Below are 72,089 nucleotides of genomic sequence, written 5' to 3'. Positions count from 1 at the left end.
TTTAGATGGGATTGAGGATTCTTTAGGATTTTGGATAAGGTACTAATGAGATCTTTCTTACAGAGTAGATTGCAAAATTCTTTTATGGGATATGAGAATTGATTGCAAAGTGTAACACTAATGATATTTGTACAAGATGATACAATCAGGCTTCGTGCAGAAATTACAACGAAAATTATATTGATGGAGTCGAAAGAAAAAATAAGTATAGTAAGAGAGAGATTAAGAAAGGGAGAGACTCCGAGCGAAGCCAATATTGCCTCGACAATAAAGTTCTATTTGAAACAATTTGATTGTTATTTTATTAACTATTTATGTACAGCAATAATAAATATTATTTTTTAAACTATTTGTGTACAACAATAATAATCAATTTATATTTGAAATTTAAAATATTTGTGTATAACAACAAATAATGTAAAAGTTCTAAAATATTTGTGTACATCAACAAGTATATTGATACACACTTAAATACAATTCCATAATTAATAACTATGGATCCAGTAGCTGCTTACTATGGACTCCATAATTAATAATTATAGATTTAATAGTTATTAACTATGAATTCTATAATTAACAATTATAGATTTCATATTTATTAAATATTAATTCCTAAGATACTAATTTGGGATTTCATAGATAAGAACTCAAAATACATCATGTTATAGATAATATGATATATTTTATTAAACTCAATACTAATTGGTTTTCTTAGTTCATATTTTTAGATTCTACATAGGAGAAGAATAAAGTTCATATATGTGCTCTTATATGAGAAGAATAAAAAATAAATCTTCTCACTCCTTCTATCTATTTAAAAACTAAGAATTCACTCTGGAGTGTAAAATTAGAAAATGATGAAAACGTACTTAATGCTGCAACATTTTGTGAGATAGTGAGTTGGTCCACTTAAATGTTTAATAAAGCATTACGGTCATTTACAACTAAAAGATAGTAAAGCTGCAAAGGAAAATTAAAATGAATAATAAGATAAAAATATAAATAATTTTGGTTTATGATGCAAATCGCTCATAAAGTTTTGAATGACAAATTGTTGATAAAAAATATTTAAATATCTTGTAACTAATAGATGATGATCTTTGTGCTACATTAGAGTTGGAGTGTTAAGAGTGATGAAAGAGGTTCAATTTAGTTTTCAGTTTAGTTATCTTGGATTATTTAATAACTCAAGTACTTAATTCCAGGACAAATTTTCTCTTCTTGTAGGGAGTAATTGTAACACCCAAAGATTATTCTTAACAAAAAGTGCACATGTCTTTCACGTACAAGTCTCCCTCTCATCTTCCTCCCACCTTCACGGTACCAGCTTTCCCGGCGCATGATACCAAACTAGATGAAATCGTTGTTGAGAGAGAGAGAGAGAGAGAGAGAGAGAGAGAAAGAACTAACCGAAGCCAAGTTCTTTTGACACCTTTTCTTCCTCATCGCATCCATATTTCTCCATCCCATGTCATCTCTCCTCTCTTTGTTTCTCTTCATTAGAAAATGCTAGACACGCTGCACGCATCATCGGAGCCTCGTCGGAGTAAGCCAACCTCACTCTCCGGTGGTGAGTCATCATTCTTTTTCGCCGAAGCTAATGGTACCTCTTATAAGGGTTCTCGTTGCTTAGGTTCAAGAATGGGATAGCTTTATGGCATTAACCATGGAGCTTAACCTCAGCTACCCTTCCTCCAAGGAAGGAGAAGCAATGCGTTGGGTGTTGGGCCACTTTGGTCTAACCCAAAGCCATAATAATGTTTAGCCAAACCTAATTAATTGGTTTTCCTATGGTTAAATCTAATTAGTATTAGATTATTTTGTCAAAATAATTTACACTAATTATTTATATCCTGGTTATTTATATTTTAATCTTATGTTGGTAATCACCGGTTTAACTTAAATTATTATAATATTTATAAATATACTATTTTATAATATCTAAATTCTAACCTACTCTTATTCTATTATACTACCAAACTATTGCATATAAATACTTAGTTATATTTTATTCAAATCACTCATTATGTTCACAAAATTATTTTATGTTAGTGTAATATATTTTAACCATATCAATTTATATGGGTAAATGTACTAAAACTTTTATTTTAATCCTAAACTTATTATAATAATAATAACTGAGTGTTAAACGATATTCTACTTAATTATTATATTTTTACATAGAAGCATAATTATATAAATTAACTTAACTATCTGATTTCAACCGCTCATTTCTTTTATTTATGTATAAATAGATTATTTTACCTTAATGTCATCTTAATCATATAGAACTATCTAAATAACTAAATATTTACAGTAATAGCTTTTTAAAAAAAAATCATAAGACGTCATCAAATATTAGAACTGCTGCTTTGTTAATATAGAATTTAAATAATATTTAGCTACATATTAAATTTCACTTTACTCTTAATATAATATTTTATTAATAATTTATGTATTTTTTTCTTAACTTTCATCTTTCCACAGCTTTGATATAAGATTATTAGACTATAGTTCTCCTCTTACATAATCAAGCCTATTATAGTTGTCTGATTTTATAAATCATAATTATAGCAAATAGGTTGAATTAATTGCTTAGATTACCACTTAAATCTATTTATGTAAAATTACTTCTATAAATTTGACCAATTAAATATCATACATGGAGAATCTTGAGACATAGAGGGGCCCTAATATTTGGTAAGACTGTGTCACATATCAGATATATTTTAAGCGTGTTAGATCATATATTAGTATGTGAATAGTATAGATAGTTGAGAATATGATTTCTATATCATTATTATGACATATTACTTGTATGTGCATTTTACTGATTATTTATTATTAATTATTGCTTATCTTTTGCATGATATACTCTTATGCATACATATGTAATATATGTGTAAATCTTGATGACTATAACATAAATTGTATGATAGAAGATATTGCGCTATGTGCATGTCTCACCACATAGTTCAGTTTTCTCTCGGTAGTGCCAATTTACTTGCTCAGCCAAGGTAAAGAGACATAGTGTATTATATATTACCTATATTATTATTCATCAATACCTAATGTTGTGTTGTCAGGAGGGGCTATTAGGCACCAGGTGCACTAGTTTGAGCAGGCATAACACTGCCAAGTACGGAGACTAGGCATTAAGATGATTTAAAATTATGATTGTGAGGTAGAGTTATAGCTCTAGTAGTACTTGATAATGCAAGTCAGAGCATTCATTCACCTATGTACTCTTTTTTTGTTTGTTATATGCGATGTTTTCACTATGTGCGATGATTGTGCTACAAATACTGATTCTTCTATGTGGGATGATTTACCAGAGTAGTGAATGATTGAGATAAGATATAAGCTTATGACTATGGTCCTTAGTCTAATAACCACGGATAATTGATCATATGTAGCGTTGTTAGGTATTTATGAGCGATATTACCACTAGATGACTATTTCTCCTTATTATTATACTTGCTCTATGGATTATGACTTGTATGAGTATGTTGAGATATTATTATGAGATATTATTATGAGATATTATTATTTATGACTCAATCTAAATTTATCTTGATGAAATGAGAAGTTTATTTAAGTTATGATTTTATTATGCATTTATGTATTTTATAATTATGTGAAAGTTCATTGCAAATTATTTCACATATGTTTATTCTATTACATTGATAATTATGAATATGTATTAGAATATTCATCATGCATTTATATTATTCATAGACTATTATTAGATTATCGCTAGGTTGTGTGTTCACTATCTTTTAGTGAAAATATTTCAGAGCTAGAGGAGGAGGATGCGAATATCAAGGAGTAGCTAATTTATTTCTCTATTGGAGTTTATTTATTCTATTTTTCTAGTTGGACTTGGCCCTTGCGAGGGTTTTATGTTTTGAGTTTTTGTGTATAGACATGTATCTCTAGAGGTTTGTTAAGGCCTATGGTACTTTGTATTTTAGATTATTTTGCTTAAACTGTTTATGATATTTTTAGACCTTTCTTAGATATTTTGTGAGAACACTTTACTGACAAGTCACGTGAGAGTCATATAGATTGTTCCACGTAGAAGACATATAATTTTGGAGGTAAGTGTTTCACTTAGACCCTCTAAATTACAACTATTATTCGTATGCACTCATTAAACATTTTTATTATCTACATACACACACTGAAAGTAAGAAAATTATCTATATATACCTTTGAACTAATAAAAAAATAACTTTAAGGACCTCTAAACTAAAAAATGGGGACGTATATTTAGAAGAAAAAGTTTTATAAAGTACACGGAGAACGGTGATAATTCAGGAAGTCTAAGTAGAATTATACCTATTTTATGCTCTAAACTTTAAGAAAGATATTTTGATTATTTATATATGTTTGTTAATTTTAAAAATAATCTGGTAGAAACATTCTACGAATGTCTTGTAAAAATTATTCATAATGAAAATTCTAAAAGAGTCTAAAGATTTAAGCGGCAATAAGATATTTCAAAGAATTAGTGGAAATATGATATATTTCGAATTTTTTAGTGGCAACTATCTAAAACAAACCCTTTCTGGCCTTATCTATGTTTATAATGGATTTATTCCTAAGTTAGCCACTTGTCACATATTTTACCATTTTTAAGAGTTAGTCTTCTCTCAATTAAAGTACAATTATGATAAGAGAAGAGAAAATAGGCAACGAAATTGTCACGACGCTATCTTATTATTGTGGCTTAAGTACATAGAAATTGATTTATATATATAGGTGAAGTTGGTATATGTTAGAGGAGTAAAATAGACAATGGAATGTTCAAGATATGGTGGGTTGTCAAAATTCCTTGGGTTGCTTAGAAATTTGCAGCTCTATCCATGGCTTCTCTATGCTTAAAAGAGTGGAGGTTTGATACCAACTGGGCTTAAGTATTTGTTCACGGCCTGACCTACCAATCAGTCGGGCTGGGCCAGATTCGGGCTAGGTTGGGTTTGAGCCGGGCTAGAATAGTCTAGCCCATTACCGCCCATCGGCCCGTGAGAGATCGGGCTAGCCGGTCGGGTCTGGCTGGCCCGACCCACCAATCATTTGGCCCAACCCACATTTTAGCTATTTTTAGAATTTTTTACTATTAGTTTTTAAAAAAAAATATTTATGTCCCTCCATTTAAAATAATAATAATAAATTAAAAAAATTTAAATGTGTGCTTTAATAAAATGTAAAACGGTATAGTACTAAAATTTTAGTTGGGTTTTACTTTAGCAGAATGGGTAAGTACTGTAGTAGAATTAGCGAGCTTAGTTGCGAGCCAAACGGTCGGGCTTCCGGGCCGGGTCAGGTGGGCAAAGGGCTGGCTCATGCAGCCCATGGGTAGTTCGGGCTTGGACCAGGCCGAGCCTAAAGCAGGTCTGGGCCGAGCTTAGCCCGGTCCAAACCAAGCCGAGTTGGGCCGGGCACGGGCAGGCTGAGTCGTTTGATCAAGTCTATGGCTACTATAAACAACAAAGTGGCTCCTCTTTAAAATGTCAAATATCATTCATCACCTCAGTCCAAGCTCAACAGCAACCTAGCAAAGTTAAGGTTGTATGCTCATAGTCCCCCACAAGTCTAGTAGTAGTGTGGTCAATTCAGCAATCAATTGTTGATCTACACCAAACACTAGTTGGTGTCCATTCCTAACTGAAAAACTTGAGAAGAGGCTTTATAAAAGAAATGCCATGACACCAAATGGGGCTGGACACCTAGGGCAGAGTTGGAGGCAAACACTCTATCGTGATGGTGATGGACCAGTTCTCCATATAAGAAACATTCATCACTACTCTAGAAGATTACACTGCTAAGGCAGCAGCTTGGCTCTTATCATTAATGTCATAAAGTTTTGGGGCAGCACGAAAACGATAGGAACCCCAAGTTCACTATGTTCTCGACCGAGGTCTTCAAAATCCTTGGGTTATAGTTGTGATTCTCTACTAACTTTCATCAGTAGATAAATGGACAAATGGAGAGCATCAATGTCTTGCTCGAGGAGTATTTGGGGCAATATGAGATTAACAATGACCGAGACCATATAAATCATATTGATATAACTTAGTTTTGCTATAATATGAGCGCAGTGAGTCAACACAAGACAACCCATTCAAACTCGAAATTAAAGGACAACTGCTTGCCCAACATGCTACTGCCGTAGGAGAGGCTTGTCGGAAGGGGAACAACAAGCGTAGGCTTTGACAGCCCAAATGCCACTTAATTCACCTCAAACCTTGGGAGAAGAATAATCTTGTGAGGGCATTCTTAAAGGAAGTGTGGAGGATGAAAATGTGGGTTGATACCAAGTGATGGTCTATAGAGTGTAAAGTTGATAATTGGATTCTTTTTAAGCTTCAACTGTACCAATTCAAGACACTCAATCTCTATTGTTAAATTTGTTAGTTGTACTAAATCAATCTCCTATGTTGAGCAAACTACGTTATAAGTATTACCAAAATATCATCACCCAATTAAAAATATCTTATGCAATCTCTTAGGATAGAAGGAGAATAGAAAATAGAAGAGAAAGTAGGATAGAGGGGGAGAACCCCTTTTTAATTTTGGTGAGGCCTAATTAGCTCTCTTTTCTTTTGAGTTTTTGGCTAAGAAATAAGATGAAGTCTTATTGCTAACCCTAACCTAGTATGTTTATTACAAATATTTGATAAAAAATGCAATATATAAATATTAAATAGATAAATTGAAGGGTGTTAAATTCAAATTTACCTAATTTTAAAAAAATATATATCATAGGACAAAATATTTTCACCAAAAAACTTATTATTTTTAATTAGTTGTTGTTGAATGAAAAGGGCATGTGAGTCTTTTTACACTACAATCAAAGGTAGTACATTTTTTTACCCTAAGATATTTTAACATAATATCACTTTACCCCTTATGTTTATTATTATATCACTTAACAAAATTAAAGGTAGTGAACAGATGATGCCATTAGCAAAAAATTTAAAATTACCTAATTTTTTAGGGGATGAGTTTTTGCATGTTCAAACACAGCAACACCACCCTCCCTATTTCTTTTATACCTAATTAGAAGTGATGGATATTTTATTCTATAAAATTTGAGAAAGGGTGAGATTATAGTTGGTCAGCCATTTTTGACTTATAGACCCGTTAATTCCGATGAAAATTATAATAGTTTCATTTTAGTTATAAGAGTATAGAAAAAATAAAATATAATAAGAAGTATATGAAAGTAAAGTGATTTAATGCCAATGTACAGAGAGATAAAATATATTCAACTTTAAAACTAGTGTCTATTAGGCAATTGTATATACGTTAGAATAATAAGTGGGTTAAGTGATATCAATAAATTCATGCAAATACTTTTGAAATTTGATCTAATCATACCGGTGTAAATTGTATATTTCCCTTATTGTTACTAGCAATATTTTCCAAAGTGATAGGGCTCCCTTGTACTATATTCTATAAGAAATCGCCATTTATTTGATTGGTAACCAAGAATTTAGTTATTTTTTTATTAGGAAAAATTATAGTTTACCTCTTTCGGATTAGAGGTGTCAAAATAAATGAGCAGTTGCTCAGGCTCAGCTTGGTTAAAGCTTAGGCTCTATTTGGCTCAACTTTAGCTTAGCCAAGTCTAAGCTTATTTTGAGGTTGAATTTGAATTTCGAGCTTGCTCAAGCGCAGCTACTTGTTTACACCCTTGTAACAGGGAAAGGATAAATGGTTGCATCCACAAATTATGATTGAGTACAAATTGTACACAACATACGATCGACCAGTCCTCTATCTCTCTCCCTCTCTTCTTTTTCTCATTCATCCGTATTTGTATATATATTCCATTCAAATTCATCACCACCACCATACCACTTCATGAATTAGTCAAATCCAAGAGAGATTTCTTCCTTACAAGAGGCATACATCTAGCTTCAAAAGTAGTCCAATCTCAAGTAAAAACGAACTGTCCACTTATCCCACTCTTACCAATTTCAAGTAAATCCAAGCAGTGCGTCCCCATGTGCATCGATGGCAAGGCAAGAATCTAAAAGAGAGGAACGCCATTACTAGTAGTAGTAGAATCCTCCATTGGGGATCGACTCCTACTATAAGCATTACTAGTAACAATAGTAGTAGTCATCGTCACCCCTATCCCTTTATCTATTTATAGTTTGCTCTCAATTTGTGAAGAGATCGAACAAGAAAAAGTGAGAGAACTCACCTCTATCTCCTCCAATCAGGCTTGGACCGAGCTCGACTTAAGTTGAGCTAAGCGAAGCCTAAATACCAAATTAGGTTTGAAATTAATTTTGAATCAAGCTTGAGTTAGAGCTGGCTCACTTATGCCCGGTTATTTACAATCCTACTTGTAGTTATGTTTAACTTTACCTTACCTTCTTCGTATGTGTCATTTTACTCATTTATGGGTTATATTTAAATTGAAACTGTTCATCGTATTAAACCAAATTAGAGATCAAATTTAAAAATCTTTATTAGAGATAAAATTTTAGAAAAATGAATAAGTTTCCTAATCTATCTAAAATAACATCAATTAAATTTCATATAGCAAATATATGACTAAAACAAACATTTGTTAATACATTTATTATATTTTTATTATCTAAAATCTGATAAGTATTATTTTAGATATGCTAAAAAATTTATCCAATCTTTTGTAACTTTGTCTGTAATGAGAATTTTTAAATTTGACATCTAATTAAATTAAATATATTAAAAAAAAGTAATAATTTCAGTTTAGTTCCCTTATCATTAATATAATGACCGATTTGCTATCCCCTCATCTTTTGAAGGTTTTTAACAACTCTTCTTTTCATTTAATAAAAATACTAGAATCCAATATCTTCATTTAAAAGTTTCTCACATCTAACAATTCTTTAAAACTGACGAGTATTTTTAAATCTTTCACTCTTTTATTCGTATCTTTCTCATAAGAACTTATTTAAAGATATTTATTGGAAGATATTATCCATAATTTATTAGATAGAAAATAGAGTTGTCAGAAAATTTTAAAATCTAAGACAAGGATAAAGTAATTAAAAATAGTAAAATATAGAGAATTTATAATAAAAAAAATAAAAAAAGGAAAAATATGCAACCTGAACCATCTCTTGGATTTTTAAGATAAAAGTCTAAGAGAAAAGAATTTATGGTCAAGGTGGGTATTGCATGTCCAATATGTTGGAGACATGAAAAATGAAAGGATGTATGTCTTCAATTATTGGTTTTATGCAGTAAAACTGAATTTATATTATTAAATCAAAACATTTCGATGTTATGATCCAAATAAAAAATTCTTCAGTAACACATCAATACATGAGAGTAAATTATGAAAGCCAAATAGATATTTATAAGATATTAAGGACACATACATAGGCACAGGAGCACACGGAGGGATAATACCAAATTAAGTACAAAGAGTAACCTAATGATAAAGTCTTACTATAATAACTAGAAGGTTCTTAAACATATCCCCCCATAATATTGAAGTAATGTGCTCTTTTATTCTACGAAAAAGCTAGCAACCATGAGAACCACAGCGACGAACACTTTTGATCTTGAACATTAAGGAGTGCCACCTGAAAATTAAGATTATAATTAAACAATATGATCAGAAATATTAGAACATTAAAGATCAAGAACTGAGCTACTAAATTAACACTATTTAAATTAGAGAGTCTTGAATTTGATTCTTGCCAGGCCATCTGAAAACCTTCATTCATCTAATTAAGTTTCTTAAATTCAATGCCTCCTAAAATATTTGGCTTTCTCTATGCAAATATCTCAAAAGTTCTTTATTTGCGTGCATGTGTATGCTCCATAACCCATGATAAGTCTTTAATTTAATCTAGAGGACAAAAAAAAAGGTTCTTTTGCTGCTACTGAGTATAATTTTAACGCTTGGTTAGCTTGCAGGGATATCGACTTTAGAGGGTATACAAATAAATAAGAGATTTTAGATGAATGCACACACAAAATCTCTCTCAAATAGGGTATATGCGACTGACCTATTGTAGAGCTTTTTTTCTTTTCCTTGGTGGTTGTAACAGGGGAAGGAGGACAACCACTCCGATAATGATTGCATATAGGCCTCTTTCTTCGGTATATAGGAATAGGAGGAGAAGGAGGAGAAGGAGGAGAAGGAAGATGATTAGGACGAAGAGTTGATCTAGAGATGATAGCATCTGTAGCCCTCGCATGAGGAATGAGATCTCCGATGACAACCATGAGAAGGATTACAAAGTCAAGAATGATTTTTTTGGGAGCCATTACTTCTATGAGAGGGGCTGTGGTGATTAACTTCATGCTTGAGTGCAACACTATTTATAAGCACAAGTTCCTTCTCTAGCTTCATCAGTGTTGACTAATGTTTTTAAAAAATAATAAAATCATACATATACTCGTATATAAAATCTAATCACATTACATAAATATAAATTATCTTTTAAAATGTAATTTATCAATTACTTAAGTATAAATAAAAATTAACAGCCTTGCTCTTAGAAAAAATTTCTACAAGTTTCATTCCGATCTCATGCATTATTTTTTAGGTTTCTTTTTTTTACTCCATGCGTACCCTTGTATATAAAATCCCTTAATTATTAGCGTGTATATTCTCAATTCCTCAAGAAACTTTGATTTTTATAGGAATATATACTACTCCTTGGAACTCTTATTTTTGTATGATTATCCATAAACATATTGCTCTCATTTAAGGACATACTGTGACTTTTCATTGTATTAAATGGTTCAGATTTTAACATACAGTCATCAAAAATAATTAGAACGGCATCTATGCAAGTACCAATTTAGATGGACATACAAGAAAAATAATAAGCTTTTGAGGAGTTTACTAGAAAAAGCTCTAATTAATCATCCTTTACACTGTCCTTTGAAATGCTGCATATGATTAGAATGTTCTATACGTACATTAGACGTTTGCAATACAACATTACAAAGGACCTTATAAAAGACCTATAGCAATATCTTAGAGGTAAAATCTAGTAGAAAGAAAAGAAATTATGACATATAATCTTCCTAAATTATTACTCATTTCTCCTCAATTATCTGATACTTTTTTTTATAAAAAAAAAAACAAAATTAATATCTAATACTTCTTGACAAAATATATTAAATAACCATCTACTTTTAACTTTTCTTTCACTAATGGAAGACACATTTCATAGGATTTACATAATTAATTAAGGGGTTCAATGTGCCGGAATAAATGTGCTATGATGTTAACTTTCTTTCTGTATACATATGATGTAGCGAGATTTTTGTCAATAATTGCAACATTTTCAACGGAGAATTGACACCCTGTAGTGGTATCACCAGAGAATGTAGGAATAATTAATAGTAGTGCTGTAACTTTTCTACGCAGAGTCGTCTCTAGCCCTACTGATGCTTAGCGAGCGTGTTGTTACTAGCAAATTTTCTGCAGTGATAGAACTCTCTTGTACTATTTTCTACAACAAATGATTTCTACCACAAGCCCATAAGTTATCTTCTCTACAAGTTTGTTTGAAGCAAGAAAAGCCAAGAAAACCTTAAAGATATCTGTTGATTTCTATGACTATCTGAAATGTCTTGTCTGCTGCATTCTATAATTTACTGTTTTCTATGATAAATTTTTAATTAATATTATTTCATCGTCAAAGTAACTCTCGAGATGAGATCCTCTATAATTTGATAAACTAAACATATGTAAATTAATATTTGAAGCACTTTCTATTTGAAGTTGCTTAGAATTTGAAAGATACTCTCTAAGATAATCAAGATGGTTGTAAGTATATAAAAATCCTAAATATACTATCAATGTGTTAACCAAAAACTCAAACTTGTCATGCATTCAGACATCCGTGCCTGTGGACTCCTTTTCCCGGTTGTTGTTTGCATGATGTTTGAACAACATACAGATGCTTGTCAACCAGAAAGTCTTTGTATTTTCAAATGCAAAAATTAGCATTCGAACGACTTGTGAATGCCTATCAACCTTAGAAATACTATCTTTATATCTTTGAACATTCGCAATGCATTTAAATAACTGGTGAATGCCTATCAACCTTAGACTCACTATCTTTGTATCTCAGATGTCACGGTGCATCCGAATGCCAATCATCAACTTACTTTTTCCATACTTAGTTTTTAATGAATTGAACCTCCAATTGATGCATATGCTCATTAAAAATTTATCAAGACATAAAAAATTAGAGAAAATTATATTTTACCGCCCTACAATAAAGCCTATAATCGCTTCACTCCCCCATAATTTTATTTATATCACTTTATCCTTTATGATTATATTCAAACTGCATAAGCTTTACAAAGCATCTAAAATAATACTGATCAGATTATGGACCTTAAATATATAGCAAAACATATATATATATATATGTGTGTGTGTGTGTGTGTGTGTGTGTGTGTGTGTGTTTAATAAAATATAGTTTCTCCAAAAAAAAATTATTTTGATCACATTTTTCCAATTTACCAACTGTGAATTTATATTTTTCTCTCTTTTTATACTTGTAAGATTATCAATAAATTTGAGTTTAATTAGGATATAGATTGGTTCTCTTGTTTAAACTTGAAGTTTCCAATTAAAATTATTTATTTTTTAAAATTTTGAGTTGAATTTTAAATATTCAAAAGTTATGTATAAATTTCTCCACATAATCTACTATTATTAAGGAAACGGTTACAATAGTTTACTTATGATTAATCTAGTCACATATGTAAACAACTTGTGAATGACTATCAACCTTAGAAATACTATCTTTATATCTTTGAACATTCGCAATGCATTTAAATAACTGGTGAATGCCTATCAACCTTAGACTCACTATCTTTGTATCTCAAATGTCACGGTGCATCCGAATGCCAATCATCAACTTACTTTTTCCATACTTAGTTTTTAATGAATTGAACCTCCAATTGATGCATATGCTCATTAAAAATTTATCAAGACATAAAAAATTAGAGAAAATTATATTTTACCGCCCTACAATAAAGCCTATATTCGCTTCACTCCCCCATAATTTTATTTATATCACTTTATCCTTTATGATTATATTCAAACTGCATAAGCTTTACAAAGCATCTAAAATAATACTGATCAGATTATGGACCTTAAATATATAGCAAAACATATATATATATATATATATATATATATATATATATATATATATATATATATATATATATATATATATGTGTGTGTGTGTGTGTGTTTAATAAAATATAGTTTCTCCAAAAAAAAATTATTTTGATCACATTTTTCCAATTTACCAACTTTTAGTTTATATTTTTCTCTCGTTTTATATTTGTAAGATTATAAATAAATTTGAGTTTAATTAGGATATAGATTGGTTCTCTTGTTTAAATTTAAAGTTTCCAATTAAAATTATTTATTTTTTAAAATTTTGAGTTGAATTTATATAAAAATTATGTACAAATTTCTCCACATATTCTACTATTATTAAGAAAACTATTACAGTAGTTTACTTATGATTAATCTAGTCACATATGTAAAATATTTTATATACTCTTTAATTTATCTAAGGACAAAAATTATTTTTAATAACTAATTAGTTAGTATCGAATTATTGTTTATCAGTAAACGTTTGCATTACTCTCATTTAAGAATATATTAGTCTTTTCATGTATTAAATGGTTCAGATTTTAACGCACAGTCATCCAGAATTATTACAATGGCAACGCTGCAAGTACCCATGTAAAATCCCTTAATTACGTGTATACTCTAAAATTGCAATAGTTTCAAGGGAGAATTGACCCTGGAGAATGTAGCAATAGTTGCCGTGAGGAAATTCTATACTTAATTTGTCCTCCCATAGCTTTTTCCACTCAAAGTCGTGTCTTTACTGATGCCTACCGAAATTGTATGTTGTCAGTAGCAATATTTTCAGCGGTGTTTGTTTGAATAGTAGGAGGATGGGCAAGAGGGAGATGGGTTGAAAAGGAATATTTTTTTCCAAAATTTTTCTAATATTTTTAATTAAAGCACTAAAAGACTTACACAATATGATTCTGAATCAGCCTACTATTGATTATACTTATACATTGCAGCATTATAAAGGGGCTTATAACGGACTTACAACACAATCGTTGACGAAAATCGACTGGGAAAAAAGAAGAGAAAGGCACTTGATATATGTAGAATCTCTATTTTCGTGAAAAGCATCTGATATACTACACAGTAAGGAATCACCTTAAACTTAAGCATTAAAGAAAAGATGAATGTAGTACATGAGATTGCACATCTGCATCAAAGGAGAACAATTACTAACAGTCTGCATTCATGAATGGCCAGGACTACTCTAAGAATCTCATCCTTACAAGTGCTTATCTCTTCTTTTGTGAAGCTTGAGAGTAATATCATTGTTTCTTATTTTCCATGACTGTCAGAAGCTCGTTCTTCATACAAACACAAGTTTCTGCAAAAGCACATCGTTTTTTGTACTATCAAATCTTGATCCAATTTGTCTCACATCTTTTTCTATGGATGGATACAAGTGTATTAGCCCGGATTTGACCGCCGCCAAGACTCGGAAGTAGTGCAAGTCTAATATGTCACAATAACATGTAGACATCTCTGGGTCTTACGTTGTTAACTTATGGTTATTACTAGTGAGTTGGAATCTGAAACTAGGCTATTAACTTATGGTTGCATGTACTATTACTAGTGATGATGATAATGATATTCGGAAGGAAGACGAAAGTTGCAACATATATACAACTACACAGAGTCTATACTATTTAGCGTAATTGATTCTACCTTTTTCTTTTTTCTCACCTATTAGGATAGTGATCTTGGATCTTTCAAATTTTAGTCTTAGATTGTTGGATCATATGATTTTGTTAACAAATTTGCTATCACAAAAATATTGCACTTGTAATAATTTCTAAAATATAAAAAGTAAGAAATAATAAGAATAAGGGAAATTTATTGATACGACTCGGGTCAAACCAGTCATCTCGAGTCAAACTGGCCATCTCGGGTTAATTAAATAGAGACCGAAACCACTTACTTTAATTAGATCTATTTATTTTTATAATTTAGTCTTGAGTCAAGTTAGTCGAGTCGAGCTCTTTAAGCTGGCTAATTGAGTCTTAGGTAGCCTCCAATTGGTGTATACCAACTTGTCAAGTGGCTTCATGGAGAAGACAAATGCTTCCTAAGGTTTCGCTTAAGACCTAGATTCCATAGACAGAGATGATAAGAAAAATTCTAACAGGCAAACCTTCACATGGATAATCTCTCTTTAATTGTAGTAACAATATTATTATACATCACAGTTGCCAAGTAAACTATTTTTTCAGAAAGAATTACATGGATTAGAGAGGCTATTTTTAAAATAATGGACAAGTGTTGAATTTTGAGAGTAACATTGTAGAGACAGATAAAACATAAAATGTGAGCTACAAGAGTCAATCATGCATGCAAAACTGTGTAACCATCCCACTTTTTATTCGGATTAGGCATAGTAGAATGATAAGTCACGGAATGATTCCCTTATGATGTGAATTAATTGTAGAAAGCAGTCAGCGTAACCGAGGATAAATATTGATCAAATATTCTCTCGTAGTCAGAAAATTACGAAATTAAGTGGTATCAATCCGTAACTCCCCGATCTATATTTTTCGTATTTACGTCCTTCGCAGATTTGATTTGAATTAATTGTAGAAAGCAGTCAGCGTAACCAAGGAAAAATATTGATCAAATATTCTCTCGTAGTCAGAAAATTACGAAATTAAGTGGTATTGATCCGTAACTCCCCGATCTACATTTTTCATATTTCCTTCACAGATTCGAACTAAAACAGGGACAAAAATATGATATTGCGGATAACGGTGGTGGTGACGGGTGGAGTGGAAGTTAGGGTTATGGATGATAATGGAGATGATGGTGGATGGGTGATGTTGTTTAAGGGATAAAAACGAAAGGGAAGAAGTGGTCAAGATCCCAAAGAAAAGGGAGGACTCGACAGATGAGGGAGATTAGAAGTTAAGAGAGACCTTGCCAACGGTAGAGGCGGTAGATTGGTAAAGAGGGAGGAAGGAGATTAGGGTAGAGACAAGATAAAGAGGCAAGAAACCAATATTCCAATAGCATAATAAATTTGGCTGCCATCCACACTTTTATAGAGGCTAGCCAATGAGCCCTAATAACAATAACCAACCCTAATCCTAGTGGAATCCTGATGATCACGTTCGAACGCGCCCGATCGCATTCGAACGCACAAAAGGCGTTCTCTATATGTGTGAACGCGATGTAGGCCTCTTTGCAAAGGTTAGATCTCTCAAAATCATCTTTGCAAGATCTACCGTGGAATTAATCTATCTAGAGGTCATTACAGATTGGATCAATCAATTTCTCCATCTGATATATCGAAGTGCATATCATTTTTCTCTGTGGACTTATGTAAGACAATGGAATAGGGCAATACGTAAATCTCTAGCAAAAGTTTTTGGAACTCATGCATGGTCGTAAGAAGTTATTGCATGCATAGGGGTAGTTATTCCCAAGAGTCCTCTTTCTATCCAATACATTTTTTAATGAATGAAGCTATTTTGAGTTAGTAGACAAATATTTTGAGAGAAAGGATTCCTTCTTGTTTTGCTCCTATTTCCTTGGTAGATTTTAAGTGAAGAAGAGTGTGTTCGACTCCGACGTGATAGATTCCATAGAAGGATGATCCAGTGTTTATCCGACTCCATTTGTGTTATCTCGTCCAATTTTCGATAGTTCCGGTATCTAAAGACTTGTGAATTAGTATAATATAATCATTTTATTCTCTCACATGTGTAGTTGTTAGAAACTTTTAAGCCAAAAAGGCAAGCACAAATTAGTTAGAAAATAGTAGAGTTGAGTGACTTTGCAATGAAAACATAAAACTGTGAAAAAACTACTATTAGGTTTATCAGGCAAAATACTCTTATATTTTCTCCTTGTTATTTATAGTAGTGCTGTAACTTTTCTACGCAAAGTCGTCTCTAGCTCTACTGATGCTTAGCGAGATTGTTGTTACTAGCAAATGTTCTGCAATGATAGAACTCTCTTGTACTATTTTCTACAACAAATGATTTCCACCACAAGTTATCTTCTCTACAAGCTTGTTTGAAGTAAGAAAAGCCAAGAAAAGATTTAGTACATGAGATTGCACGCATCCACATCAAAAGAGAAGAAACTAAGAAAGTGCTGACACTCTGCATTCTTGAATTACTAGGACTGCTATCAAAAAAACCTAATAACCCGAGTCACGATTTCTAAGCCATTACTTTTTTTAAATATAGCAAGTAATAAAGCAAAGATATTTAAAAACTAAAACCAAAGGTTTTAGGTTGAAAAACTCTAAATTAGATAAAAGAAATCACTAATCGAAACTCAAATAAAGAACGTTTAAAAAGTTGTGCATTTTGAAAGATACTCTCTAAAATAATCAAGATGGTTATAAGTATATAAAAACCCTAAATATACTGTCAATGTGTTAACCAAAAACTCGAACTTGTCCATGCATTCGGACATCCATGCCTGTGGACTCCTTTTCTCAGTTGTTATTTGCATGATGTTTGAACAACATACAGATGCTTGTCAACCAGAAAGTCTATATTTTCAAATGCAAAAATTAGCATTCCAATGACTTGTGAATGCCTATCAACATTAGAAATACTATCTTTGTTGAGAAGAGTTAACATGCGAGCTACAAGAGTCAATCATGCATGCAAAACCATGTAACCATCCCACTTTTTATTCGGACTAGGCATAGTAGAATCAATTTGAAAAATTTTGGTGAAATATTTGGGCTATAGGGGAACACAAGCGTCCCTTCTGGAAGAGAAAATGTTGTTAAATAACAACAACATCCAAATACACATCAATTCCATATACATTTGACCGCATGCTGTTAGAAAATAGTATCTTCAAAATACTATAGCATTGTAGTAGAACTCACCTAGTAGCTTGACAAATCTAGCTTGGAAGTTTTACAAGTATTCAACCACTAGTGCATAATAGCTTGGAAGTTTTACAAGTATTCAGGCTTGGACCGAGCTCGACTTAAGTTGAGCTGAGCGAAGCCTAAATACCAAATTAGGTTTGAAATTAATTTTGAATCAAGCTTGAGTTAGAGCTGGCTCACTTAGGGTCGGTTATTTACAACCCTACTTGTAGTTATGTTTAAATTTACCTTACCTTCTTCGTATGTGTCATTTTACTCATTTATGGGTTATATTTAAATTAAAACTGTTCATCGTATTAAACCAAATTAGAGATCAAATTTAAAAATCTTTATTAGAGATAAAATTTAAAAAAAATGAATAAGTTTTCTAATCTATCCCAAATAACATCAATTAAATTTCATATGGCAAATATATGACTAAAACAAACATTTGTTAATATTTTTATTATATTTTTATTATCTAAAATCTAATAAGTATTATTTTAGATGCGCTAGAAAATTTATCCAATCTTTTGTAACTTTGTCTATAATGAGAATTTTTAAATTTGACATCTAATTAATCAAATATATTAAAAAAAAGTAATAATTTCAGTTTAGTTCCCTTATCATTAATATAATGTGATGTCCTAATTTTCTTTTTGTTTGAAATTGATGGTGTCGTATGAACAATGATTTTTAACTTTTCATGTTGCTTCTATTATACCTGCCTAATTTGGCTAACCAAATGGTTGAACAATTATTATATATATGTATGCTTTAATTGTAGCAAGAGGACTTAGTAATTAATACTTTGCCTTAAAAATCTTTGACATTTTCATATTGCACTTTCTCCTCATTTTATCTTTTTATTATAAATTCTCTATATTTTATTATTTTCTGACCGATTTGCTATCGCCTCAAGGTTTTTAACAACTCTTCTTTTTCATTTAATAAAAATACCAGAATGCAGTATCTTCATTTAAAAGTTTCTCACAGCTAACAATTCTTTAAAACTTCATATCTCCAAGGAGTATTTTTAAATCTTTCACTCTGTTATTTATATCTTTCTCATATAAACTTATTTAAAGATACTCATTTAAAGATATTTTATTCTCCGTATTTTATTAGATAGAAAATAGAGTTGTCAGAAAATTTTAAAAGCTAAGACGAGGATAAAGTGGCTTCATGAGTAAAACTTCTATGTAAGGTTTACTAGAGGTCAATGTTACCTTATTTTGTTTCTTCCATGGCTCAGTTTTTTCTCCTCCTTGATTATTTTGATAATTTATGATAAAAAAAAGGGAAGAGTTCTTATGTTTGATTAGTTGCTAATATACTCTTTGATAGTTGTGAAATAATATTTTTTGCAATATAGTTGGTTTGATACTCTTTGATAATATTATTACTTATGTTTCTTATCATGACATATAATTTTATGCTTTAGGTATTTAATTTCTTCCACACTTGCTTTTCTCATGGTACGCAGTTCCTTTCGAAAGTACGTGTTGATTTTAATCTTCTTTATTTGTGATATGTTATTTAAGTGGTTATAATAGACATTATGCATATTGTAAAAGTTGCATTGTCACAAATTACCAAACAGAGATTGTAAAGTTTGTAAATTGGGAAAATGTGATCAAAATGGGTCATGGAAAATGACAAACAATGATATTACTCTCAAGCTTCACAAAAGAAGAGATAAGCACTTATAAGGATGAGATTCTTAGAGTAGTCCTGGCCATTCATGACTCTTTTGATGTGGATGTGCAATCTCATGTACTACATGCATCCGCAGAGACACACGACTTTGAGTGGAAAAAGCTATGGGAGGACAAATTAAGTATAGAATTTCGTCACGGCGACTATTGCTACATTCTCCAGGGTCAATTCTCCCTTGAAACTATTGTAATTTTAGAGTTAACTCTGATTCTGGATGACTGTGTGTTAAAATCTGAACCATTTAATACATGAAAAGACTAATATATCCTTAAATGAGAGTAATGCAAACGTTTACTGATAAACAATAATTCGATACTAACTAATTAGTTATTAAAAATAATTTTTGTCCTTATAAATTAAAGAGTATATAAAATATTTTACATATGTGACTAGATTAATCATAAGTAAACTATTGTAACCGTTTCCTTAATAATAGTAGATTATGTGGAGAAATTTATACATAACTTTTGAATATTTAAAATTCAACTCAAAATTTTAAAAAATAAATAATTTTAATTGGAAACTTCAAGTTTAAACAAGAGAACCAATCTATATCCTAATTAAACTCAAATTTATTGATAATCTTACAAGTATAAAAAGAGAGAAAAATATAAACTCACAGTTGGTAAATTGGAAAAATGTGATCAAAATAATTTTTTGATCACATTTTTCCCTTCTTTTTTTTAAATTATCAAAATAATTTAAAAACTCTTCCCTTTTTTTTTATCACATTTTGATCACATAAGAACTCTTCCCTTTTTTTTATCATAAATTATCAAAATAATCAAGGAGGAGAAAAAACTGAGCCATGGAAGAAACAAAATAAGGTAACATTGACCTCTAGTAAGCATGCTCAGCATGAATACCATTGAGGTGTCTTTGTAACTTAGTGCCAAGTTGAATATCAAAAACTTGGTAGCTTTGCCTCAACCTTAGTAATCGAAGCCTTTGCCTTTCATGCCTTGCTCTTCTACCTCCAGTATTGCAACAGTCCTACTCTCATGATCGAGGTGGATTCCCTCCTCCTTGTCAATGTGGTTAAAGGTATACTAGTAGGCCTCTTGGTCCATTGCTCCAACCGTTGAAGACTGTATTGCTCTTTTAGCTTCATATTCCTCCATCTCGATCAGTCATATATACTGTGAAGCTAACTACCCAGCGGATTGGCTAGCAAACATGCGTCGATCTTCAGGCTTTGGTTGTATATGGAAATAAGTTTTTCTCAACCCCCTTATCTCTTTTGTTACCTTTAATTTTAGCGGCTCTTTTCGTATTCGCGGCTCTTGAGTACTACAATTTATCTAAATAAAAATACAATTTATTTTTGCAAGGTATTAGAATGTTTTAGGGGGGACTAAAACTCCCCTCAAGTTTAATCCTTATCTTCAAAATTTTAGAAGAATCTCTATATCTAGTAGATGAAGAACTAGGTTTGTAAGGAGATTCATGAGTAAAACTTCTATGTAAGGTTCCTTTGTCAAGTGGCTTCATGGAGAAGACAAATGCTTCCTAAGGTTTCACTTAAGACCTAGATTCCATGGACAGAGATGATAAGAAAATTTCTAAGAGGCAAACCTTCACATGGAGAATCTCTTTTCAATTATAATAACAATATTATTACACATCACAGTAAAAATGATACAATATACTACAAGATGACAAAATTGACTATAATAACTCAAAATCAAGTAAAAAATCATATTTATATATCAAGAATATATTTTTGAATCTAGAAGTGCATCAAATTTTTTTTTTATAAACAAAATAAAACTCCGACAAATCTAAAACTAAAAAACAAAGATAAAATTTTAGAGAAAAAGAAAACCTAAAAAAAATGAAATGAAATAAAAAGAAACTCACAAACTAAAAAACACAAATCCCAATAAAATCAGTCCAAAGCACAAATCCCTAAAGAAGTACGAAGATACTCAAATCTCTGTATATCCAAAGGTTTTGTGAACAAATCTCCCCAACTGTTTCTCCGTCTCAACATGTTCCAGTGCTATTATTTTGTCTTCAACTAACTCGCGTATAAAATGATGTCGGATATCAATGTGTTTTGTCCGTGAGTGTTGAATAGGATTTTTCGATATATTAATAGCACTCATGTTGTCACAATAAAGCACCAAGTATCTTGTTTAGTGCCATAATCCTTGACCATCTGTTTCATCCATAATAACTAAGAACAAGAACTCCCTACTGTAATGTACTCGGCCTCCGTAGTAGATAAAGATATCGAGTTTTGTTTCTTACTGTGCCAAGCAACCAGATTATTTCCAACATAAAAACATCCACCTGAGGTACTTTTTTTTTATCATCACATGAACCTGGCCAATCGAATCCGTGTATCCCAATATGACAGCACCTAAGTCATAAGTAAACCAGATACCTAAATCAACTGTGCCACTAACATATTTTATGATACGTTTCACAACAAACAAATGTGTCTCCTTAGGTTCAGACTAAAACCTAGCACACACACTGACGCTAAATGCAATGTCTGGTCTACTAGTAGTTAAGTATAAAAGAATACCAATCATGCTCCTATATAATATCTGATTAGAAAATAAAGACTTGTCACCCGACATATGTCTTGAACAGCCACTATCTAAATACCACAAATCAGAATTTAAAACTTTCAAGGCTGTATGCATAACATAACATTTCAAATCACTTTTCTTGACCCATATGGCCTTTGTTTTCATCTCATAAATGAAAGCACTTGTAGTTTTTGTAAAAATTTGCGATGATGTCGAATATGCCATAGAATGCTGCAATGATAACATGTCGGAACAAACCCTTTTCTACTCACCTTTTGTCGGGGAGTGTGACTAAAGTTTACCTTTGGTGCCGTTGAAGATTCACCAGTTTGTAGATTCAACTTCAGTTTAAAAGCATTCATCCAGGATTGCTTTGTAAATGCGGTTGATAACTTCAGGTATTCTTCCTTTTGTATACCTCTAGAAATGAAGACAGTTTTATTATTATTTGAATTACTAGTGTATCCAATACCATACCTGTCTTTTCTAGAGATCTGAGCTTTTGAAATCTCGTCAAGTATATTCTTCCCTTTTAGAAATGTCACTTCCTTATGCAATCGCTCCAGTTCAATTTCATCAGCCTTCATTTTATTTTTCGCATTATCAAGTTGTTCAAAAAGGTTTTTGACCCGTTCAAGTTCCAATTTGTACTTTTCCTCAAATTTAATTCTTTCTGGTTCGATTACCTTGAGTCGTTGAAGTAGTCTAAGATTGCTTTTCTTAAGTTTAAACGACTCTAAGTACAAGTCATTATATGCCTTTTGAATTTCAGATTCATCTTCCTCAGCTGGTAACATATCCTGATCATCTGTACTATCAGTATCAACAACAGAGTCAGTATTAAGTAGAGAAGAGGTAAAAGCTACAAAATTTTCTTCGTCTTTTTCAGAATCATCATCAGATTCATCTAAGTCATCCCAAGTAACTTTCATAGCTTTACCCTTCCTCTTTAGACGATTAGGGCATTCTTGTGCGATGTGTCAAAAACCAGAACATTCAAAATATCGAACTTTATTCTCAGAATTCTTATTTTTCTATTTGACATTGTTGTAGCTCACACCTATATTCGAACTCACGTAATTCTTCTTTTTCACAAAGGCTTTGCTTTTCTCAAGTTTTTCAGCATTCAACTTGTTTGGCTTTCGAAAGAATTTATTGAACTTTTTGGCAAACATAGCCAACATCTCAACATCTAAATCACCTTCATCATCAGATTCCTCTAAATTTTGTTCAACTATGGATATGGCCATCACTTTGGACTTCCTCGATTTTGAAAGACTAGACTCAAATGTTTATAAATTTCCTATCAATTGTTCAACTTTTATAGAATCGCTGTCCTTATTTTTCTCAATAGCTGTAACTTTCGCCTGAAACGTTTATGGAAGAGACCTAAGGATCTTACGGACAATTCTGTTTTCAGGAATTTTCTCTCCTAGGTTGAAACTAGAGTTTACTATATTACTCAGCTTTGCATAGAACTCATCAAAAGTCTTATTCTCTTCCATACGTAGAGTTTCAAAACTAGTAGTCAGCCTCTGAAGTTTCGAAAGTTTTACAGTTGAGGTTCCTTCGTGAGTAGTTTCTAAGATCGTCCAATCTTCTTTTGCTATCTCACAAGTAGAAATTCTTCTAAATTCTTTCGAGGAAACACAACTAAAAATTGCATTTATTGCTTTACTATTCTAGCCAACTTTTTCATATTCTATCCTATCCCATGACTCAGTCGGTTTCTCAATAAGTTTATCATTCACCATGTACATTGGTGGACTCCAACCGTTCACAACAACAAACCATACTCGCTCATCTATAGACTTCAAATAAGCTCTCATCCTAGCTTTTCAATATCCATAATTTGATCCATCTAGAATAAGAGGTGTAATAGATAATGGTCCATCTCTATGAAAATCCATCCTATCTGATCTCTCTCAAAGGGTGAGAACCTGCTCTAATACCAATTGAAAAACAGCTAGACACACGTATGTATCTGAACCCTAGGCAATGATATCGCTCGTTCGCTTAAGTAAAAGTCGAAAGAAATATTAAAAATGAAAATAGAGATGAACGCCAAGATTTTAACGCGGAAAAACCCAATCAGAAAAAAATCATGGATCTAAACTCGAATCAAAACTAATCACTAGAATAGTAGCAGTTACAAAATTGACTCACAAGATAAATCGTCGATCCTCTCGACTTTGTTCTTCTCAGTTTTGCTCGCTAGAACCCACGATTCACTGTTTCTCGTGATTGATATCCAACCTCAGTAGCCCTCGAGATTGATTTTTCGTCTAGATAGCCCTTAAGACAAAAAATTAAGCTTTTAAAAAGTAGGACGATGTAAGTTAAAGAATTGATCTAGCCACTAGAAGTCTCCTTCAATAAATTTTTTTCCACCACCCTCTAGTTAGGGCAACACAATACTTATATATGATTTCCAAGATAGAGTCAAATCAAAGTCTTATCCGAACTCACGAAAGTCAAAGATTTTCAAACTTCGTTGGTGCATTCGAACACGGCCCGGGTGCATTCGAATGGCCTGACTTGATCTCAAGTGCGTTAAGTGCGTTCGAACGGACCCAAGTGCGTTCGAACGCGACAGCTTGAATTCCTCATGTTGCGTTCGGACGCGTTTGTAAATGCTACTCTCGGTCTGTGTGAATGCAGTACCCGCATTCGAACGCCTTTGTGAACGCAGTGTGAACTCATCAACTTTACTCCAATAATCTTGTAATTCTTCAAACCAGATATTTTCTAGACTTGTATAAAGCTCATATACATGTAAAGATATACTTAGAATATTTTGTACATAATTGCCAACAATTAAAAACCTAACACCCGTGATACTACCAATATTTTGTACAATGATAGGAGTCTGGTTGTATTATTTTCTATAATAAATCACTATCTATTTGATTGGTGACAAATTTGACAAATGATTGAGAATTATAATTTTTTGTTATCATTTTTATTAATTCAGTGTTATGCCCTTATTTTTTTATTATTCAGTTTACATGAATATTTCCTTTTGTTCTTTTTCTATATAATCTATATATATGTTTAAATTATAGCAAGAGCCTCTCTTGTCATTGGAGAAGCCGGAGGAGCCTCTCTAATGGAATCAAACCTGGATAAATATAATATTAGTATATTATGATCGAACCTAGGAGTATTCAAGCTTTGATACCAAATGATACGTGTCAACATGGGGTCAATCCGAACCGCGGACAGTTTTGCATAGTTGTGGGAGAATATTCGCCAAATATTCTCTGGATAATAGAAAATTAAAAAACTAGTTGGAATAGTTTGTGAAAGAACACCCAGACACAGTATGTATCTAAACCTTAGGTAATGATATCACTCTTTTGCTTAAATAAAAAATCAAAAGAAATATTAAAAAGCAAAAGCAGAGATGAACGTCAAGACTTTAACGTGGAAAAACCCAAACGGGAAAAAACTACGGATCCAAACTCAGATCAAAACTAATCACTAGAATAATGGTAGTTACAAGACTGACTCACAAAACAATCCGTCAATCCTGACGACTTTGTTCTTTTCAGTTTTGCTCGCTAGAACCCACGATTCACCGCTTCTCGTGATTGATATCCAACCTTAGTAGCCATCGAGATTAATTTTTCGTCTAAATAGCTCTTAAGACAAAAATTTTAAACCTTGTAGAAGAGTCGGACCTTGTTAGTTGAAGAAACAATGTAGCCTCAAGAAGTCTCCTTCAAACTTGCTTCACCAACCACCCTAGAGTTAGGGCATCACAATACTTATTTATGATCTCTAAGATAGAGCCAAATCCAAGTTTTATCCAAACTCACGAAAGTCCAAAAATTGCAAACTTCGTAGGTGCATTCGAACGGTCTAACTTGATCTCAAGTGCGTTCGAACAGGCCCAAGTGCGTTCGAACACAGCGGCTTGATTTTCATAGGTTGCGTTCGAACGGACAAGTACACTCCTCTGGATGTGTGAACACATTGTGAACGTAACAGGGTGCGTTCCAACGACCCATGACTGCGTTCAAACGTGCGCAGAAATAGCACTCTCGTCCTGTGCGAATGCTTGTGCTCACATTCGAACGCGCTTGTGAACATTAGTTACTATCTATGCGAACGCATGCGCTCGCGTTCGAACACGCTAGTGAACGCTATTCTTTGTTTGTGCGAATGCTTGCTCTTGCGTTCGAACGCGCTTGTGAATGCTAGTTACTGTCTGTGCGAACGCGTGCACTCGCGTTCAAACGTGCTTGTGAACGCTACTCTTTGTCTATGCGAACGCCCTATGAACGCGTTGTGAACGCAATGTGAATGCGATGTGAACTCGTAAACTTTTCTCTTTTAATCTTATAATTCCTCAATACAAATACTTTTTAGACTTTTATAAATGCTCATATACATGTATAAAAATACTTATAATATTTTGTACATAATTGCCAACACTAAAAACCTAACAGTTTGGTGACTAATGCAAACTAGATCAGACCGAATCACATCAAAGGGAGATTAGGCTCAATAGATTGAGTCTAATTATCTTATTTGGTTATTTAGTTTAGTTAGAGTCTTAGCAAGTTAGGATTTTATTTAATTAGCTAAATCCAGCTCTGCTTAGTTTCAGAAAAATATTTGTAGAATATTCTATACAAATCCAAATAATATCAAACTAGTTGGATAAGGTCGCCAACCTCCAGATCTACAACTTTGATATTCATAACTTCTCCAGATTCAGAATCTATTTATGATGAAACGAAAGCTTAATCCGAGAAGATAAGCGACGAAACGAAACGAAGGGTTAATCCAAGAAGATAAGGAAGACTAGTTTAGTTGATTTATTAGGATTTTAACATAGTTGTTGGTTTGTTAAGATTTGTTAGAGTTATTTAATTTAGTTGATGAGTCCCTAGGGTGAGCCTCTATATATATGTGGAGAAAACCCTAATTGGAGTTTTATGATGATGATGATATTGGAATTAGCTTTGGCCTTTATCTTCTTTTCTACTTGTCTCTAGCCATTGACAACCTTTTCCACCTCCTTTCTTCCACTGGTCAAGTCTTTAGTCAGCCATTTCCAACTTCTAACCACCCTCTTCTATTACAACTTCTCCCCTTTCACACCAATAACTAAACCTAGCATCTATCTAGCCATTTGAGGGCTATCAAGCTAGGATCTAATTGACCTTCGGCCATTATTTAGTTGATATCTTGAGATCTAACCGCTCAAATTCTATGATCTTGGATTCGTTGGAAAGCTCTCTCTAAGACAACAACATATCTAAAATTCAGGAAGATCCGTTAGTTACATTGTTCGCAGATCCCTTTGGAAGTTACAAGCTTCATCGAGTGTAGGACCATTGCGGATCGGATCAGGCCAGTTTGTAACAGTAACTTTCAATTTTTGATTTTTAGATCTTTACATATTAGGATGATATCGGATTCTAATCTAGATGACAAGCCGATGATAGTGTTAGGTGGCGGGAGTGGTTCGGCTTGTTATCCAGATTAGACCATGATATCATCCTAATCTGTAAAGGGTCTAAATACTAAAAACCTAGATGTGTAAGTTACAAAACTATTCCAATCAGTTTCCTTGGTAGATTTTAAGTGAAGAAGAGTGTGTTCGACTCCGACTTGATAGATTCCATAGAAGGATGATTCAGTGTTTATTCCATAGTTCTGGTATCTAAAGACTTATGAATGAGTACAACATAATCATTTTATTCTCTCACATGTGTAGTTGTTGGAATTTTTAAACCAACAAGGCAAGCACAAATTAGTTAGAAAATAGTTGAATTGAGTGACTTTGCAATGAAAACAAAACAGCGAAAAACTACTATTAGCTAGGTTTATTAGGCAAAATATTATTATAGTTTCTCCTTGTTATTACTAGCAATGGTGATAGGGTTCCCTTGCATTATTTTCTATAATAATGGCTGTCTATTTGAATGGTGACCTAATGAGAAGAATGATTGAGAATTACAATTTTTAATTATTAATTTTATTAATATATTGCATGTCGACATTTTTCGATAATCTTTTTTATGTTCCACACTGCATGTCAAATGCATTTAAATTTAATGAATGAATCTTTTCTGTTTTGTGCATCCTTTTTATTGTCTTTAAGACTTTAAACTGGGAGAGAAAGAAAATTATCTTCTCTCTCTATATATATATGTGTGTTTCAATTGTAGAAAGAGTCTCTTAAACTTTGACAAATATAGTAATTAATACTAGTGCATAAAATTTCTCTCAAAAAAATTAATAAATATGCATAATAAGAAGGGATTTATGGTCAATGTAACAATTGCAGGTTTGATACATTGATACTGTTGATTATATGTTTTACTTAGTAAAATTGACTTTACATGATGTTAAATAAAAAAAAAATTCAATGAGAGTAAATTATGAGAATCAATTTTAAGATCCAGAATAGACATTTATTAGGACACAAATATGTGGATGGGTACACATAGAATAACACCAAAGTACAAAGAGCAACTTAATAATAAATTATAACTATAATTAGGAGGTAACCATATTCCTCCACAACGTGTTCTTTTATTCTATGAAAGGCTAGCTCACCAGAACCACATAGACAATAATTAGATGCCAATGCATAACGGGCTTTTGATCTTAACCACTAAGGAGTGCTACCTGAAAATTAGAATTATAAAGAATATGATTAGAAATACTAGAACACTTTAAAGATCAAGAACTGAGCTATTAAAACACCTTGATCCAGCAAATTAAAATCATTATAAATTGGGCCTACTAAAATATTAGGCTTTTTGTGTGTAAATAGTTTCAAAAGTTTTTTACTTCTAGATTTTTTATTTTCATGTTTCATCTTTAATTTATCAGAGAGATTTTAGAAGAATATACACGCTAATATGACTAACCGATCGTAGAGTTTTTCTTCTTTTCTTTAGTGGATGTAGCAAGAGTCTCCGTATTAGGAGGAGGAGGAGGATATGGTTGTCGCTCTTTTCTGTATGGGCCTCTAGGATGAGTGTATGATCCTCCCGGGCTTGGGCAAGTGGATTTGCAGGCCGGATTGTTTAGGTGTAGGGGATTAAGGGTAGCAGTAGCTCTCACATGAGAGATGAAATCTCCAGTGAGGGCCAAGAAAAAGATTACAAAAGCAAGGAAGATGTTTTTGGCAGCCATTAAATTACTTCTATAGGGGAAAGAGAGACAAAGAGAGAGAGAGAGAGGTTGTGGTGATAAATTGCATGCTTCAGTGCAACTGCCTATTTATAAGCACATGAAGTTTGTTGAACACCAAGAACTTGGACACTAAGGTGGACGTTCTGTGTCTTTATCAATGTTGACTCTCGTTTTACTCGTAGAAAAATATCCACACCAAGAACTTGGACACTAAGGCCTTCAATGTTCTCATTGTTTTTTAGGGTTTTTTTTTTCCCATTCATGCCCTTCTCAAACCTCTTATTTACGTGTATATTATCAATTCCTCAACTAAAACACTTTGGATTTTATATGGAAACTCATTAAAATTAAAACTCTTATCTTTGTTTAGTTACCTATAAACGTTTGCATTACTATCATTTATAGACATATTTATCTTGTCAATTATTAAATGGTTCAGATATTAAGATACAGTAGTCAGAAAATAATTAGAACACCACCTATTCAAATAACCTTATAAAATCTTCTAATTACGTGTATACCCTCAAATTCTCAAATCATTTCGGTTTTTTTATATGGGTATCCTTAAAACCTTATTTTTGAATGGTCAACTTTGCAAATAAATTCAGTTTTATATATTACACTGGAGTTAGATAATTTAAATTCAGTCCTTGAGATTAAAAAGTACTGTAGTAATCAAATTATGTGCTTGGAAACAGATAAAATCAAATTATATGTATATAATTTGATTATATATATATATATATACATCGGGAAAGAGAAAAAGAGAAAGTAGAATGGTGAAGGCAGCGAAAAGGTTTAACAGGGAGCATTCTGCATGTCCAAGAATAGTCTCTGTGGATAAAATTTACAAACAAATGAAAAGAATACTCAAGTACAGGCATTTTCTTTCTGTATACATATGATTTAGCAAGAATATTTTGCCAAAAACTAGGAAATTCTATACTTAATTTGTCCTCCCAAAGCTTTTTCCAGTCAAAGTCGTGTCTTTACTGATGCCTAGCGAAATTGTATGTCGTCAGTAGCAATATTTTCAGCAGTGTTTGTTTGAATAGTAGGAGGATGTGCAAGTGGGAGATGGGTTGAAAAGGAATATTTTTTTCTAAAAATTTTATAATATTTTCAATTAAAGCACTAAAAGACTTGCACAATACGATTCCGAATCGGCCAACTATTGATTATTCTTTTGCATCGCGGCATTATAAAAGGGCTTATAACGGACTTATAACACTATCTTTGACGAAAATCGAGTGAAAAAAATAAAATAAAAGCACTTGAAACATATAGTCAGGAATCACCTTAAACTCTTGCATTAAAGAAAAGATGAATGTAGTACATGAGATTGCACATCCGCATCAAAGGAGAACAATTACTAACAGTCTGCATTCATGAATGGCCAGGACTACTCTAAGAATCTCATCCTTATAAGTGCTTATCTCTTCTTTTGTGAAGCTTGAGAGTAATATTATTGTTTGTCATTTTCCATGACTGTTAGAAGATCATTCTGCATACAAACACAAGTTAATAATCTTGATCTAATTTTCACAACTTTTTCTACAGTTGCATACAAGTGGGTGAGCCCGACTTTGACCGGCGCAAAGACTTGGAAGTAGTAGTCTAAGTCCAAGAAGTCACATTAGTATGTAGACATCTATGATTTGATGGTCAAGATCGGTCTAAAGTTGTTAACTTTTGGTTATATTAATGATTTTAGTCCAAAACTCGCTATTTACTCGACGGTGTGAGCTTCTTTATTTGTTCATCCAACATTCAACGCATTAAAAATTAATTGAGTTTAGTTATTTTTTTGTTATCATATTTACCGTTTTATTATAGCCGTTAGATCGTCTTTACTTTTCTAGGAGTAAATTATAGCCGTAGATCTTTAAAACTTCCAAATCTTAGTCACTGTCTTCCTACAGTAGCCACCCTATTCTACAGTCGTTCACCACAACCCTCCGACGACCGTTGTAACGTCAAATATTTACCATTTTGCTCCGTTCTAATCTTGCTCCAATATTTTTAATATATCTTTTCATCTAAACATCTGATTGATGTGAAACCAGAGCCATTAGAACCCTATCTCTTAAGGCTACCACCACCTAAATTTTTATAATTTATTTTAAGTCTAAATAAATCCAAATTTAGTTCAAAACAGTATCCGTTTAAGCAAAACATTTATTATTACGTGTTACCTGAGATTGACAATACTTGTATGTTTAGACAAACGGTTCTTTTTCTATTCTATATAACCTTTATAAATAAACATCTAGTGAAAAGTGAATTGGGATAATATAATTATTTTATTGTCTCACATATGCAATTATCAAAAGAAATTTAAGCGTAGCTTAGTCAAAAAATAATAAAATTAAGTGAGAGTAAATTCGAAGACAGTTTTATTATTATTTGAATTATCAGTGTATCCAACACCGTACCTGTTTTTTCTAGAGATCTGAGCTTTTAGAATCTCGTCAAATTTATTCTTTCCTTTTAGAAATTTAACTTCCTTATGCAATCGCTCTAGTTCAATTTTATTAGTCTTCATTTTATTTTTTGCATTGTCATTTTTCCTTATTGGTCGGGAACAGACCCCGTCATGTCTAATAATTTTATTAGACATGTTCAAATTTTTTGCATTTTATTAGCCCCATAACAGTTATCTATTTGCTTATTGGTTTGCATTTGCTTGATGTACACGATATGGAGTGTCTATTGATTTCTTAGAGTCTATGGTCCGTCCTTTGGGTCCATTGGGACTAGCTACACTCAGCAGGAGCAAAGTTAATTCTTCTCGACTATCTCAAGGATCGGTGAGTGCCAAAGATCTTAACACTAAGCATGACACTAACGAGGCTGTGGATACCCCTGATGTTAGTACTCGATAGGATCAACTTGAGCAAAAGTTTGACACCTTCTCTGTAGTTATGTCAACTCAAATTCTCTAGATCTTTTGCAACGACATGTATCGATACTTTCCTCCTCAACGGTGACAGGGTATTGGCACTTTGCAACAAGAAAGGGGGATTCTGTGTTCTTTATATTGTTTACTTCTTTACTTATGTACTTTTCATTTAAGTACTTTCTGCTTATTTTGATGATATGTACTTATGTTCCTTCTTTAGCTATTGTTTTAACGTGAGTGCATATTATTCATTTTTGTTTATCCACATATGTGTTTCAGGTGGTATGGAGTGTTTGTTGTGATAGGTGCATATTCATTGAAACATGTTTTTGAATCTTTTGTTCATGCTCAATAGGCCAATGTATTTTAGATACTTGTATTTAGGTTATAGGTTCTTGTTACAAAATTGCCGGGGAGAGATTGTAATATTATTTTATTGGGAATTATGTGAACAAAATCTTTTTTGTGTTGGTAGATTTTTGTAAAGAGTATGATATAAAAGAAATGTTTAAGTCTTTTGAACAGCCTTTCGAGGCGTTTGAACACTCCTACCCAAGGATAGAAGTAAAGGTTAGGTGTTTGAACGACCCATTAGGCATTTGAAGGGGGGAAGCCCAAATGTAGAAGCACTTAGTTGGCGTTTGAACACAAAAGTCTAAGAGCAGTTGGCTACTACGGTTATTCTAAGTTGACTTCTCTATTTTTCTATAGGTGTTCGAATGGCCCTTCGGGTGTTCGAATTCGAATGCACTGATGAAGCAAAGTTTTTTTGGATTGACTTAAACTAGATTTTTCATCTATTTTAGAAATCTATATAAGACAAGTTCGTTCGATTTCAAGGGTCAAAAAGATCAGCGAATTAACCACTAGAAACAACTTATTGTGAAATTTAGGATTTAGTAGGTAATCTATAACCGGTTCTTATATTTTCTTTTGATTAGTGATTGATTTGATTGTAGTGAAAAGAATCCATAGTTTTTACTCTAATTTAGGGTTTTTCATATAAATCTTGCATATTTGTGTTGCTTACTGTTTAACTGTCAATTTATCATCAAGTTTACTCGTTAAAGGTTGTATTGTTTATATTAGGGTTTGCTCTAGATTTTTCAAATGGGAATGCATTAATAACTTGGGTTTCTAGTCTTGCTCTCATGCTTCAAATATAAATTATACCTAGTTTTAACCTTCCCTTTTGAGAAGGAAATGGATGGTTGCAATGCCGGTTGGAATAAACGAATGAATGTGGTCTGTCATCTATCTTATGTGACGTATGAAGATCACCAACGTATAAAGGAAATGGATGGTTGCAATCCCAAGGAGGAGGGAGGACTCGACAGACGAGGGAGGTTAGAAGATCACCAACGTCGAGATGGCACACGGCTAGGTCTTGAATGAAGGGAAGGAAGATTAGGATAGAGAGGCATGATCGGGGATAAAACTCAATATTCATTCATCATAATATTTTTGGTTACTATCCACACCTTAAGAGGCTAACCAAACATCCCAAAATGACAAATAATAATCCTAGAAACAATGAATTCTTGTCGATCGCGTTTGAACGGGGTCAAGTGTGTTTGAACGTGACCATGTGTTTACACGTGACTCCCCCCACGCATTCGAATGCAACATACAGAATCCTTATTTTTATGATGGAAACAACTAGAATAAAATAAGAATAGATCCCTATAGGTTGTATCCATACTAGAAATGACTCAATATGGTCCAAATCACATCAATATTGACCCATCTTTTATCCCTTCCATCACCATCAAAGAACTCCCTTCAATCCAAATACTCAATCAAACTCTCTCAGTAGTCCAGTTCATAATCAAACTTTGGCAAATATACTAAGTAAAACTGGTGCATAATATTTCTCTCAAAAGATTAATAAATGTGCATAATAAGAAGGCATTTATGGTCAATGTAAAAATTACAGGTTTCATTGCGGTGGGAGAAGAGGAAGATGAAATAATACATTGATATTGTTGATTATAGGTTTTACATAGTAAAATTGACTTTTTGTTAAATCAAAATATTTCGATGCGAGTAAATTATGAGAGCCAATTGTAAGATCCAGAATAGACATTTATTAGGACACAATATAGCACACATAAGAATAACACCAAAATACAAAGAGCAACCTAATTATAAAGGTATTACTATAACTAGGAGGTAGACATATTCCTCCGTGCTCTTTTATTCGATGAAAGGCTAGCTGACGAGAACCACAGAGACAACAATTGGATGCCGATATATAACGGACTTTTGATCTTGACCACTAAGGAGTGCTACCTGAAAATTAAAATTATAAAGAATATATCAGAAATATTAGAACATTTTACAGATAAAAAACTGAGCTATTAAACTAATATTATTTAAATCAGAAGGTCCTAGGTTTAATTAATGTTTGGCCATATAAAAACCTTTGTCCAGCAAACTAAATCATTAAATTGGGCATACTAAAATATTTGGCATTTTTGTGTGTAAATATTTCAAAAGTTCTTTACTTGGTGCATGCCCTTCTAGGTTTTATATTTTCGTGTTTCATGTTTAATTTAACAGAGAGATTTTAGAAGAATATACACACAAAACCTCTAATCCAGCTAATATGACTAACCGATCATAGAGCTTTTCTTCTCCTCCTTGGTGGTTGCAGTAGGAGTCTCCTTAATGGGAGGAGGAGGACGTGTGTATGGTTGACCACTGGGTGGGCACTTGGATCCGCACGCCGGCCTGTTTGGGTCTAAGACTCCAGGAAAAGTAACAGCACTTGCAGCTCTTACATGAGGGATGAGATCTCCAATAATGAAAAAGAGAAAGATTGTAGAAGTAAGAAGGATATTTTTGGAAGCCATTATATTAATTCTATGGGGGAGGGAGAGAAGCCGTGGTGATAAATTGCATGCTTAAGTGCATCACTACTATTTATAAGCATATGAGGTTTGTTGAATACCAAGAACTTGGACTTTGGACACTAAGGTCGACGTTCTGTGTCTTTATCAATTTGAACTCTTGCTTTGGTCGGAGAAAAATATCCACATGAAGAACTTGGACACTAATGCTTTCAATATTCTCATTAGTTTTTAGGTTTTTTTTCCCCATTCATGCCATTCTAAAATCCTTTATCAATTCCTCAGTTAAAACACTTTGGTTTTATATGGATACTCATTAAAACTCTTATCTTTGTTTGGTTACCTATAAACGTTTGCATTACTATCATTTAAAAATACATTTGTCTTGTCAAGTATTAAATGGTTCAGATTTTAAGATACAGTCGTCAAAATAAAATTAGAACAGCACCTATGCAAATATCCTTATAAAATCCCTTAATTATGTGTATACCCTCAAATTCTCAAATCATTTCGATTTTTTATATGGGTATCCTTAAAACCATATTTTTGAATGGTCAACTATAAATTCGGTCCACAGATTACTGTAGTAATTAAATTATGTGCTTGGAAAGAGATGAAATCAAATTATATATATATATATAGAGAGAGAGAGAGAGAGAGAGTTTGATGAAGAATAGTGGAAACATAAACAAAAGAGAGATAGTAGAAAGGTGAAGGAAGCTAAAAGGTTTAACGGGGAGCACTCTGCATGTCCAAAAATAGTCTCTGCAGATAAAATTACAAACAAATGAAAAAAAAAAGTTACGTACAGGCATTTTTTTTCTATATACATATGATTTAGAAAGAATATTTTGTCAAAAACTGCAGCAGTCGTCGTGAGGAAATTCTCTAGTTAATTTGTCCTCCCATAGCTTTTTCCACTCAAAGTCTGCGTCTCTGCGCATGCTTAGCGAGATTGTACGTTGTCAGTAGCACTATTTTCAGCAGTATTTGTTTGAATAGTAGGAGGATGGGCAAGTGGGAGTTGGGTTGAAAAGGAATATTTGTTTTCAAAAATATTTCCAATTAAAGCACTAAAAGACTTGCACAGTACGATTCCGAATCGGCCAACTACTGATCATACTTTTGCATTGCAGCATTATAAAGGGGCTTATAACGGACTTATAACACTATCTTTGATGAAAATCGAGTGAAAAAAGAGAAAAGCACTTGAAATATGTAGTCTCTATTTTCGTGAAAAGCATCTGATATACTACATAGTAAGGAATCACCTTAAACTTAAGCATTAAAGGAAATATGCATGTAGAACATGAGATTGCACATCCACATCAAAAGAGAAGAAATTAAGAGATGACTGACAGTCTACATTCATGAATGGCCAGGACTACTCTAAGAATCTCATCCTTATAAGTGCTTATCTCTTCTTTTGTGAAGCTTGAGAGTAATATCATTGTTTGTCAATTTCCATGACTATTAGAAGATCGTTCTGCATGCAAACACAAGTTTCTGCAAAAGTATGTCGTTTTTTTGTACTATCAAATCTTGATCCAATTTGTCTCACATCTTTTTCTATGGTTGGATACAAGTGTGTGAGCCCGAATTTGACCGCCGCCAAGACTTGGAACCGAAACTAGGCTATTAACTTATGGTTGCATGTACGATTACTAGTGATGATGATAATGATATTCGAAAGAAGAAAGTTGCAACGTATATACGACTACACAGAGTCTATACTATATATTTAGCGGTCAAATGGTTCCACCTTCTTGTTTTTTTTTTTCTCACATCTATTAGAATAGTGATCTTGGATTTTTCAAATGTTGAGAATTTATAGAGTCTAGTCTTAGACAGTTGGATCATGACAAAACTATAGGCTTACTCGACGCTCCGGACTCCTGCGAATTTACAATTTGATTGCTTAGCACAGCAACAACCAAAACTCCATATCTTTGATATTGTTATTGTTATCTGACCTTTACCTTTTAACCACAGCCGTTAATTGCTTTCGATTTCCTAGAAGTAGATCTTGACCATATATTAAATCTAATTTGTACAACTTAATGACATCGATTTTAATCACGAATTTGCCATTACATAGATATTGCACTTGCAATAATTTCTAAAATGTAAAAAGTAAGAAAGATTAAGGGAAATGTGCTGATACGACTTAGGTCAAACTAGTCGTCTCGAGTTAATTAGATAGGGCTGAAACCCCTTTGTTTAATTAGATTTATTTATTTTTACAATTTAGTCTTGAGTCAAGTTAGTCAGGTCGAGCTCTTTAAGCTGGCTGGTTGAGTCGAGTTAGGTAGCCACCAACTTGTGATGTGCACCCGACCGTAGAAGGATGTTAGGCACATTTGCTTTTAGTTCTTGTTAAGTTTAAATGGTCAGACTAGCCGAACCGAATGTACCGTGGCCACCTATAAATATTTAGGTGCTAACCACATTTGAGATTATGGAATGAATATTGAAACCTTGGCTTTTTGCCGAAAGACTCTTTTTGCCCGCTCTCCCTCTCGTGTGACATCTCTCTTTCTCTCATGCCGAGCTTCATCCTCGGCCATGATTAATGTCACTACCATCCTTCCATTACGTTAGATCATCTCCTCTCGTCCCTAAGACTACGGTCCCCTTATCTCCCCTCATCTACCTTTATGCTTTATTCCCACTACCAATGTCATATCCATTTTCCTAACCCTAACCCTAACCTTATTCCCTCTTCCACCACCACCATCCCGCCACCTTCTAACCTTCAATCAGTATTTCTTACAAATCATAAGATTTATACCTCCGATCGTCGCGAGAACCCTTCTTTCCTAAGGGAACCCTTTCTCCCACGAGTATTGAAGAAAGCGCTATTGGCCTTCCCTCTGAACCTCAAAAAGTCAACAAGGACTAATCGGCTTAATCAAGGGCAAGTGAACCAACTCCTATTTCAGTACTTTGGCTGCGCTTCGCATTTGCTTGCAAAGCTAGAAGCGAGATGTCAAGTCTACAAAGAGAAATTTGATTGTATAAAGATTTTGGATGATTAGATCAGTTGGTATTACCTTCCACATTTCTGGTTTTAGATCTGATTAGAGCTAGGTCTTGTTGCAATCATAACCACCTCGAGGATGATCGTAACAACTTGGTATTAGTGCAAGTCGTTTCTCGAACCACTAGCAAATGACGACCAAAAGATCCCTAGCATCGAGGCACTTGACAGATGAGGAATAGAGGGGTACCACCCCTAAAACACCATGGCGGACAAGCGGCAGATCTAGTCAAGATCCGTCTGCAACCATGGAGACCCTTATGCTGGATATGATAAGGATGATGAACCGCAACCACGACAACTAGTTCAGCTCCTTACGCCCATGGCTGTGAATAAAGTAGGGGCGATGAACTAGCGAAACCAAAGCCGGGTGCAGCAACCACCAATCCTTTTGATCCTTCCCGAGTTGAGACCCGTAACTAGGGTATTGCAGGGTTGTATGTTACGATCCGACCATGTGAGTTAAATTGGTCGAGTCGAGTCGAGTCAACTTGAGTTAGTTAGTTAGTTTTATCTTATTATTTTAAATTTTAAATAAATTGGATAATCCACAAGTGGATCTGATCCACTAGAATTTTTGCTCCCATAAATAGGGGTGGTTATTATGTTGATTAGAAAAAAATCGTGAAATGATCATTTGAGTTAAGTAATTTTCTTATCTCGCATTTATCTTTTACTTGTCGTCGTTAGATTGCTTTTATCTTTCTAGGAGTATATCTTAGCCATAAAAGTATTCCGATCTTCCAAACTCTAGCCACCTTCCTCCACCAATAGCCACCATATTCTATAGTTCTCCACCACCACTCTTGGCGATCCGCCAACTCTGACGACCGCCGCAACATCAAATATTTACAGTTCTATCCCATTCTGACTTTTGTCCACTATTTTAATTATATATTTTCATCTAAAATAAGAGCTATTAGAACTCTTTCTCGTGAGGCTGATGAGCTCTAATACCAAATTGATGGGTTCTTGTACCAAAAGGTCGGCTACAGAATAATTCCTTAAGATCTTAATTTATTTTAGGAAGTAATCCGCGCAACCATGGGAAACTATTTGTCAAATATTCGGATGTCATCATAAAATTACGAAACTAAGTGGGTTAGATTCATAACTTCCTGATCTCAACTTTTATATTTAGGCTCTTCGTAGATTCGAACTTCAACTAGGAAGAAAACATGAAATAACGTGGGCGATGGTGGTGGTGATAGGTGGAGTGGATGTTAGAGTTATGGATGGGTATGAAGATGAAAGTGGATGGTGGATGTGATTAAAGGATATAGACGAAGGGAACGAAGTGGCCGAGATCCCAAAAAAGAGGGATGGCTCGACAGTCGAGGAAGATTAGAAGTTAGGAGAAACCTTGCCAAGGATGGTGAAGAGGAAGGAGGGAGAGAGTCTAGAAAGAAGATAGGAGGCAAGAAATTAATAATCGAATAGCATCATCATCATACTCCAACTAGGGTTTCCTCCACATATATATAGAGGCTCACCCTAGGGATTCATCAACTAAATTAAACAACTCTAACAAATCCTAATAAATCAACAACTAAGTTAAAACCCCAACAAACCAACTAAACTAGTCTTCCTTATCTTCTCCTATTAACTCTCAGATTAAGCTTTCATTTTGTCGCAGATAGATTCCGAATCTGGAGAATTCATAAATATCAAAGTTGTATATTTGGAGGTTGGCAACCTTATCCAACTATTTTTATATTATTTAGATATGTGTAGAATATTGTATGAATATTTTCCCAAAACTGCGCAGAGTTAGATTTAGCTAATTAAATAAAATCCTAAACTACTAAGACTCTAACTAAACCAAATAACCAAATAAGATAATTAGACTCAATCGATTGAGCCTAATCTCTCTTTGATGTGATCCGATCTGATCCGGTTCATATCAATCCACCACGCTTCCGATCACCTTGTCGTCAAGGTGTCCATGGTGGTTTCCAAACCTTCCAAATTTGTCGAATTGTTCCCATCGACATCCGAGCCCAGTCCAAGAACGCAAGCCTTGTGGAGGAGGCCATGGCTCGGCCAAGTGTAACACAATGTAGCGCGTTGATTTGTGGAGGTGGCCATGACTAAGATTTAACTCACCCACCATCCAATGTGCGCTCGAGTCTAGTCTAGGCCTCGCACAAGGGCTGATCTGTTTAGGCTTTGGCACATTGCTTATGGGCTAAGGAGGTTGTCATTTAGATCGGTAAGAAACTTAATGGGCAGCCATGACCATAGGATCGGGCCGTCTAGGTATCGAATCCTCGATATTTTTCAAAGCTTCAATGCCCTCAATCAATGGCTCGGGTGGCGATTGGTGATGGACGACCGCTTTGGTATTCCTAGCCGTCGGTGTGGGCAGCAAGGTCTCCTCTGATCGTGATGTTTACCTTGATGGTCCTTGGTCAGGCACCGATCGTCGTCAAGGAGATGATGAACCCAATCGGTTCATGACATATTCCTTAAAATCATTGTGATCCTTTTGAATTGCGTCAACTCTATTCAGCAATGTTTGGAACATGCCCCTAAGTTCATCCGCCAAGCCCATATTCACACCCATGGACGTTGGTTAACTCGGTCCTGCCGTGTTCGCGACAAAGAAATTGGCCTCACGATTAGAACCATCGTGGATTGAGTCTTCCCTTGTCGGTGTGCTCTCCATAGGTCTCCTTGTTGATGTCATCTACCTTATTTCAACCATTAATGGAGGTCTGAGGTTCGCCTGCTCTGATACCAAATTAATGAGCTCTGATACCAAATTGATGAGCTCTGATACCAAATTGATGTGTTCTTGTACTAAAATGTTGGCTACGGAACAATTCCTTAAGATCTGAATTTATTATAAAAAATAGTCCGCGTAACCGTGGGAAAATATTTATCAAATATTCTCCTGTAGTCAGCAAATTACGAAACCAAGTGTGTTAGATTCGTAGCTTCCCGATCTATAACTTTTGTATTTACACCCTTCGCAGATTTGAACAGAAACTAGGACAAAAACATGGAATAACATGGGTGATGGTGGTGGTTACAAGTGGAGTGGATGTTAGGGTTATGGATGGGTATGGAGATGAAGGTGGATGGTGGATTTGATTAAGGGATATAGATGAAGAGGGGTGGCTCGACAATCGAGGGAGATTAGAAGTTAGGAAAAACCTTGCCAACGGTAGAGGTGGAAGGATGGTGAAGAGGGAGGAGGGAGAGAATCTAGAGAGAAATAGGAGGCAAGAATCCAATAGCATCATCATCATACTCCAATTAAGATTTCCTCTACATATATATAGAGGCTCACCGTAGGGACACATCAACTAAATTAAACAACAACTAAGTTAAAACCCTAACAAACCAACTAAACCAGTCTTCTTTATCTTCTATGATTATCTCTCAGATTAAGCTTTCATTTTGTCACAGATAGATTCCGAATCTGGAGAAGTCATTAATATCAAAGTTCTAGATCTGGAGGTTGGCGAACTTATCAACTAGTTTAATATTATTTGGATATGTGTAGAATATTATAAGAATATTTTTCCAAAATTGTGCAGAGTTGGATTTAGCTAATTAAATAACATCATAACCTGCTAAGACTCTAACTAAACCAAATGACCAAATAAGGTAATTAGACTCAATCCATTGAGCCTAATCTCCCTTTGATGTGATTCGATCTGATCCGATTCGTATTAGAGGCTACCACCACATAAAGTTTTATAATTTTCTTACTTCTGGATCGGTCTAGATCTGGTTCATAACATTGCATGAGGAAAATGAGGACCATTAGGTAAACCAAGACGATGACCTATGGGCTGGACTCAAGTTCAAGTCTGAGCACGAGTCGGTTGAACCACAAAGGCGTGCACCAATTTAGAAACCACTTAACCAGCCACAGGTGGTGCACCCACCTCCTGCACCATATGGATTTGGGTTCGACCAAAATAGAGAGAATGCAGTCAAGGCTCGACATTCTCAAGTACAATGAAGGTGATACACTCGAGTGGATCTTTAAGATGAAGCAATTCTTCTAGTTCCAAGGCACACCCGAGGAACACAAGGTGACTATGGCCTCATTTTATCTAGAGGACACCTTGCTACAATGATTCCATTGGACAAGCTTGTATCGTCGGTTTCGAACTCGGGCCGAGTTCACCAATGCCTTGTGCAAGCATTTTGGTCCAACTCGGCTTGACAACTTCCACGCCATGCTCAGCAAAGTGTGCCAAAAGACGACGGTGAAGGTGTACGTGGAAGAGTCTAAGCGCATCCATAGCTGATGTGATCCACCATGGTCCAATCTCCACCAAAGAAGCGCTTCCTCAAATATCTTCGTGGTGACATCTAAGCCGACATTAAGGCCCTAAGGCTAAGTAACATGGAGGAGATGGTGGAGGATGTGCTACTTATGGAGGAGAAGCATTGTGAGTTAAGTTGCACAAGCGAGCACCATGAATCTGGTGGGACACGCGCCAAGCCAATCAGCCAAGAGAAACTTAATACATTTAGTTAGGGTCTTTTCTTATTCCATTAGTTATTTAATTTTATTAAAATAAAATTCCTTTAGGTCACGTTTGAAAGCGGAAGGGGTCGCGTTTGAACGTCCTTACAAACGTCTGCATCAGGTTCGCAAAAATAGAGAACGCAAAATGTGCGTTCGAACGCGGCCGAATGTTTGCATCGCATTCACACATATGGAGAACGCCTTTTGAGCATTCGAACGCGATCGGGCGCGTTCAAACGCAATCGGTAGGAATATTCTAGAATTAGGGTTACTAATTGTATTTTGGCTTGTTGGCTAGCCTCTATAAAGGTGTGGATGGCAGTCAAAATCATTATGCTATTGGATTATTGAACATGGGCTTGGCAGATGAACATAGGGGCATGTTCCAAACATTGCTGCTGATACGATTCGGACTTCACCAACGTCGTCTCGAGCATGAATTTACTTTAGGAGTATTTTTATTTCATGTTTGAGTGTTTAATTTCCATTAAAATAAGTTTTCTGTAAGTCGCGTTCGAACGCGGGTGGAGTGAGTTCGAACGCGGTTTGTGAACGGGGTTGTGAACGTGGGTGAAGAGAATGCACTGTGTGTTCGAACGCACTGTGAACGCCTGCATCGCGTTCACAAATACCGACAGGCGCGTTTGATCGCGTGGTCGAACGCCTGCATCGCGTTCGCAAATCCAGAGGAGCGAACTCGGTGCGTTCGAACACGGTCGGGCGAGTTCGAACGCGGTCGGCGAAAATTGTATTGTTAGGGTTAATTTGAATTGTTGGTTAGCCTCTAAAAGGATGTGGATGGCAACCAAAGTCATTGTTGATTATTGAGATTGAGTTTTGCCTTGCCTCCTTCGCCTTCTTTGCTCCCGTTCTCTCAATGCCCGGCGATGCCGCTTCTAACCTCCCTCGACCGGCCAATCACCCTGGTCCCTTAGGGGTGGCCCTCTCCTCCCCCTTCTTCCAATCTATCCAACACTTGCCCTAACCCTTCCATCAACCATAACCTTTCCACCACCACTTTTCACCGGTGCCACCACATTAACGCCGGTCCACCTTCAACCATTATCACCTAGGATCACGTGCCTCCATCCACGGATCCAAAACAGACCACCCAAACCATCGTCCACTAATCGGACAATATCTCGAGATCCCCACATCCGATTCCTCTGAAACTAGATTTGTTGGAAATCTCTTTTCTGGGGCTACAATATATCAAAATTTCACGTCGATCCGACGGCGACATATTTCCGAATCTTATTTCAAAGTTCTATGCCAGATCTAGTCCAGATCAGAGAATTGGAAGAGATCGAACCTTAGCCTAAGGAGAGATCGTATCAAGTTGGTATCAGAGCTCCATAGCCAGAGGCAAGATCGTATCGAGCTGGTATCAGAGCTCCATAGCCAAGAGGCGAGATCGTATCAATATGGTATCAGAGCTCCATAGCCAGAGGCGAGATCATATCAGCTGCATAGGGTTGAAAAATGCAGAATGATCATAATGCTTTAAAGGAATATGTCATGAACCGATCAGCTTCGTCATCTCCTCGACGATGATCGATGCCTCAAGAAGGACCAGCAGTGGGACCACACTGAACCGATACCCCACAGATCCAGGTGCGACATGTTAGTGTTAATGATCCTCTTTTACCTATGCCTACACATCATCCCCCACCTCCATTACAAACCCGAGAGGAGTGCGGCACTGATGCGCTTCGTCAATGAGGAGGATTGACACTTTGAGGATGAGGTTGATCCCTTCGAAGATGGTGATGGACGTGCTCGAGAATTTAGAAAAGGAGATCAACATGCATAAAGGTTCAGACCTAAACCAAGGATCTTTCGCGAACCCGACAATGCTATTCGGGGGAGAACCGCACACTTGGACTTTCCAAAATTCTAAGGTGGTGATCCAACGGATTGGGTGTTTCAAGTTGAACAATACTTTGATTGTCAAGGGACAGCAGAAGACACAAAGGTCCAGATGGCAAGCTTTCACCTCTAAGGAATGACATTGCATTGGTATAGATCGATTATTTGTGGTGGAGGATTTACTGGTTGGGCTGACTTTTGTAGGAGAATTACACGTAGATTTGGGACAGCAGTATAGGAAGATTTTGCTGCCACATTAAGTAAGATAGTTCAGAAGACGGCCGTTCTGGAGTATCAAGCTAAATTTGAAAGAGTTAGTAGTCGTTGTGAGCCACATTAACCCGAATCGACATTGATGAGCACATTCATTTCAGAGCTGCGGGATGAGATACAAGCGGATGTTCGTGCCTCTTTGTCCTACCACTCTTGAGGAGGCCTTTGAGAAGGCCGTGAGGATGGAGCAAAAGCATAAGGCTCTCAAGATGGTAGCGAAAATAAATTTGGGGAACCGAAATGGGCGGTTTGCACCTAGAACGCCAGTTGGAAATTCTATAAGTTCAAAGATAGCGACTGCTAGTACTAGACCACGACAACCTTTGAGACCTTCTTCTGATGTTAGAAGAGGCACAAGACTCCCCATTCGAACTCTCACACCTGCCCAGGTGGATGAGCGAAGAGCGAAGGGCCTTTGCTTTCGATGCGATGAACCTTTCACCCTCGATCATCGGTGTTCCAAATCGATCGGGAGTGTGATGCTCATCGACGGTCTCGAGGAGGACGATGAGATTGTTGGTCATGGAGAGTGTTCAGATGAGGTCCATGAGGTGGCCATTGAGGAGGGCGTAGAGGAAGATATCCAAGCTAAAATATCGATGCATGCATATTCGGGTACTTCCGCGCAGAGGAAGTTATGGGTAGACGGACTCGTTAGAAAACATTGCGTGCACATCCTCATCGATTCTAGGAGTACACACAACTTTCTAGACGAGAGGTTAGTGAGGAGATTAGGCTTGGATGCTGAACCGACCACGGGGTTTGAAGTTGCTGTTGGAGACGGCACAAAGCTTAAGGCGGAGAGCTTGTGTTGCCGGGTTAGTATTCGGGTGCAAGGACACGACATCATTGTGGACTTCTATCCATTGGTACTGCGAGGAGCGGACATTGTACTTGGCACTCAGTGGTTACAAAGCTTGGGACCCATCACTTTTGATTTTCGGAGTATGTGGATGAAATTTAAGCAAGGAAACAAAGATGTGCGATTTGATGGCATTCGAACTCTGCCAATTCCAGCGATATAACTGATGGTGGGGCTGCCCTGTGCGAGTGACTTGGCCTATCTTCTACAGTTAGGACTAGTAGGAGAGGAGCCTCAAATGAGTTCAGATACTACCATCGAGTTGTCTAATTTATTAAATAAATTTGCTGGACTGTTTGAGGAACCAAAGGAGTTGCCACAAAAGTGAACAGCGGACCATCACATAGAGATTGTACCCAAGGTTGCACCGGCGAACGTGAGGCCATATCAGTATCCACATGTGCAAAAAGAAGTTATCTCCAAGATGGTAGTTGAGATGTTGGAGCAAGGCCTCATACAAACAAGTCATAGCTCTTACTCATTGCCCGTGCTATTGATGCGAAAGAAGCACGGGACATGGCATTTTTGTGTCGACTACCAGGCACTAAACGCTATCACCGTTAAGGACCGATATCCCATTTCGGTCATAGAGGAGCTGCTGGACGAGCTTGCAAGGGCGACCATATTCAGCAAGCCTGACTTGAGGGCCGAGTACCATCAAATTAGAGTTCACCCGACGGATGTGCACAGAACTACATTTCGGACTCCGGACGAGCACTACGAGTTCCGGGTGATGCCCTTTGCTCTCACCAATACTCATGCTATTTTTTAAGGCCTCATGAATGATATTTTTTTGCCTCTACTGCGAAGGTATATCTTGGTATTCTTTGACGACATTTTGGTGTATAGCGGACCTGAGATGGAGCATTGGCGGCATTTGGAGGATGTGCTGAATTTATTGAAGCAAAACTAGCTGAAGATTAAGAAGTCCAAGTGCCTATAGGGAGTACCACAAGTGGAGTATTTAGGCCACATCATCTCAGCGGAAGGTGTAGCGGGGGATCCTCAAAAGGTAGCATGCATGACCGCTTGACTAATCCCTACTACCACCATAGAATTATGAGAATTCTTGGGGCTGACCAGATATTATCACTGCTTCATCGCCGGGTATGGCAAGATCGCTACTCCTCTCACTTCTTTGCTAAGGAAGGACTCTTTTAGATGGACGGATGAAGCCACTACAGCTTTTGAAAAACTAAAAACAGCAGTGACAACGGCGCCCGTTCTAGCTCTACTAGACTTCACCAAAGAGTTCATTGTGGAATGTGATGCGTCGGGAGTTGGCATAGGAGCTATACTAATGCAACAAGGACATCCCATAGTCTTTCTTATCAAGGCTTTATCACAAAAATTCTAGCAATTATCGACCTACGAGAGAGAGATGTTGGCAATTCTGCATGCGGTGACAAAGTGGAGGCCTTAGTTGATCGGTAGGCGATTCATTATTCGAACCAATCAAAGGAGCCTTCCATGCTTTATAGGACAGCGCATTCACACTCCGGCACAGTAGAGATGGGTCACAAAATTGCTAGGGTATGATTATGAAATTCAATAGAAGAAAGAACTGAAAATAGAGCGGAGGATGCACTATCACGCAAACCCAATATCGCCGAGCTTGCAGCCTATTCTTGTCCCACTTTTCCTTTCTTGATGAGCTGAGGTTTGCATGTACATTTGATCCAGATATTTTGAGATTGTTATAAAAGGTGTTGGATGATTCGGACCACGAATGCATTCGGGTGCCCACAAATGATGGATTGCGGTAGAAGTTGTTTGAGCACTTCTACCAAACTCTATAGGCTAGTCATGAGGGTGTCTTGAGGACTTATAGGAGGATATCACAAAGTTGTTGCATGTGGCCTGGATTGAGGCGAGATGTGAGGAATTTTGTCCTTGCTTGAGAAGTCTGTCAAAGGGCTAAGGCAACCACATTGAAACCGGTCGGATTACACAGTCTCTACCGATACCTGACCGTGTTTGGAAAGACTTTTCTATGGATTTCATAGAGGGTCTTCCACTGGTACGTGGTTATTCCGTTATTTTTATGGTGGTTAACAAGTTAAGCAAGTATGTGCACTTTTCTGCATTGTCACATCTATTTTCAGCCAAGTTAGTAGCTAAAATTTTTGTTAGAGATGTTGCTCGGTTACATGGCATGCCACGCACGATTGTCTCAGATCGTGATCGTGTATTTATGAGTGACTTCTAGATGGAGTTTTTCATATTACAGGGGACTTGATTGAACTTCAGTTCGGCTTACCATCCACAGATGAACGGCCAAACCGAGATGGTCAATCGTGGGATTGAGCATTACTTGCGGTGCTTAATTGGAGAGATGCAGAGACGATGGTTGAAGTTCTTACCGTAGGTGGAGTGGTCTTGCAACACCGCTTACCACAGCAGCATTGGTATGACTCTGTTCGAGGTGGGGTTTGGGTGCACGGCTCCGACATTACTCGCTTTTAACCCAGTGGCATCTGTAGATCAAACGGAAGTAGACTTACTTTGCTGGATAGAGACACCACATTGAGGGCATGCCCATCTTAAACTTGCTTAAAACCGTATGCAGTAAGTTTATGATTGCAATCATAGGGAGCAGAAGTTTGACATCTGCAATTGGGTGTTCGTGAGGGTGCAACCGTATCGATAGGTGACCTTGCGTCCGATGCAAAACCAGAAGTTAGCACATCAGTACTTCGATCCGTTTCGGGTGTTAGAGTGTATCAGTTCGGTTGCGTATCGTTTGGAGCTGCTGGAGGGGTCGAGAGTGCATCTTGTCTTCCATGTTTCATTCCTGAGGGAGTAGATTGGAGATCATGGGGTTATTGGATCAGTTCTACTGGAGCCATTGGAGGAGACAAAGATCATAGAGCCAATTGGTGTACTTGCTAGGTGCCGATGACGTTATGGTACCAGATTAGAGATGGAGATTCTAGTCGAGTGGCTTGGCAAGCCATCCGATGAGGCGACATGGGAGTTGGAGACGGACATCTTGGAGTGTTTCCCTGACTTTAGACCTTGAGGACAAAGTGGGGGAAGCGTGGTGGACTGATACACTTAGTTAGAGTATTTTCTTATTGTATTAGTTATTTATTTTTATTAAAATAAATTTTTTATAGGTCTCGTTCGAACACGATTGAGGGCGCGTTCGAATGCCTTTGCGAACATCTGCATTAGGTTCATAAAAATAGAGGTTGCGAAATGAGCGTTCGAACACGGTCGAGCGCATTCGAACATCTGCATCAGGTTCGCATCGATAGGGAACGTCTTTTGTCCGTTCAAACGCGATCGACGAGAGTCCATTAGAATTAGGGTTAATAATTATTATTTTGGCTTATTAGCTAGCCTCTATAAAGTTGTGGATGGCAGCCAAAATTATTATGCTATTGGAATATTGGTTTCTTGCTTCTCTATCTTCTCTCTAGTCTCTCTACCCTAATCTCCCTCTTCCCTCTTCACCAACCAAACACCTCTTTCATTGGCAAGGTCTCTCAACTTCTAATCTCCCTCGTCTATCGAGTCCTCCCCCTTCCTTGGAATCTTGACCACTTCTTCTTCTTCGTCTTTATCCCTTAAACAACACCAACCATCCACCATCATCTCCATTATCATCCATAATTCTAACATCCACTCCACCCATCACCACCACCATCATCTGCACTATATCATGCTTTCGTCCTAGTTGCAGTTAGAATTTATGAAGGGCATAAATACAAAAAACATAGATCAGGGAGTTACAGATTGATCCCATTTGGTTTCGTAATTTTCTGACTAAAGGAAAATATTTGGTGAATATTTTTTCTCACTTGCGCTAATTGCTTCCTGCAATAAATTTAGATCTTGAAGGAATTGTTCCGTAACCTATCATTTTGGTTCATTACTGGCCTTATAGTGATCTGCTAATAAGGTTGCGCTCGTACATAAACCAAATCGCCTATAGCAAACTCTCGCTCATGATATCCCCAACCATAGACATGTTTCATGCAGTTTTGAGCTGCTACAAGATGCTCCTTCAATCTTCTCAAGGTCTTACCCGTGTCGATCAAATCTAAGTCCATCTCCGATCGACCCATCGCTGCCACTTTGTCATATTCTGGCAACGTCGCACCGTCCGTCAATATGCCGCCTTAAAATGTGTCATTTGTATAGAATGATGGTAGGCGGTATTATATGACAACTCTGCCCATGGAAGATACCTCAATCACTCCCTTGGCTTCTCAACAATAAAACATCTCAAATATTGCTCCAATCCACGATTAACAACCTCCGTTTGGCCGTCAGTCTATAGATGATAGGTCTAACTAAGGGTCAACCGTGTACCTTGTAATCTAAAAAATTTCTTCTAAAAAATTTCTTCGAAGCCAATAGAAGTCGTTCCTATCTTTGAAGAATTTGAATCCTTATATGTTATTCTTTTGGAAGTTAGAAATCCAACGCAACCAGAATCTCATCAATCGGCTTAGTATATCAAAAGTTATGAAATAAATAATGACCAAAGGTCAGGAGGTGGCGGGATAGACGTGGATTATGTGGTTAGGGTTATGGGAGATAATGATGATGGCTTTGGTGGATGGGTTAGTGTCTTGAACAAGATGAAGTGGGAGAAGGGAGCTTCTAGGTATGGCTGGTTACCAAAGGGAGGAGGGAGAAGCGACGGAAGATTAACCTTAGTCGTAGGCAAGAGCTTAGGTTGGCTACGAAATGGAGGAAGGAGGAGCGAGAAATTGGCTCAAGCCTAGATGCAACACTAAGGCTGTCAAATTAAACGAGCAGCTCGGGCTCGGCTTGGCTAAAGCTCAAGTTCATCTTGGCTCAGTTAGAGATGATCCAAGCCTGTGCCGTCAAAACCAGCTCAAAATTAATATCAAGTCGAGTCTGAGCTGGAGCCGGCTCGCTCAGGCTCGACTCAATAGGCTCGGTATAAAAGGGGTGAGAAAATCCTAATTCCCAAATTCCACATCCAACATCTCCGCCTCCTCCTCCTTCAGTAGTCGACACCCGTGCTCATCTCCTCAAGATGTCGCGGTGCCGCCTCATCCACCTTCGCTAAGCCGCCGCCGTGGTATCGCTTCGTCAAGCTGCTGTGGTGCCACCTCGTCCCCCTTCGCCAAGCTGCCACCACGTCATCCAATGGTATCCTCCATCATCCTCCTCCTCCATCGGTCAATGGAGAAGAAAGCATGAACTTTAGTTTGTCATGTTTGTTAGAATAGTTATCTTTATTATGATTTTAGTTTCTTGTTCCATCGAGATTCTCTATTATTTCACATAAGCTAACATAAGAAGAAGAAGAAGAAGAAGAATTAGCAGCAGCATATGAAGTAGAAGATGAAGAAGATGAAGAAGAAGATGAGTATGGGTCATTTCTCTCTCTCTCTTATAGTGTCCTATTAACATTTAATGAGGCACTAAATAGCAAAGAGGGCAAAGTTGGAAGAAAAGTAAGAAAAAAGCCTAAAGTGCAAGAGAAACTGAAAATAATCATGCCTCCTACCTTGCCCAAAGCTACCAAAGAAACAGGAACCCTTGAAAGAGAGATGTAGGCCTGAAATCAAAAGAGAGAAGGTTTCTCATATTGCGAGAAATCCATGAATTTCTAGGGGCAGACGCACGAGCAAAAATGGTTGAAAAGTCTACTATTTGAAAATGATGCTGCCAAAAGAAAAAGTTGCTCTAGTTCCTAATCTTTGATAACACATCTCTATGGGTGAAATGGTGCAGGGCAAAGTATTTCAACAAGGGAAGCTAGGGGTGCTTTTTTTTTTTAAGAGATTGGCTTTAATTAAAAGAGTAGGCCCTTTGTATGTTTCTATAACCCCCAAGACGGAGTGAGACAGATAGGCAGAGCAAGAGCTCGATTAATATACCCGGGCTAGCTTCTTCATTCATTCATTTAGGTCAGAATGGATCCAGGGAACCTGGCTCAGGAACAGCCTAGAAAAAACACAGCAAGAGAGTCCAATATCTGAAATATAGCATTTTCTCTCCCTAGTAGTAAGTAGTAGTAGTAGAAGGCAGAGTATCTGACTTGATCCAATAGAGTCAAAACACAAAGTAGATCCAGATTCCACACCTTGCTGTGGACTCGGGAGAGAGCTACTCTGCGAAGCTAGGTGTTTCCCCTTGCTTGGGACCTAAGATGGGTTTAATGAGAAAAATCAAACTTCTCTCCTTACGCCCCCGGCATCCATCCAATGCATTCTTTGAGAGACTGTAGCGGGCAGTTATAGATCACAAACATAATATATATATATATATATAAGATTGCACCTGAAGAAACTACCTGAAAATGGGAATCACATAACTCCCTCTCTTTCATAAAAGGATTGAAGGCACTAGAGCTTTGGTTCAGCCCCTCTTGATTCTTTTTCGTATCAGGGCTGGGGAAGGAGTCTAAATCAATGGACATTAATGAACCATCATTGATGGACGTTGCACATGACACGAGAAATTTGACTCGATGGTCCGGCGCTAATATCAGTTGCTTACTCTCTTACAAAGTTATAGAACATTTTGATAGTTAAAAAAAGCAAAATATCATAATCAAAGGAAGAAGGACTAAATCCTCAATCTTTTCCATTACTAGATTAAAGAGTAATCCGAGATAATGCTGAATCTACTATTTTGCATATTATTGGAAAGGGCTAAACCACCAAGCTCTAGTCTGATCCTTGGTTCCCTCTTTCTCATCGAGTTGGAGATAAACGCTTCGTCTGTGCATATCTTCGCAAATCCTCTTTTCCATTTTTCTTTTCGAAAACACGGGATGAAGACCTCACCAACCCGCAACCAAAGGGAGACGAGTCTCACATGGAAACTTGATTCCGTAAAAAGCCTATGGACAGACACTCTTCTCTTGTTGATAGGCGAGGGGACTTCATCACATTGCCTCCTTGGATTTCCATCCACAACCTATCTTGTCTTTGCAGTTGGCCCGCTTCTCTGTCTCTCTCTCTCTCGCAACAAGGCTAAGGCTTCGAGGCCTGATTTGGCTATCACATTCTCCCCCTTCGCTTCTCGACTAGCTTGAAATATGACAAATGAAGCAATATGTTCCAAACGAGAGTGGCAGACGAGGATAGAAGACTTTACTTCATTCAATCAGCCTTGAAGGAGGACAAGGGGTTGCAGTATGTCCAGAACAGGAGATTAACGAGAATAACCAAACGTGGTGCAATACCCTTGTTGGCTATGTCTTAGGCGAAAACCCTATTTTTCGATATTTCCAGAGAGTCATTACAAATATATGGAATCCGGTAGAGTGAAGTTTAAGAACAAGCGAGTTAGAAACTACACGAGCCCTAAAAGAGTGTATTTCATATACTACATACAGGGGAGAGCCGAATAGCAGCCCCAAGTGAACTAGTCAAGTGATCAGTCTTGGTGGTGGTGCTTGTTCTTCATTCTTAGAGAGATCAGGCTCTTCGTTCAGCTCATACTGATGGATTCTCTCTTGGTGAAAGCTCAGGTCTACGCTATAACGGTTGTTGGGAAGGAAGCTCTCCCGGCAAGTAAGGAAAGGGTCAATCCAAGAGGAGAGCCTCAATGAAAAGCTCTGATACCAAATTGATAAGATCTGGAACCAAAGATAGGTTACGCTACGATTCCTTCAAAATCTGAATGTATTACAGGAATCAGTCCACGCAATCGTGGAAAAATATTCGTCAAATATTCTCCGGTATTTAGAAAATTACAAAACTAATTGGGTTAGGTCCGTAATTTCCTAATCTACAACTTTTATTTTTTCATAGATAGATTCTGAATCTAAAGAAGTCATAAATATCAAAGTTGTAGATCTAGAGGTTGGCGACCTTATCCAATTGGTTTGATATTATTTGGCTATATGTAGAATATTCTGCGAATATTTTCCCAAAATTGCGCAGAGTAGGATTTAGCTAATTAAATAAAATCCTAACCTACTAAGACTCTAACTAAACCAAATAACTAAATAAGATAATTAGAATCAATCCATTGAGCCTAATCTCCCTTTGATGTGATCCGATCTGATCCAGTTCGTATCACTCAGTCAAGTCAAGCTCCTGCACTTCCGCAGGTCAAGCTCCATGTATTCAAGTGAATATTTCAAGGGTGCTCTTTCCCGTGGTTGCCAATTCAGGGAATGAACTCCGCTCTTTCAGTTAGGCCTACGACGGAATCAAGCGCTTTCTTTCCCAGAGGTGTCTGTCGCTTTCCTTTTCAAGAGTAGGGATCCAAGAGGTTGGTCATCCAACCAAAGAAGGAATTGAGAACTACACACCAAAAGTGAGGGTGATCCTCCGGGTGAGTTTTGAATCAATCCAATCATCCAGCATTTCACACTCCTAAGTTGAAAATAGGGATAATCTCAACAGGGGCTCTGACGGAACGTGCTTCAAGCAAGGAGTACTGTCGACCCCAATTTCTTCCTTGACGGCTGGTTTTTTTTGCTTGGACTAGCAACAACAGGCCAAGAATCAACAGTTCTTTAGTGTAATTGATGTTATTACAGCAAATGAAAGCCATGATGGACAAGCTTCATACTCAACCACGTCACCTCTACTCTAATCTCGTGCGTAATTCCCCCGGTGGCCGACCTTTTTGAGTCGGAAGTGGAACTGTACCAAATTCCAAACTTCATTCTTCCTTGTAGATAGAATAGTAAGATTTTCGCAACACCGAAGTAAGTTTGGCTCAGGTTTGCCGCGAACATTATGTAATGCCTTGTTGCTGTCCAATATAGGAAGGAGGCTTCCAATTAAGCTTCGGTAGATGGAGGCAGACGCCTTCTTTGATCCATCTTTCTTCATGAGCTTCTCATTTGCATGGAAAACCTAGTAAATTTTTGACGCAAATAATCTAATTATTTGGATAATTTGGAAAAGAAATATAGTGTATTTTTTATTTGGCAAATCAACTCTTCCTTTTGTTATCTTTGTATATGGAGCCAACTTCATTTTTCCAAATTGCCCTTCGGTAAGCTGTGCATTTAATGAAGTGTGGGTTTTGTACCAATTAGTTGTTTATGCCTCGAGAAGATTTGGTTGGATAATAAATGCTGCTCTCCCTGCTAAAATAAAAAGATGACTTTGTCGATTTTTTCTCAACTTCAATAAGTTTTGATGGAATCAAACCTTAACAAACATAGTAATTAATACTTCTCCAAAAATAATTAATAAATGTGCCTAAATTTATGATCAAACTCGAATTAAAATTATTTCAATTCGAGTCAATTTTAAACTAATTTTAAGTAAGCAATTTTAAGCCTTAATCAATTCAAGCTAAATTTTGAACATGTTCAAATTTGAATGAAATTTGAATCAAACTTAAAATAAAACTTACTTTAATAATGCAAATTAACAAAAATGTCGACATTTTTAAGAAAGATATGATAGAATCAGAATTCAAAACCAAATTCTACAAAATTAAAGTACATAACAATTCATTTAAAGAAATTTTAGAATATAACAGAAGTATAATATAAAAAGTACTACTTATATTTTATATATATATAATAATTATTTCAAATCTTATCAAGCCTACTTGATTGAGCTGGTTCATGAACAAGCTTGGCTAGCTCAGAATTATTTTCAAGACTATTTTAAAGATCAAGGTTGGCTCAGCTCATTTTCGAGCTGAACTTAATCGAGTTTAATCAAGCCAAACTCGACCGATCTTGGGCGGCATGATTATTTTGATAGCCCTATAAGAAGTGATATGTGGATGTGGATTATAGTATTTACATAGTAAAACTGACTTTTTGTTAAATCAAAATATTTCAATGGGGGTAAATTATAAGAGTAAATTGTGAGAGCCAATTTTAAGATGCGGAATAGACATCTATTAGATAGTAATGAGACATACATATGCGTAGAGACATCCACAGGAATAACACCGAATTAAACATAAAGGGCAACCAAATTATAAAATATTATAATTTTTAGGAGTTAAACATATTCCTCCAAAACGTGCTCTTTTAATCTATGAGAGACGCTAGCTACCACGAGAACCACAGAGACAATAATTGGATGCTGATGCATAACGGACTTTTGATCCAAACCACTAAGGAGTGCTACCTCAAAATTAAAAATTATAAAGAATATGATTATAAATATTAGAACATTAAAGAATATATAAGAACTGATATATTAAATTGATATTATTTACATCAAAAAGTCCTAGGTTTACTTAATTTTAGGCCATCTAAAAACCTTCATCCAGCTAATTAAAATCATTAAAATGGGCCTACTACAATATTTGGCTTTTGTGTGTAAATATTTAAGAAGTTTTTGACTTGGCGTATGCCCTTCTAGACTTAATATTTGCAGGTTTCTTCTTTAATTCTACGGAGAGATTTTAGAAGAATATCAACACAAAACCTCTAAAATAATTGAGTATGTCCAGCTACTAATGACTAACCGACAGTAGAGCTTTTCTTCTTTTCCTTTGTGGTTGTAGTAGCAGTCTCCTTAATGGGAGGAGGAGGAGATTGTCTAGGCATGTATGTGCCTCCTCTGGATGTGCAGCTAGATCTACAGGTCTCCCTCTTTGGGTTTATGTTTTTAGGATTAATCGTAGCATCTGCAGCTCTCACATAAGGGATGAGATCTCCATTGACAGCCAAGAGAAGAATTACAAAAGCAAGGAGGATATTTTTGGCAGCCTAATATTAAATTGCTTCTATGAGATATATATATATAGAGAGAGAGAGAGAAAGAGAGAGAGAGAGAAAGAGAGAGAGATTGTGGTGATAAATTGCATGCTTGAGTGCATCACTACTATTTATAAGCACATGAGGTTTGGCGAACACCAAGAACTTGAACTCTAAGATGGACATTCTCTTTCTTTAACAGTGTTGACTCTTGCTTTGCTCTTAGAAAAATATCTACACGTCCAATCCCATCTCATTATCTTCAAGGGCTTTTTTTTTTCTTTATGCATAACCCTGTGAAATACCTTATCTACGTGTATACTGTCAAATTCTCAAATCACCTTGGTTTTTTACATGGATACTCATTAGAATCTTATTTTTGCGTGTTCTACTTTGTAAATAAACTAAGTGTTATGTATACATAGGTGCTCGGATGCCCAACTTTTTTCACAAAAATTAGATAATTTAAATATTATGAGCTTATTAAAATAAATAAAGATACTTTATTTGAAAAACAAATCTAGATTTAGGATAAATCTTTCTTGCAAAACCAGATATCAATTTTTTTTTCCTTTCTATTAGGGATGAAATCAAATTATATATATCAAATTATATATATATATATATGTATAGAGAGAGAGAGAGAGAGTTTGGAAGAAGAGCAGTGGAAAAATAAACAAAAGAAAAAGTAGAACAGTTTCGCCTTTTGATGGAAGCAATATGCAGAGCATTTTTATATATACTTTTCTCTCCGCTTCAAAGCATTTTTGAGGCTGAGAGAAATATAGAGAGACCAGCTAAACTATTTGATTTTTTAAAAAAATTTTTGCATATAACGCATTGCTTTGTAACGTAATTGTAATTGTGATGTACACGTTATATTTTTACTATTTGTAAATCGAACCTTATTGAATATGTACATAAAATATTATGTAATAGATTTAAACTAACACAGTGAGAATATTCCGTTAAGTGAAGATATATTATTTATAAAATAACTAAAATACTCTTATTTCTAGAATGACTAAAATGCCCTTAGTTAGACTTAGTTAAGAATATTTTTAAAATTTTTTAGTATAGTTAACTTAACTCAGAAATTTGGTTAAGTTTAACTAGCTGATCTAACGGTAGAGTATTTTCTGCACATATTTACTAAATCACAGTATTTTTTACAAATAGTGAAAATATATAATGTAAACCAAAATTTTATTAAAAGACAGAGTGTTATATAACAAAATTTCTTTTTTATTTATATTTAAAAAAAATTATGTATACAGGATCTCTTAAACTATTAAAAATTTCTCAAATATCTTTCTCATTAGTTTTTTATTATTTTTCAGTCCACAAATTGTCAAGTAACTTACATGTTACTTAATTCTTCAGTCGGTACTCAGATCTCTTTAAACTTTAACCTTAGCCCTGCGTTAACGTAATCATATTGAAATGTTATTAGATCAAAGTACTTGAATAATGCTTCACATCCTAGCTTTATAAATGTCCTTTCAGATGCTGCATGCGTATATGGCTAGAATGTCCCATACGGTAAGATTGAACTGTAGAAATGACAGTTAATAATTACCATATTCGCATATATTACAAGTTTATTATAATAATTAAGAAAAGACATATTACATGAGATTGCACATCCACATCAAAATAGAAGAAACATAGAAATTAAGTAAATACTGAGAGTCTTCATTCATGAATGGCCAAGACTACTCCAAGAACCTCATCCTTATAAGTTCTTATCTCTTCTTTTGTGAAGTTTGAGAGAAATATCATTTGTTTGTCATTTTCGATGACTATTAGAAGATCATTATGCGTACAAACACTTGTTTTTTCTATGATTAAATCTTGATCTAATTTGTTTAGCAACATTTTCTTTGGTTGCATACAAGTGCGTGAGCCCCACTTTGACCGGTGCGAAGACTAGGAAGTAGTCAAGGTCCAACAAGTCACAATAATATGTAGGCATCTATGATTCGATGGTCAACACCGGTTTTAGATTGTTAACTTTTGGTCATTACTGATGACTTATAAGTCCACAACTAAGCAACTTGGAAGAAGAAAGGTGCTAACGTATACACAACTACAAACTCTACTATTTAGTGTTCAAATGGTTTTTGCCACTATCAAAGTTGTATCTAATTGTTTGCGTAATTTACAACAAGAAGCATTTTCAATTTGATAGATCAAGTCCACCTTTTGTTATCTTTGCTATTTAATTTTAATTCTAACTTAACCCTTATTTTTGTTGAGAAATTTCTGCTATGTATTTATTATAAGGAAGGTTTGTTTCTAGAGCATCTGCTATCTTTTCTATATTATTTTACTTGAGTGCTTGTTGATCGGTATTAGAGTCAGAGCAGACTTTCTTTGGAAAATAAAAGAAGGTTTGTACCCAACATGGCGCTCTTGTCTTGAGAATACATAGTAGGATGATAACTATTAGCTATCCTCCCACTAGAAGATGACTTAAACTCTTTTCTTCAATGTATTATGTAATTATTTATGGATCATGTTATCTGAATTTGTGCATTTCGTGATTTTTATATTAATTAGACTAATTTAATTTATGTATTCCATAAATTAAGGAAAGAGTTCAAACCACTCCTCAAACAGACCGAAAGGGACAAAGTCTTAGTTCAAACCACAAGAGAGAATGGAGATGGATAATTGCAATGATAGGGAGGAATAGAATCGTGCGAATCTAGTCACATCGGATCGCATCACGAGAATATTAGATCGATGGATCGAATATAGTTATCTTATTTATTCTGCTTATGTAATTTAGTTAGAATCTAAGTAGGTTAGAGTTTATTTAATTAACTAAGTTCATTAACTTCTACGCAGTTTTAGAAAAAGCAGCTATTTATCAACTAACCAAATATTATGGAACCACTTGGAGAAGATCAAAGATGTCCTAATCTACAACTTTCATATTTAAGGTTTCTCTAGATTAGGACTCCATTTGTGGCATAATAAAGAAATATTCCGAGAAAGATAAAGAATGCTAATTTAGTTAAGTCATGTTTATCTCTACGACATATTTATTTTTAATATAAATTCTTAAAGCAAGTCTAGTTAAGTCATGTAAGCCGCTAAGACAAGTTCAATTAAATTATGTAAGGCAAATTCAATTAAATTATATAAGGTCAGCTCAATTAAGTCATGTAAGCCGCTAATGCAAGTTCAACTAAATTATGTAAGGCAAATTCAATTAAGTCATATAAGGTCAGCTCAGTTAAGTCATGTAAGCCTCTAAGATAAGTCTTAATTTGAGTCATATAAGCCTTTAGAACTAAGTCCGAGTAGGACTCATTGTGCCCGACATCTATATATAAAGGGGCTGGGCTTTATTCATCTAAGCCTCCAAGCATTGAAATTAATTAAATTTAGTTATTTTTTTATTATCGCATTTATTATTTTTATGATAGCCGTTAGATTATCTTTATTTTCTTAGAAATAGATCTAAGTTAGAAACTCAAATTCTACCTCCAACTCATAGCCACCATCACCTCCAATAGCCACCCTACTATACAGCCGTCTACTACAGCCCTTGGCTGTCCACCACAGCTCTTGATCGTTCGCCACTCTCCAACTAATTTGCCCTATTCTGACCTTGCTCCACTAATTTAATTATATATTTTTATTTAGATATTCGATTGATATAAAACTAAAGCTATTAGAATTCTATTTCGTGAGACTACCGCCGCCTAAATTTTTATAATTTTCTTATGTTAAAATCGGTCCAATCTAATCCTTTAACTGATCGGATATGATCCATTGCGTATCTCATGTGATCAGTGGTGTATCACATATAGTACGTAGCTTTATAGCCCATATCTGTTTATTCAAGCAAAATAGTTATTATTACGTGTCAAGTGAGATTGAAGGACGTGAATTTTTGGACTAACTCTTCTTTTTCTATTCTATATAACATTTATAAAGAAACACCTAGTGAATTGGGATAATCTAGTTATTTGACTCTCTTGCATTTATAATTATCAGAACATTTTTAAAGTAAGACAAGGAAAAAATTAGTCAGAAAATAATAAAAATAGGTGATTTTGTAATAAAAATATGAAAGAGCAATGTTAAGGTAATAACCAATTAGTTATTAAAAATATTTTTTATATATTGATAAATTAAAGGGTATATAAGATATTTTACATATGTGACTAGATTAATTGGTAAAAAATATTAGAATTTAAGTATTTTCTTATTGTCTAATCTTATAATTGTTATTTAATAATAGGCCGTCAACTTCTACCAATTTATTATTATTTTTATTTTTTATAAAAAAATAGATAGCTAAGAGAAAAAATAAAATGTGACTGATTTATCTTTATAATTTAGAAGAGTGACCAGTACTTTCCGTACTATCAGTTAATTTTAATTAGTACCATTTAATCTCAATCTTTCCATTAGAAGAGAGAAATTAATAGTTATTATTGAATCATTTGCCATTATGAAAGGGATTGTATCTTGAGTTTATCAAACAAAATAATCTTATATTTTCTCCTTGTTACTCCTATCAATATTTTTCTATAATGATAGGGCTTAGGGGTGAAAACGGATCAGATACGGATCGGATAATGCTCAACCCATATCCGGATCCGTATTTTTAGTTCGGATACGGATATTGGACGGATAGCAAAATTTAAAACCATATCCTAACTAAACGGATACGGATAATTTTTGGATAAAGGATCGGATCTTAAACGGATATTGATTAAATTAAAAATAATTATAATATTTTATTTAAATATAATTAACATAAAATTATTAAGAGTTTTACAACAAATAATTTTTTGTATGTCAAATATATAAAATTAGAGAAATTAATCTCAATAAATAATATATAACATATTATTAGTAATAATATTAATACTTACTATTTAAATAAGCAAACTAAAAACTGTATATCATTTAAAAAAATATGCGGATAAACGGATATCCGATATCCGTATCCGAATTTGAAAAATATATCCGACCCGTATCCGAATCCGTATCCGAATTTTTTTCAAAAATTCTATCCGTATCCGAATCCGAATCCGAATCGGATAGAAATTTTTTATCCGAATCCGATCCGAGTCGGGTCGGATAGCGGGTCGGGTCGGAGTTTTTCCGACCCGTTTTCACCCCTAATAGGGCTCCATAGCAATATTTTCTACACCAAATCACCATCTATTTGATCGGTGATGACCAAGCTTGAATGATTGATTATTATAATTTTCAATTATAATTTTTATTAATATAGTGTATGTCTATATCTTTTAAGTCATTTGTATTTAAATTAAATATATGAATATATTTTCTTTCTGTGTTTTTCTCTATCGCCTTTTAGACTCGAAAGAAAATGACACTATTTTAAGTTTTCATATTACTTTTGTTCGAGCTATCTAACATTCTAACTTGGCTAGCCAAACGGTTGCACAATTATCTTACATATGTAATATATGTTTCAATTGTACCAAGAGCCTCTTAGTCACTCGAGAAGAGGATTATATCTTATATAATTCATTAATAGGACGGATTATATAATTAATTTTAGATTATGCAATAAATTATGGATTATGCAATCAGTTATCAACTGCGGATTACACAATCAATTAAGGATTACAGAATCAATTATGAATTATGCAATGAATTACAGATTATGTTACTCATTGAAACATATTGACAACTGCATCACGTACAATGGATCACATTAATTTTTAACAAATGAGTAGACGTGATCATCGGGTGGGCCGGGCGGGGTTCGGGCCGAGCTTTTCTGGCCAACTCGGTTTAAGTATTTGTTCACGGCCCGACCCACCAATCACTCGGGCTAGGCTAGAATATTCTAGCCCGTTACCGCCCACTAGCCCATTAGATATTGGGCTTAGGTTGAGTATAATGGCTCTAACATAATGGGTTAAATATAAAAAATATTATATTTTATTGGACTGAGTTTAATGGGCTTATATGAACATATTTTAGTTATTGATATATAATTTACTAAATATCCAATGTGTGACTAAAAAAATTATAGGAAAATGCTTACGTTATGGATTGGGCTATAGATGAGAGTAGTGGATCGAACTTTCGGGTTGAGCTGGGCGAGCAAAGGCTTAGCCCAGCTACCCACTACCATCTCGAGCTCGGGTCGGGCCGGGCCTAAATCGGGCTCAGCCAGGTTTAGGCGGGTCGGGCCTAATGATCATATCTATAATTGAGAGAGTTTAAGAGAAAATCAAACATTAACCAATATAGTTATTAATATCAATGCATAATACTTCTCTCAAAAAAGTAATAACTGTGCATAATAAAAGGGGATTTATGGTCGAGGTTGAGATTGCTGGTTTTATGGTGGGGGAGGAGGAAGATGAAAGAATATATGGATATTGTCAATTAAGAGTTTTACATAATAAAACTTACTTTGTATTGTTAAATCAAAATAATTTAATGTCATGATCCCAATTAAAGAATGGACCAATTTTTTTCACTGCAAATGGTCCTTCCACAATAACACACCTAGACATGAGAGTAAACTATGAGAGCCAATTTTACGATTCAGAATAGACATTTATTAGATACTAAGGACACATAACATATACCTAAGGGCATACACTGGAATAACACCAAATTAAGTACAAAGAGCAACCTAATTATAAAGTATTACTATCACTAGGAGGTAGACATATTCCTCCACAATATTGATGTAATCGCCCTTTTATTCAATGAGAACTACTGCAGAAACGACAATCGGATGCCGATGCACGGACTTTTGATCTTGAACACTAAGGAGTGCTACCTGAAAATTAAAATGATAAAGAATATGTTTAGAAATATTAGAGCTAGCATTAAAGATCAAGAAGTGAGCTATTAAATTAACATTATTTAAATCTTAAAGTCCTAGGCTTAATCAGTGTTAGGCCATCTGAAAACCTTTGTCCATCTAATTAAAATTATTAAATCGGGCCTACTAAAACATTTGGCTTTTTGTGTATAGATATTTCAAAATTCTTTACTTGCTTGTATAACTTTCTAGACTTTATATTTACGTGTGTGTGCTCGATAGCCGATGAATAATATATCTTTAATTTAACTGAGAGGACAGTAAGCCAAAAAAAAATGGAAAATCCTTCTTCGTGTTAAGTGAATCAAATTTAGGATAATCCTTGAGATATTAGAAGAATATACACACAAAACTTCTAAAATATATCGAGTCTAGCTAGAAATATTTTAGGGGAGTGTTACAGAAGAAATGATCCAATAAAACGTTACGACTGACCTATTGTAGAACTTTTCTTCGTTTCCTTGGTGGTTGTAACAGGGGGAGGAGGAGGAGGAGGAGGAGGATGACTAGTGTATGGGTTTCCTCCCCTATTATATGGATCTCCAGGCCTGTCTCGGTTTCTGTATGGATTTATTGTCCTACTGTATGGATTTCCAGGCCTATATGGGTTTCCTCCACGGTTGTATGGATCTGCAGGTCTGTTTGGATCTCCTCCCCTATATTGTGGTCCTTCTCCAGGATATGAAGCCCTCGCATGAGGGACGAGATGTCCAATGATAGCCAAGAGCATTACAAAAGCAAGGAGACTCTTTTTGGGAGCCATTAAATCAATTCTATGGGAGGAGAGAGGTCAGGCTGTGGTGATAAATAATTAATGCATGCTTGAGTGCTACCACTATTTATAAGCACAAGTTCCGTCTCTAGCTAGCTATATCTACACGTTTGACTGTTTCTTTGCTCTTAGAAAAATATCTACACGTCCAAACCGGCCACATTAATATTTAGAAAATTCCTCATCGACGCGTATATCTTAAAACACTTGGTTTTGCATGGTTATCCATAAAACCATAAACGACTAAACATTAACTTAGCAAATAAATTTTATTTTGTTTTCCTCACGTTACTCTCATTTAGGGGCATCTTTGTCTTTCTACGTGTTAAATGGTTTAGATTTTAACATACAATCATAAAGAAAAATTAGAAGAGTATCCATGCAAAAAGAATAGGTTTTGAATGGTTTGTATGCAAATGCTAAATTTAGAAGGATATACAAGAAAATTAAAAAGATGAGAAAAAGTTATCTAGGTATTATTTTGAGAAGATTCATTACGAAAATGAAGAAGTATCAAATACAGAAATTAAAGTGAAAAAATAGAATTAAATTAAGGTAGTGAAATCAGTCTTGCATTTCGAAAGTTAGAAACAACTGCATTATGATTTTAAGGAAATATCGATTTTAGGAGTGTATACACACAAATAAGAGATTTTAGAAGGGTATGCGTACCAAAAATCCTAAATTTTTATGAAAGTTTTTATTTCATAGCTTCTGAATTCATACCTTCAATATCTTGAGATGTTTAAATAACTCCCTACTGTAACTCTGATCTACAAATTTTAACCTTAGCACTTATTTCTTGCTCCCCTCTATTGTTAACGGAAAACGTCAAATAATAATTCTATCTTTTAACTTTTCTTTTTTTTTCTTATTAACGGAAAGACTAAAGAATAATAAGGGAAGATGCATTTCAGAAATTGTACACAGCTAAGGGTCTTAATGTGAGAATAGGCAATAGGTGTAAGTGTAATTAACTCAAAAGAAATTTCGTTCATTTGTTTGTCAATTCTACCTACCAAGACTAAAGCATATTGGAATATTTCTTACATGTAGTCTGTATGGTATTAAGGGAGAATTGACCCCTTGTAGTGATATCACCAGAGAATGTAGGAATAGTTGTCGTGAGGAAATTCCAAACTTTCTACTGCTGTGACTATTGATGCTTAGCGAGTCATTAGTCTCTACTGATGCTTAGCGAGATTGTTGTTACTAGCAACTTTTCTGCAGTGATAGGGTTCTCTTATACTGTTTTCTGCAACAAATCACCATTTATTTGGCAGGTTATCAAATGAGAGAAACATTATTGTTTGTCATCTTCGTTCGATGATGATTGCTAAAAAAAAGAAACACAGTTTCTACGAAAGCATGCCTGTCTTTTCTACTATCAAATCTATGGTTGGATACAGGTATGCGAATCTGAATTTGACCGACGCCAAGACTTGGAAGTACGTACTAGTCTAAGTCTAACAAGTCACAATAATATGTACACATCTCTCCTATGAGGTCAAGATTGGTCTTAGGTTGTTAACTTATTATGGTATTTAATATCGACTTAAGATTGCACATATACTCTTACTAGTCACGATGATAATGATATTTGGAATAAGAAAGGTGCTACGTGCTATGCACTACTACTAAGTGTCTATTACGTAGCGTTCAAATGGTTTTTGCCACTATCAACGTTGTATCTAATTTATTTGGGTAATTTGCACAAAAGAAAATTAATGCTTTTTCAATTCGATAAATCAAGTCCACCTTTTGTTATACAAAATTTAGAGTCAAATTGCAGTTCGTCGTCCATCTCGAGAACCTTCTAGCAGTAGTGACTCTCTTGGCGATGGAGTCCGCCTAAAGAGTCCTCCATCCCGTGGTGGTGGAGCCGTCTGGTTTGATAGAGAGGGCTTCACTACCATCGCTTGTCGCTTCAAGCTGATAATAGCTTGAGTCAATGCCTCCATCGAAGCTTGCATTGTCCTAATCATCTGGACTAGATCAGTGTGCTCAGGCATCGTAAAGGGTGAGGCAACCATTAGTGAATTGGGGATCAAATTATTTCAAAGTTACTACTTTCGCCTCCACAAAGGTGCCTTCACGTGGATGTGAAGCTATGGATTAGGTAATAGGGATGGTGGTATGAGGAACGGTAGTTCTGATACCAATTGTTGTGTACTGAGGTAAGGTGAGTTTATTTGTGATGATGGTGGCAGGTGCTTTAGTGATGAAAGTGGTGGAGATTATTAGATCTAGATGATGAAAGCGAAAGAGATAATGGAGATGATGATGGTACTGGTGCGAGGTAGATCTATGATTTAAAAAAGAAAGGGGAAAAATGATTAGCCCTAAAGAAGAAGGGGGATCGATGGATAAGAATGGAGGAGAATGGAGGAGCTAGCTGACGGCTAGTGTTTGAGAGAGCGGGGAGAAGATGGCCAACCCTATTGAATTATGGGGGATCAGTAGTTGACGAGGAAGGTGTTGGCGTCGGCTTGATGGCGTCAGCTTGATGGCATTGGCCTTGGATCGAAGAAATGAGAGGAAAGGTGATCAAGAGAGTATAGGAGGAGGATGGAGGAGGAAGAAGGTAGAAAAATGACAATATCTTCACTAATATCCAAAATAGCTGCCTTCCACAATTTTAGAGGCTAATCAAAATTTAAAATAATTTAAATTAATACTAAGATAATGATCTTAGAATCGGATGCTTAACATTGTTGGACGACTACACACTCGGGCTCAGGCATTCGAATGCTATTGGACAAAGATTACTATTGGGTTGGAACATTCGAATTTTGTTAGACTGGCGTTTGAAAAAAAAAAAGAAAAAAAAAGGATTTTGTCAAAACTTGCAATAGTTTCAAGGGAGAATTGATCCCTTGAAGTGATATCACTAGAGAATGTAGGAATAGTCGTCGCGAGAAAATTTTCCAGTTAAAGTCGTGTCTCCATTGACTTAACGAGATTGTCGTTGCTAGCAATATCTTCAGCAGTGGTAGGACTCCTTTGTACTATTTTCTACAAGAAATCATTATTTATTTATTTGATGGGTGGCCAAATGAGATCACTAATGATTTCTACCCCAAGTCAATAAGTTGTCGTTTCTATATATATATAGGTTTGTTTGAATTTTAAAAGAGCCTCTGCCACCTATTGATAACACTTTTGCATTGCAGGCCTGCAGCATATTATATAGTATATGAGATTGCATATCCACATCAAAAGAGAAGAAATCAAGAAAATACTGACAGTCAGCATTCATGAATGGCCAAGACAACTCTAAAAATCTCATCCTTTATGAGTGCTATCTTATCTCTTCTTTTGAAAAGCTTGAGAGAATTATTATTGCTCGTCATTTTCGATGTCTGTAAGAAGATCGTTATACAGTACAAACACAGGTTTCTACGAAAGCACGTCATTGCACCCGAATTTCTCCGGCGCCAAGACTTGGAAGTAGGTCCAACAAGTCACAATAATATATATGTATACATCTCTAGGTTGTTAACTTATAATTATTACTAGACAACCAGCGACTTCGAACCCAAAACTAATGGCGGCAATCGGGTTAAATTAGTCGAGTTCGAATAAAATTAAAATAATATAAATACAAACACGACTCTTTTATTAAATAAATTAGAATTTTAAGTAGTAACACGCATCTTTATCTTTCTACGTGTTAAATGGTTTAGATTTTAACATACAATCATAAAGAAAAATTAGAAGAGTATCCATGCAAAAATAATAGTTTTGAATGGTATGTATGCAAATGCTAAATTTAGAAGGATATATAAGAAAAATAAAAAGACGAGAGATGTTATCTGGGTATTATTTTGAGAAGAAATAATTGGGGATCAACCCCAAATAAGATTCATTAAGAAAAAGAAAAAGTATCAAATGCAGAATTTAAAGAAGGGTATGCGTGCCAAAACCCCTAAATTTTTAGGAAATTTTTTATGAACCTCGAATTATACATTAATTTGTTCTTGTCGCACTGCTTCTGAATTTATACCTTCAATATCATGAGATGCTTAAATAACTCCCTACTGTTACTCTGATCTACAAATTTTAACCTTAGCACTTATTTCTTGCTCCACTGTATTGTTAACAAAAAAATGTCAAATACTATCTTTAACTTTTCTTTCTTTCTTACTAACAGAAAGACTAAAGAATAATAACAGAAGATGCATTTCAGAGATTGTACACAGCTAAGGGTATTAATGTGAAAATAGGCGATAAGTGTAAGTGTAATTAACTCAAAAGGAATTTCGTTCATTTGTTTGTCAATTCTACCTACCAAGACTAAAGCATATTGGAATATTTCTTACATGTAATCTGTATGGTATTAAGGGAGAATTGACCCCTCGTAGTGATATCACCAGAGAATGTAGGAAAAGTCGTCGTGAGGAAATTTCAAACTTTCTACTGCTGTAACTACTGATGCACAGCGAGTCTCTACTGATGCACAGCGAGTCTCTACTGATGCTTAGTGAGATTGTTGTTACTAGAAACTTCTCTGCAGTGATAGGGCTCTCTTGTACTGTTTTCTGCAACAAATTATTCACCATTTATTTGATGGTTGGTCCAATGAGAGAGACATTATTGTTTGTCATCTTCGTTCCACGATGACTGCTAGAAAAAAAAAACAGCACAGTTTCTACGAAAGCACGCCTGTCTTTTCTACTATCAAATCTATGGTTGGATACAGGTACGTGAGTCCGAATTTGACCGGCACCAAGACTTGGAAGTATGTAGTCCAAGTCTAACAAGTCACAATATATATGAACACATCCTCTCCTATGAGGTCAAGATTGGTCTTAGGTTGTTCACTTATTATGGTCTTTAGTATTGACTTAAGATTGGACATATACTCTTACTAGTCACGATGATAATGATATTTGGAACAATAAAGGTGCTACGTGCTATGCACTACTACATCGTGTCTATTACGTAGGGTTCAAATGGTTTTTGCCACTATCAAAGTTGTATCTAATTTGTTTGGATAATTTGCAAATATATATATATATATATAATGCTTTTTCGATTCCACAAATCTAAGTCCACCTTTTGTTATCTTTGTATTTAGAGTCAAATTCATTGTTCTTTTTTAAATTATAGTGTGGGTTTTGTACCAACCGGTTGCTTTTATCTCGACAAGACACTCAAGGATATATAATAAATAAATGTTAAAAGTGCTTTTTTAAAATAATTATATTTCAAATAAAAATATGTAAAATAATCTTTTAGTAATTTTAAATAATAAAATTTTAAATCACGTTTTCAGACTTAGAAAAGCATTGTATAATTAAAACAAGCATCTAGAGGTTAGAGCATGATATATATAAGATTAAGTAAATTTATTATTGATAATTATTTCATAACATAGAAAGTAGATATTACTCTATTTAAAAAATTATGACATACTTATTTTCTAAATTTATGTTGATGATATTATATTTGATCCTACTGACGAAAGCTTGTGCAAAATATTTGCTTAGTGTATGCAAAGTAAATTAAGATGAGCTTATTGGAAGATTTATCCTATTTTTTAAAACTACAAATCAAATAATTAAAAGATGCCATTTTTTCTAATCAAACCAAATATACGAAGAATTTGCTTAAAATGTTTGAGATAGAAAATGCAAAACTAATTGGAATTGCGATAAGTCTATTAACGAAGATAGACAAATTAAGATGAAAATAATAAACTAGTAAATAAAAGAAAGTATCAATATATGGTTAGCTCTGTACTTAATGGCCAGTAGGTCGAATATTATGTTTAGTATTTATATGTGTGCTAGATTTTAACCCGTATCCAAAATAATTTCATATATTAGTATTAAACCTATTTTTCTATGTATATTGGGCACTCAACTTAGGATTATGATATCTTAAAAGAAATTTATTATCAATTCAGAATTAGTAGATATTTTTTAAAAATTCTCTTTGTGGGGATATTCTACTATATTAGAAGAGAACGTGGTATGTTTAATCCTTTTGAAGAATAATTTTAAAATATCTTATGAATATATATTATGTATTGATTTTGTGCAAATAAATAGACCGAGATATACTGCATGAATTTTAATTTTATCAATCTCTCTAAGAAATTGGATAATGTTCTTCAACTGTTACATGCAATTATTTAGGGGGAAAGCAAGTATTATTACATATCACGAACAATAATTCGATTTACTTTAGTATTATATCAATATTATTTTTTAATTTATTTTTTAATTTTGCTGATTCTCAAAGGGGAGAAATATATGATTCATGCAAATAGATACTATTTGAAAATAAAATATCAGTTTGTCATCATTAAAAAAATAGGAGAGATTATTAACCATAAGGTTTCAATAGTTTACAATTTCATTTTGATGATGATAAAATAAATGAGTTCGCTACATTATTTGTAAAATGTTAGCCATATAGTTTCAATAGTTTACTATTTGATTTTTATGGTAACAAACAAATTAATTAGCTATATTTTTTTTGACAATACTAAAACAAATTTGTTACGCACCAGATCTGGACCAATTCAAATATAAGAAAATTATGAAAAATTACATGGTGGTAACCACACTAGATAGGGTTCTAATGAATTTCATATTACGAACCAGATCTAGACTGATCTGAATGTAATAAAATTATGAAAATTTAGGTAGTAGTAACCTCGTGAGTTAGAGTTTATAATGGGTCTAGTTTCATATCAATCAGATGTCTGGATGAAAAAATATAAATAAAATAATAGAGCAAGGTCAGAACGGTAAATATCTGATGTTGCGGCGGTTGTCATAGGGTGGTGGACGGCCAAGTGTGGTGGTGGACGGTCGTATAGTAGGGTGGCTCGTAGAGGTGATGGTGACTATGGGTTGAAGATAGAGTTAGAGTTTTTCCTAGAAAAGTAAACAGCTATGATTAACTTACTTTTACTCCTAGATTATCTTACTCTTACTCCTAAGATAAACTCAAGACTAAAATAATTTTTCAATGCTTGGATGCTTGTATTATCAAACTAAAAAGCCCAGCCCCTTTATATATAGAGGTCGAGTATAATGAGTCCTACTCTGACTTACCCATAAAGACTTATGCAACTCGAACTATGACTTACCTTAGAGATTTATATGACTTAATTGAATTTACCTTAGTAGCTTACATAACTTAATTGAGCTTGCCTTAGTAGCCTATATGACTTAACTAGACTTATCTTATGGGCTTACATAAGTATGAATTAATTAAAAGATAAATAAGCTCGATCCATTGAGCCCAATGTCCTTATGATGCGATCCAATCTAACCCGATTCGCATCAATCCACCACTTTTTTAACCACCTTGTCCTCAAGGTGTCCATGGTAGTTTTAATACATTTCATCGCTCTCAAACTACATATCCTCGATCTCCCTATGAGTCTCGCCTGCCACGAGGAGGAAGGCCCCATGGTAGGTTTTATTATAGGGCCCACTTATTCGAGCCATAGTCTGCCTTAGCCACGAGTGACTTGGGACAAATCCTAGCCATGAGAGATTTGAGCTAAGGTCTTAGTGCATGAGGTTTAGGCCATGGCTCGGGTGTGGATGGTCCGAGGAAGGTGCCGATGATGGTGGCTTGGATTAAAAGTACTTGGATCACTGCCAATGTAGCTTCCATCATGGCTAGAGAAGATGGTGTTGGGGCTATTGTTGTAGGCTTCTCCAGTGCGGTAGGGGCAGCTTAGAGGGTCTGCGGTGGTGGAGAGATCTCCACCATGGCCGGAGGAGGAGTGGTTGTGGCAGTTTGGAGCTCTCCTCCATCTCCTTCAAGGGTGTCGGGCTAGAATAATTGCCGCCAAGGCTTGGACAACCAGCTCAATCCTCTTGGAGATCTCCATTGCTCTCTTCGATGATTCTCGCAATGAGTCCATGGACTCTACCAATGCTTTCGCCCACGCTAGTGGCTCATTGTTGGTGGCTGTTGGTGGTACTAAGGGAACCTCTACAAGCATTGAGATGAGTTCTTGGTCCTTCATGACCGTGATCTCCCCTAGTTTAGATTTGGATTATATGTTCACCATCGTCTGAGGAACGTCGGCTCTAATACCAAATTGATATGAACTGGCTTGACCCGATTCGAATCAATTTCTGGATAGAATTTTATATGAAATATTTAAGAGAGTCTTCAATAGATCTGG

At 35.1% G+C, this 72,089-nt stretch overlaps 5 long non-coding RNA genes across 6 annotated transcripts; all 5 read right to left on the bottom strand.

Annotated features, from left to right (window-relative positions):
• Positions 1-9,341: 9,341 nt before the first annotated feature.
• Positions 9,342-10,296, bottom strand: LOC140796850 (uncharacterized). The gene is made up of 2 exons (XR_012110544.1): positions 10,023-10,296; positions 9,342-9,593 (listed from the first exon to the last, which is right to left on the bottom strand). It is a non-coding gene; the product is annotated as an uncharacterized lncRNA (long non-coding RNA).
• An 18,347-nt stretch (positions 10,297-28,643) lies between these two features.
• On the bottom strand, positions 28,644-29,445 carry LOC140796715 (uncharacterized). The gene is made up of 2 exons (XR_012110511.1): positions 29,128-29,445; positions 28,644-28,882 (listed from the first exon to the last, which is right to left on the bottom strand). It is a non-coding gene; the product is annotated as an uncharacterized lncRNA (long non-coding RNA).
• Positions 29,446-34,257: 4,812 nt separating this feature from the next.
• On the bottom strand, positions 34,258-35,181 carry LOC140796781 (uncharacterized). Its single transcript, XR_012110528.1, has 2 exons — positions 34,915-35,181; positions 34,258-34,589 (listed from the first exon to the last, which is right to left on the bottom strand). It is a non-coding gene; the product is annotated as an uncharacterized lncRNA (long non-coding RNA).
• Positions 35,182-53,488: 18,307 nt separating this feature from the next.
• Positions 53,489-56,412, bottom strand: LOC140796565 (uncharacterized). 2 transcript variants are annotated; one of them, XR_012110472.1, is made up of 2 exons: positions 56,081-56,412; positions 53,489-54,731 (listed from the first exon to the last, which is right to left on the bottom strand). It is a non-coding gene; the product is annotated as an uncharacterized lncRNA (long non-coding RNA). The 2 variants fall into 2 exon arrangements; XR_012110471.1 differs by having other exon boundaries at positions 53,489-54,728.
• A 6,449-nt stretch (positions 56,413-62,861) lies between these two features.
• On the bottom strand, positions 62,862-63,968 carry LOC140796576 (uncharacterized). Its single transcript, XR_012110473.1, has 2 exons — positions 63,592-63,968; positions 62,862-63,111 (listed from the first exon to the last, which is right to left on the bottom strand). It is a non-coding gene; the product is annotated as an uncharacterized lncRNA (long non-coding RNA).
• Between the last annotated feature and the right edge of the window lie 8,121 nt (positions 63,969-72,089).

This window comes from Typha latifolia, chromosome 10 (genome assembly GCF_019914945.1).
Source record: "Typha latifolia isolate L0001 chromosome 10, TyphaL0001v2, whole genome shotgun sequence".
In the NCBI taxonomy this organism is placed as follows: domain Eukaryota; kingdom Viridiplantae; phylum Streptophyta; class Magnoliopsida; order Poales; family Typhaceae; genus Typha; species Typha latifolia.
This window is presented reverse-complemented; position numbering and strand designations above follow the sequence as displayed.